Source organism: Ylistrum balloti, unplaced genomic scaffold, assembly GCF_031769215.1.
Source record: "Ylistrum balloti isolate Yb309-2 unplaced genomic scaffold, AGI_CSIRO_Ybal_v1 Utg369796, whole genome shotgun sequence".
Lineage (NCBI taxonomy): Eukaryota > Metazoa > Mollusca > Bivalvia > Pectinida > Pectinidae > Ylistrum > Ylistrum balloti.
Genome location: NW_026781976.1, coordinates 9,611 through 81,699, shown reverse-complemented (window position 1 = coordinate 81,699; position 72,089 = coordinate 9,611). Strand labels below are relative to the sequence as shown.

The 72,089-nt window shown below is 36.6% G+C and overlaps 2 protein-coding genes across 2 annotated transcripts; both read right to left on the bottom strand.

Annotated features, from left to right (window-relative positions):
• Window positions 1-11,464: 11,464 nt before the first annotated feature.
• LOC132544399 (uncharacterized) lies at window positions 11,465-37,712 on the bottom strand. Its single transcript, XM_060207987.1, has 39 exons — window positions 37,634-37,712; window positions 37,402-37,482; window positions 36,070-36,183; window positions 35,719-35,848; window positions 34,802-34,941; window positions 34,502-34,711; window positions 34,024-34,257; window positions 33,670-33,803; window positions 33,169-33,374; window positions 32,886-33,016; window positions 32,628-32,747; window positions 32,268-32,408; window positions 31,640-31,805; window positions 31,005-31,244; window positions 30,529-30,797; window positions 30,185-30,313; window positions 29,898-29,993; window positions 29,534-29,749; window positions 29,117-29,351; window positions 28,049-28,139; window positions 27,833-27,929; window positions 27,391-27,552; window positions 26,861-27,022; window positions 25,862-26,023; window positions 25,352-25,513; window positions 24,095-24,259; window positions 23,757-23,909; window positions 23,478-23,642; window positions 22,995-23,156; window positions 19,093-19,251; window positions 17,708-17,863; window positions 15,382-15,555; window positions 14,718-14,882; window positions 13,571-13,726; window positions 13,280-13,441; window positions 12,779-12,895; window positions 12,478-12,597; window positions 12,272-12,386; window positions 11,465-11,729 (listed from the first exon to the last, which is right to left on the bottom strand). Exons 1-39 carry the CDS (start codon window positions 37,710-37,712, stop codon window positions 11,465-11,467), a joined length of 6,141 nt encoding a protein of 2,046 aa, XP_060063970.1.
• A 126-nt stretch (window positions 37,713-37,838) lies between these two features.
• LOC132544396 (sushi, von Willebrand factor type A, EGF and pentraxin domain-containing protein 1-like) lies at window positions 37,839-71,321 on the bottom strand. The gene is made up of 28 exons (XM_060207984.1): window positions 71,021-71,321; window positions 69,623-69,869; window positions 67,166-67,336; window positions 58,876-58,967; window positions 55,272-55,479; window positions 54,212-54,398; window positions 53,884-54,088; window positions 51,663-51,814; window positions 50,959-51,157; window positions 50,491-50,666; window positions 50,121-50,292; window positions 49,595-49,807; window positions 49,008-49,181; window positions 48,623-48,805; window positions 48,048-48,221; window positions 47,464-47,586; window positions 46,331-46,522; window positions 45,585-45,794; window positions 44,649-44,840; window positions 44,060-44,251; window positions 43,222-43,458; window positions 42,634-42,885; window positions 41,399-41,605; window positions 40,897-41,117; window positions 40,210-40,447; window positions 39,912-40,070; window positions 37,940-38,188; window positions 37,839-37,852 (listed from the first exon to the last, which is right to left on the bottom strand). Exons 1-28 carry the CDS (start codon window positions 71,319-71,321, stop codon window positions 37,839-37,841), a joined length of 5,340 nt encoding a protein of 1,779 aa, XP_060063967.1.
• Window positions 71,322-72,089: the final 768 nt, after the last annotated feature.

The following is a 72,089-nucleotide window of genomic DNA, read 5'->3' as shown; positions in this document are numbered from 1 at the left end:
TGGGTGGTGACACAGTTGTTGAATATGTTTTATCTGTTAACTGGATGGTATATTTTGCCTTTCCGCTTGTTATTTATATGTATATATCTAGTCCGTATTTTGAAACTGGAATTTTTTGTCCTTGTTTATTGACACTGTGGTATATTTTGTCTTTGTAAATTGACACTATGGTATATTTTGTCTTTGTATATCGACACTGTGGTATATTTTGTCTGTGTTTGTTGACATTGTGGTATATTTTGTCTGTGTTTATTGACACTGTGGTATATTTTGTCCTTGTTTGTTGACACTGTGGTATATTTTGTCTGTATATTGACACTGTGGAATATTTTGTCTGTTATTGTTGACACTGTGGGATATTTTGTCTGTGTTTATTGACACTGTGGGATATTTTGTCTGTGTTTATTGACACTGTGGTATATTTTGTCTGTGTTTATTGACACTATGGAATATTTTGTCCTTGTTTATTGACACTGTGGTATATTTTGTCCTTGTTTATTGACACTGTGGTATACTTTGTCTGTGTTCATTGACACTGTGGTATATTTTGTCTGAATATTGACACTGTGGTATATTTTGTCTGTGTTTATTGACTCTGTGGTATATTTTGTCTGTGTTTGTTGACACTGTGGGATATTTTGTCTGTGTTCATTGCCACTGTGGTGTATTTTGTCTGTGTTTGTTGACACTGTGGGATATTTTGTCTGTGTTCATTGCCACTGTGGTGTATTTTGTCTGTGTTTATTGACACTGTGGGATATTTTGTCTGTGTTCATTGCCACTGTGGTGTATTTTGTCTGTGTTTATTGACACTGTGGGATATTTTGTCTGTGTTTATTGACACTGTGGGATATTTTGTCTGTGTTTATTGACACTATGGAATATTTTGTCCTTGTTTATTGACACTGTGGTATATTTTGTCTGTGTTTATTGACTCTGTGGTATATTTTGTCTGTGTTTGTTAACACTGTGGGATATTTTGTCTGTGTTCATTGCCACTGTGGTGTATTTTGTCTGTGTTTGTTGACACTGTGGGATATTTTGTCTGCGTTCATTGCCACTGTGGTGTATTTTGTCTGTGTTTGTTGACACTGTGGGATATTTTGTCTGTGTTTATTGACACTGTGGGATATTTTGTCTGTGTTTATTGACACTATGGAATATTTTGTCCTTGTTTATTGACACTGTGGTATATTTTGTCTGTGTTTATTGACTCTGTGGTATATTTTGTCTGTGTTTGTTAACACTGTGGGATATTTTGTCTGTGTTCATTGCCACTGTGGTGTATTTTGTCTGTGTTTGTTGACACTGTGGGATATTTTGTCTGCGTTCATTGCCACTGTGGTGTATTTTGTCTGTGTTTGTTGACACTGTGGGATATTTTGTCTGTGTTCATTGACACTGTGGGATATTTTGTCTGTATATTGACACTGTGGTATATTTTGTCTTTGTTTATTGACATTGTGGTATATTTTGTCTGTGTTCATTGACATCGTTGTATATTCTGTCTGTGTTCATTAATACTGTGGAATATTTTGTCTGTGTTCATTGACACTGTGGTATATTTTGTCTGTGTTTATTGACACTGTGGTATATTTTGTCTGTGTTTATTGACTCTGTGGTATATTTTGTCTGTGTTTGTTAACACTGTGGGATATTTTGTCTGTGTTCATTGCCACTGTGGTGTATTTTGTCTGTGTTTGTTGACACTGTGGGATATTTTGTCTGAGTTCATTGACACTGTGGTGTATTTTGTCTGTGTTTGTTGACACTGTGGGATATTTTGTCTGTGTTTATTGACACTGTGGGATATTTTGTCTGTGTTTATTGACACTATGGAATATTTTGTCTGTGTTCATTGACACTGTGGGATATTTTGTCTGTATATTGACACTGTGGTATATTTTGTCTGTGTTTATTGACATTGTGGTATATTTTGTCTGTGTTCATTGACATCGTTGTATATTCTGTCTGTGTTCATTAATACTGTGGAATATTTTGTCTGTGTTCATTGACACTGTGGTATATTTTGTCTGTGTTTATTGACACTGTGGTATATTTTGTCTGTGTTTATTGACTCTGTGGTATATTTTGTCTGTGTTTGTTTACACTGTGGGATATTTTGTCTGTGTTCATTGACACTGTGGGATATTGGGATTTTTGTCTGTATTTATTGACACTGTGGTATATTCTGTCTGTGTTCATTAATACTGTGGAATATTTTGTCTGTGTTCATTGACACTGTGGTATATTTTGTCTGTGTTTATTGACACTGTGGTATATTTTGTCTGTGTTCATTGACACTGTGGAATATTTTGTCTTTGTTTATTGACACTGTGGTATATTTTGTCTTTGTATATTGACACTGTGGTATATTTTGTCTGTAAATTTACACTGATAATTATTAAGTATAATTTCCCCGTGTGTTAATTATATGTGGTATATTTCCCGTGTGTTGATTCTTTATTTCTGTGTTCATTGACACTGTGGTATATTTTGTCTTGTGTTATTGACACTGTGTGTATATTTTGTCTGTGTGTTAATTATGTGATATTTCTGTGTGTTGATTATGTTTATTTCCCCTGTTTTAATTAAGTGGTATATTTCCCCTGTGTTAATCATGTGGTATATTTCCTGTTGATTCTGTGGTATATTTCCCGTGTGTTGATTCTGTGGTATATTTCCCGTGTGTTGATTCTGTGGTATATTTCCAATGTGTTGATTCTGTGGTATATTTGCCCTGTGTGTTAATTATGTGGTATATTTCTCCTGTGTGTTAATTATGTGGTATATTTCCCCTGTGTGTTGATTATGTGGTATATTTCCCCTGTGTGTTGTGGTATATTTCCAATGTGTTGATTCTGTGATATATTTCCCCTGTGTGTTGATTCTGTGGTATGTTTCCCCTGTGTGTTAATTATGTGGTATATTTCCCCTGTGTGTTAATTATGTGGTATATTTCCCGTGTGTGTTAATTATGTGGTATATGTCCTCCGTGTTAATTATGTGGTATGTTTCCCCTGTGTGTTAATTATGTGGTATATTTCCCGTGTGTTAATTCTGTGGTATATTTCTCCTGTGTGTTAATTATGTGGTATATTTCCCCTGTGTGTTAATTATGTGGTATATTTCCCCTGTGTTGATTCTGTGATATATTTCCCCTGTGTGTTGATTCTGTGGTATGTTTCCCCTGTGTGTTAATTATGTGGTATATTTCCCCTGTATGTTTAGGTGGTATATTTCCAATGTGTGTTGATTCTGTGGTATGTTACCCTTGTGTGTTAATTATGTGGTATATTTCCCCTGTGTTTTAATTAAGTGGTATATTTCCCCAGTGTTAATCATGTGGTATATTTCCAATGTGTTGATTCTGTGATATATTTCCCCTGTGTGTTGATTCTGTGGTATGTTTCCCCTGTGTGTTAATTATGTGGTATATTTCCCCTGTGTGTTAATTATGTGGTATATTTCCCGTGTGTGTTAATTATGTGGTATATGTCCCCCGTGTTAATTATGTGGTATGTTTCCCCTGTGTGTTAATTATGTGGTATATTTCCCGTGTGTTAATTCTGTGGTATACTTCTCCTGTGTGTTAATTATGTGGTATATTTCCCCTGTGTGTTGATTATGTGGTATATTTCCCCTGTGTTTTAATTAAGTGGTATATTTCCCCTGTGTTAATCATGTGGTATATTTCCAATGTGTTGATTCTGTGATATATTTCCCCTGTGTGTTGATTCTGTGGTATACTTCCCCTGTGTGTTAATTATGTGGTATATTTCCCCTGTGTGTTGATTCTGTGATATATTTCCCCTGTGCGTTGATTCTGTGGTATGTTTCCCCTGTGTGTTGATTCTGTGGTATATTTCCCCTGTATGTTTATGTGGTATATTTCCCCTGTGTGTTGATTCTGTGGTATATTTCCCCTGTGTTTTAATTAAGTGGTATATTTTCCCAGTGTTAATCATGTGGTATATTTCCAATGTGTTGATTCTGTGATATATTTCCCCTGTGTGTTGATTCTGTGGTATGTTTCCCCTGTGTGTTAATTATGTGGTATATTTCCCCTGTGTGTTAATTATGTGGTATATTTCCCGTGTGTGTTAATTATGTGGTATGTTTCCCCTGTGTGTGAATTATGTGGTATATTTCCCGTGTGTTAATTCTGTGGTATATTTTTCCTGTGTGTTAATTATGTGGTATATCTCTCCTGTGTGTTGATTCTGTGGTATATTTCTCCTGTGTGTTGATTATGTGGTATATTTCCCCTGTGTGTTAATTATGTGGTATACTTCCCCTGTGTGTTGATTATGTGGTATATTTCCCCTGTGTGTTGATTCTGTGGTATACTTTCCCTGTGTGTTAATTATGTGGTATATTTCCCCTGTGTGTTAATTATGTGGTATATTTCCCCTGTGTGTTGATTCTGTAATATATTTCCCCTGTGTGTTGATTCTGTGATGTATTTCCCCTGTGTGTTAATTATGTGGTATATTTCCCCTGTGTGTTAATTATGTGGTATATTTCCCCTGTGTGTTAATTATGTGGTATATGTCCCCCGTGTTAATTATGTGGTATGTTTCCCGTGTGTGTTAATTATGAGGTATATTTCCCGTGTGTGTTAATTATGTGGTATATTTCTCCTGTGTGTTAATTATGTGGTATATTTCTCCTGTGTGTTGATTATGTGGTATACTTCCCCTGTGTGTTAATTATGTGGTATATTTCCCCTGTGTTGATTCTGTGGTATGTTTCCCCTGTGTGTTAATTATGTGGTATATTTCCCCTGTGTGTTAATTCTGTGGTATATTTCCCCTGTGTTAATTCTGTGATATATTTCCCCTGTGTTAATTATGTGGTATACTTCCCCTGTGTGTTGATTCTGTGGTATGTTTCCCCTGTGTGTTAATTATGTGGTATATTTCCCCTGTGTTTTAATTATGTGGTATATTTTCCCAGTGTTAATCATGTGGTATATTTCCAATGTGTTGATTCTGATATATTTCCCCTGTGTGTTGATTCTGTGGTATGTTTCCCCTGTGTGTTAATTATGTGGTATATTTCCCGTGTGTGTTAATTATGTGGTATATTTCCCGTGTGTGTTAATTATGTGGTATATTTCTCCTGTGTGTTAATTATGTGGTATATTTCTCCTGTGTGTTAATTATGTGGTATATTTCTCCTGTGTGTTAATTATGTGGTATATTTCTCCTGTGTGTTAATTATGTGGTATATTTCCCCTGTGTGTTGATTATGTGGTATATTTCCCCTGTGTTTTAATTAAGTGGTATATTTCCCCTGTGTTAATCATGTGGTATATTTCCCCTGTGTTGATTCTGTGATATATTTCCCCTGTGTGTTGATTCTGTGGTATGTTTCCCCTGTGTGTTAATTATGTGGTATATTTCCCCTGTGTGTTAATTATGTGGTATATTTCCCGTGTGTGTTAATTATGTGGTATATTTCCCCTGTGTGTTAATTATGTGGTATATTTCCCCTGTGTGTTAATTATGTGGTATATTTCCCCTGTGTGTTGATTCTGTGGTATACTTCCCCTGTGTGTTAATTATGTAGTATACTTCCCCTGTGTGTTAATTATGTGGTATATTTCCCCTGTGTTGATTCTGTGATATATTTCCCCTTTGTGTTGATTCTGTCGTATACTTCCCCTGTGTGTTAATTATGTGGTATATTTCCCCTGTGTTGATTCTGTGGTATGTTTCCCCTGTGTGTTAATTATGTGGTATATTTCCCCTGTATGTTAATTCTGTGGTATATTTCCCCTGTATGTTGATTCTGTGATATATTTCCCTGTGTGTTAATTCTGTTGTATGTTTCCGTTTGTGTGCTGACAATTTGGTCAGTAACGGACAATATTGAATTATTTTCAACTACATTTGATTGATTTACGATATTGTTAATTTGTCTAGAGTTTAATAATGTGTTAAATTTAGCCTTTTTGTGTTTAAGAAGTCTCGTGCTGTCTCCAAACATCACACATATATGTCGTATTCAAACATCCCTGTCTATCAGTACATGCTTTGTCAGATTAACATTTCTTACGACACACAGACAAATTTTTAACGCGTTTCCACCGGTAACATTGGTTTATGTGATTACCAGATATATATTGTGGGTAAATATCATAATCATAGTTAATGACATACAAAAATGTAATGACATAATTATTCAGGATCAAAATGATATTATGATATTGTATGGTAGATGCAAGTAATACTTGGATATTAAAGATACATTAATTACAACTCCATTGGAAAAACGTGAAGAGACCAGTACTGAAAGGAACATAAAAACACATTTATCAAAAGAAATCATCATTGATATATTGTGATAGCAGGTGAAATTTGATAAAAGACTATAGAAAATAATAGAAGATTACAGACTATAATAAATATGTTTTGTCTAAAATGAATTGTTGTATACGAAATGCACCCTTTTTTATTCAAAAGTCCTTTGTGTTAGAATACATACCAAACAAATACTAATACAAATACTGCTAATTGATCTAGTAGCATCCACAAATATCGAGACATTTGTGGTCTAAGGGGAGGTAATGCTAATGCGAATACGTACATCAGTGGTCAAAGGGGACGTAACTGTAGTAATATAACTCGGAATCCAGTACCGTAGTTTCGTATTTAAGAATTTAACACCCTGTTGACCTCATTTTCCTTATTTATCTCAAGTTTGATGGCCTATAATTAAATACAATTTCAGTACTGTTTTTAGCACCAACATTATGCCATTGTTCTGTACCCAGCGTGATTAACTATATATGTTAGTACTAGACTTACTCAAGTTCGTGTGCTATTCTACTGTATGACTTGCCTAATGTTTTCGTGAAGATTTCCTTTTTGTATACTGGATACTGTATTTATGTGCACTGTTGACAAAATCGCCGTGCTTTTATTTATTTTCTATATTTCTCAGAATGTATGACACCTTTAATTATGTCATACAATATTTTACATGATATATATGTGTCTTATATAAGTACAAGCCATCGTTTGTTAATTTACGTCAACAATAAAAAAAAGTTACACGAGTACAACTCACCACAGAGTACAACTTACCACACAGTGTAACTCACCACAGGGTGTAACTTACCACAGAGTGTAACTTACCACAGAGAACAACTTACCACATAGTACAACTTACCACAGAGTGTAACTTACCACAGAGTGTAACTTACCACAGAGAACAACTTACCACAGAGTACAACTTACCACCGTTAAGCATTTATGAAATTTACAAAACACAATATCACAATTTAGATAATTGTTTTTGTTTTATTTAAAGCGCAACGAACAATAAATTTACAATATTTTGTTTGTGTCGATCAAGATTGTTTTTCCTGACAGTTTGGAAATCACACAGAATGGTAATACACTTAAACTATCATTTGTATGTTAGGCCTATACAATTTATGTATATTTTCTTAATAATATTTTAATTTTCCGTCAATTGTAATGATAAACTTGATGCTAAATGTAGAATTTCATTTTTAAATATTTCTTACTTTAGAGATATTGTAGAACTGAATACATTTCGAGAATGTGTAAGGCTGTAGATGTCTTATAGTAGCTTCTGGTATATAAATATGTACAGCTTAACATGAAACATCCAAGAAAATAATGATTTCAATAATTTTAATATTTAAACAAAAATACTAATTCTTGAAATGTAATTTAACGGATGATCATTTCACAAATATGAGATACATTTGTATTGACCATATGAATCTATAGCTTATATAAGGTGATTATGACAAACGACAATAATATATCCACGCGAAAACAAATTGAAAAATAACAGTGTGTGAAATACACAAAATGAAAACACAGTGATTGAAACATACAAAATCAAAAAAACAATAACGATTAAAATTATTTTGTAGGTACAACTCAAAATATGGTAAACATTAGACAACATAATGTTTTATACATTATAACTACACTGCACAAAAATGTGCAAATACATATGATTTTAAGTTTTTTTTTTTTTTTTTTTTTTACATTTTCGAGGTTATAACATAGGGTTTTTGAACATATTTCATGGATTGCGTTGAATTTCTGTTCAGTAATAAAAACCTCTACTTCAGTAAAAAAATACAAATAAAACCCCTCTTCATTAGTTTCATATGAACTAGATATCTGTGTTTGTTTATATTTGTACATTGGATATAACCAGGAACGTTCCTGAGTGCAACAAAGTCTAAAATTTAATGTTGGGCAATACCAAATGACTCTTTGTGTGCTTTTGTATGACAGAAAAATACGAATCAAAACATCTATAACGTTAATTCGACGTTAGGTATACAATACAATCATTTACGGTGGTATATATTGTATTGTTTAACGTCTACGTTGAATATAACAATGTTAACCTTCTACGTTAAGTATAACATTGTTAAACTTCTACATTAGGAATAACAATGTTAACCCTCTACGTTAAGTATAACATTGTTAAACTTCTACATTCAGAATAACAATGTTAACCCTCTACGTTAAGTATAACATTGTTAAACTTCTACATTCAGAATAACAATGTTAACCCTCTACGTTAAGTATAACATTGTTAAACTTCTACATTCAGAATAACAATGTTAACCCTCTACGTTAAGTATAACATTGTTAAACCTCTACATTCAGAATAACAATGTTAACCCTCTACGTTAAGTATAACATTGTTAAACTTCTACATTAGGAATAACAATGTTAACCCTCTACGTTAAGTACAACATTGTTAAACTTCTACATTCAGAATAACAATGTTAACCCTCTACGTTAAGTATAACATTGTTAAACTTCTACATTCAGAATAACAATGTTAACCCTCTACGTTAAGTATAACATTGTTAAACTTCTACATTAGGAATAACAATGTTAACCCTCTACGTTAAGTATAACATTGTTAAACTTCTACATTCAGAATAACAATGTTAACCCTCTACGTTAAGTATAACATTGTTAAACTTCTACATTCAGAATAACAATGGTAACCCTCTACGTTAAGTATAACATTGTTAAACTTCTACATTCAGAATAACAATGTTAACCCTCTACGTTAAGTATAACATTGTTAAACTTCTACATTAAGAATAACAATGTTAAATTTCTACGTCAAGTTTAACAATGTTAAACTTCTACGTAGTAAGTATTACAATGTTTAAATGTTCATGTTAAGTGAGACAATGGTGAACTTCTACCTTAGGAAACGAACTATTTACTTTTTATGTACAGTAATACAGAGACCAGAAGAAATACCAACGTATCAATATAATCATATGGACAAAATATGAACAAATGAAAGAGACTTCTGAAAAAGTACAAGAAGACCAGATATTACGGAAGAGCAAGCGTCTTCTGCTTCATCGACGACACCCGCCTTGTAAATCCAAGTCAAGTAATGTCATGTTCTCAACTGAGAACAAGGTATACAGCAATGAATCACCATGCAAACTAAAGATCGTAAAACGTTCCCATAGTTTGAACGCTGTTTGCCATTTACTGTTGTAGACACGATTTCATATATTCAAAATGATTGAAACTTGAAGAAATGCCAAATAGGCAAAATTGCAATGTCTTCATTTCCTTGTAGGAACATTTCTATATTTCATGTGATTGATTGTGGGAAAGGTCTTCCGTGAAACATATTTCACATGAAATTACATTATTAAAACATATAGATAAGAAATATGATACGATACGAACATTTTGAGAAAAGATAAAAACACGAACTGAGAAAAAGCTGAGACTTGAGTTAATTCATGTTGACAAGTATCGATGCCTTGTTTTGGTCTTTATCGTCTACTCTAGCTCCAGACCATACCAAATAAGGTACTAGTGGACTTATTGTGATTAGAGTTCGCAGTAATTAATATCAGCTTTAGGTGACAACAATATTTTTATCTGATCAGCTAGTCCCAGCTAGTGCACCTCCCTATACAAGATATTCCTTTGTGAAGACGTTTGATGAAGAGTGAGATATTATCATCTGTCTATAACTTATCAGGTCCGATTTTCTCTGATTTCCAACAAATTTCTTGACATTAATTAACTGTAGACATGATGTTATAGCTTGTACCTGCTTGTTAACAATTGCTATGTGATTGTAATACAAGCGTTCGACTTGTTTTCCGTTCCCAATATACATTGTTTATTGAATAACTGTTGTAAAGTAGTCTGTCCTAACCAATGTGGGAGTTGTCCCCCTTCCTCCCTAAAATTTGGGACGTATAGATGACGTCAATTCAATGTCACGAATTTCTGAAACAAGTTATCATTATATCTCAGACAAATGAAAACATTTAGTAACTGGCATGTGTGTTCACATGTGACTATTTTCCGATTGTTTTTATAATAAAATGTGTGATGTTTAAGTGTCTTATAGGGAAATAAATTTGAGGATCTTCACTTACTTTTTCACTTACTTGAGGATTTTCACTCACTTTCACACTACATTTACATTCATGTATTTGTGTAAGGAAAAAATCTTTGGACATTGCCGCTAAATGTTGATAGAGTTTGGACATTGTTTACACAGCATCCACGACTAGGACCATAGCAACATCATCAAATGTAAACCTCCTTATCAACATCTGGTAATGCTTGATTCAAATTTGACTGACCAGCAAGTAAATTTACATACAAATAATTCTTATCAGGATTGCATCCAAATGAGATCTAATGAAAGAAAATCATGAACATATTCATATCCAAGAAAATCATGACAAAATTAGTGTCAAATATTGTTACAAAAAATATTAATTTTAGGATCAACATTCTTTGATGTGAAGGCATCCAAAATTTTAAAACTTCCTCCCTTTTCCAAAGTTGTCTCACTTTTATACCCCATCTCCGGCCTTTAAGTCTTGCCATATCATTTCACTTTATTGTAGAATTAATTCCATATGTAAAAGCTTAAAATGTTTCTCTGCATGGATTATCTGTGTATGTTGTGATTTTGTAACTGGAGCTGATCCCCGAATTAATGCCTACTGTACAGTCAAGGTTATCATCTTTATCAATCTTTAAACATTACCAAACAAACTCACCAGAGGCAGGGCAAAGTCAATGTGAACATGTCACATTCTCCTCATTGTACTCTCCACTTCACATGACACATGTTATATATATGTAATAAATTTCTCTGATTTCAATGTCAATCTTCTGCCTCAAGATGACTGCCATCTTGTGGCTAGCATCAGAAATCAGGAGTATAACGGGGATAAGGTCATGAAAAATAAAAAGATATGTTACATAGTCATTATCTTAGAATTACAATTATACCATTTATACATCAAAATTGTTACATGAAGGTTTAGTAAAGCTCAATAGTAGATCAATACAGAAAATGTATATAACAAGCACATTTATTTCCATATTTATATAATCATATATTCCTAGATTAAAATTTCGAGGTGTAACACTGATATCAATATTCATGGTTCCTCTCTCGGCGGCTGATAGATGGAATCATCCATCCCATTACCCATATCTATATGATTAACGTCCTTTAGTTTCCCTTCTTCCACTGGACTCCAATTGAAGCTGTTTGTCTTCTGCACACTGGAGTCAGGTAAACGGAATGGTGGTTCTGTAGGACTGCCATAATCACTTAAACTTGCTCTTGTGACAAACGGCCGAGACATTTTTTTCTTTTTCAAAGAATTGATAGCGTTCTTCATCTTGTATGCTTTGTGATGTCTGAAATTAATATTTTAATAAATGTGAGTTGATATTGCCAAAACCTTGTCCTCTAAATAGAGATTTAAGTTTCATGAACCAATTGGTTAAAAAAGAAACAGTCATTGATGAAAGATGTCTTAATGAAATGTAACTCGCTGAAAAGATTGACAAAAATACTGGTGTCAAATACAACTTGCTTTATATACCATACACTCACAGTACGACCCAGGAAAGTTCCAGATTACAAGACCAACAGTTTACACTGAAGAAGCTACATCAAATCTACATGATGTTTGATGATACCACATGATATTGTATAGTTCTCACTCACCTGTAAGTGATATTAGACACTGTATAAGTTCTCACTCACCTATAAGTGATATTAGACACTGTATAGTTCTCACTCACCTGTAAGTGATATTAGACACTGTATAGTTCTCACTCACCTGTAAGTGATATTAGACACTGTATAGTTCTCACTCACCTGTAAGTGATATTAGACACTGTATAGTTCTCACTCATCTGTAAGTGATATTAGACACTGTATAGTTCTCACTCACCTGTAAGTGACACCAAGAAGTACACTAACAATGATGAAGATAGAAAGGAAAGCAACACTGCCGACCACAGAGCCCACGATGATGGTCCATGTCTGTGGGACAATGGATTCCACATCTGAAACAGACAATAATGTCAGATGTAATCTATCAGAGGAATAAGACTGTTTACAACTGGAAGAATCACCGCCAATAGAGTAGAATTTTACCTTTGCGGTACTGACACCTGTCCCCAGTATACTTGAAATGGCATTGACAACCGATACTTTGGGTGACATCCAAGACACATGTCCCTCCATTAAAACAGTAGTCAGAAGTGTTACACCGATCTGCAGGAGGAATATGACACATGAATGATTACAGCTGTATGACATTAAATCCAATTTTAAGTTTTGATTGTCTAATGACTGTGTTCACCATAATACTCCCTCAATACCCTTTTTAGATCTCTGTTAGAATGTAAATATCATGCAAGTGTTATATATCTTGCAATATTAGGTGTATACTTACGTTGACAATGATATCCATCACCAAGGTAACCAAGCTTACAGGTACATGTGGATCTGTTTCCATTTACCTCACAATGTGCATGCTCGGAGCAGTTGTGAATAAGATTGTGACACAGAGCTACAACAAGAATTCCACAAGTTTAAACATCACAGTCATCCTTGTATTAGTGATTGGCATTATTTCAGCTCTGAACCAAAGGTGATAAAAAGACACATTATTCTTATCAAGATCTATTCAACTTTTTTTATGAATTGTGATGTCAGGGGACTTCAAAACAAGAAAACATGATAATGAAAAAAATAGCAAGAATCATAAAAAAAAAATATCAAAAAATAATTCAAAGGCTATAACTCCATGGAAATCATAAATTGAAATGAAAAGATAATGGAAGTACAGAGCTACCTTAAACTAATCTTTAATGTCATTAAAACCTGTTGTATCCAGTTAAAACTGAAGTGTAGTTGATAAGAGGTTGACAAATATTTCTCTGAACAAACATACACAAACATTCGTCCCTAGCTGTGGCACCATCTGTCCTGGTGTCTGTCCCCTGTCCACATGGTGAACACTGTCGCTGATACAGCTCCATCTGGTACGTTCCACGGTCACAAAGCTCACACTGTCCATTTACCTCTGAATAGTATTGGCCACGTGTGCAGTTTGCTGGAAAAATTGATGTTTTTACTTACAGACTTGTTAGGCTAACAATTATACTAACTCAAAAATTGAATATTTGGTTATGTGGTTAAAGCATCAGGTTGATTCTCCTTGTTAAGTTATCTAATGACTTACGAACACACTGGTCAGCTTCTGTGGTTGCTGTAGAAGTTGTTGTCCAGCCAACAGAACAGTTCCTACACCACTGAGTGTCCTGTTGGTTTCTGAAGGTACCCACAGCACAAGCGACACATGTGGCATTGACCTCTTCATACCCAGAGTCACAGGCCACTACAACACATAAGGACATCAGCAAGAATTATCATAGGTATTAACCAAACAGGCCACACACATGCTGGTGGTGTCCTCTTACCACGAATCTCAGATATATAATCTTATGATGATTAACAACTTGATCAGGAATAGGTGTAATGTAAACCAACCTAAAATGTTCTTTATATACATTAATTTACGAGATGATTTTCATCTCTCACCTGCAATTTTTCCATTTCTAGATAGCAATAAACTTGGTTCCGGTACTTAAGACCAGAGATAAACTTGTAAAACAAAGTTCTGAGAGATGCAAGTTGATGACAACTATGGGTTAGTTTTTTGGTCACTGCCATAACCTCGGTGGAAAATACAGTATTTCCTTGTACGATATGAAGGGATTGTACAAAAATCACATAAATAAATAGCGCCTTTCAATAAATTAGAACAAGATACAATATTGCCAAAAATGAATAAAAAATTGCGTCATACAACTATTTCCTCTTTCTAGGACTCATGAGAAATATCAAAGGCTTTGTGTTATAACTCAGGAGGTGACTACAGAAAATTTTAAATAAAAAAAAATGCTTGAAATAAATATCAAAATCCGCTAATAAGTAGTAAAAAAGAGGTTGCTACTCATAAGTATGTGTGGTGGTTTCCTTGTTGCTAACCTTATTCTTATTTGCTGAAACATGGTCTTTTTCTGCTTGTACTTTTTCATGGGTCTCTCTCTAAATATTTTGGCAGCTCATATTTTCCCCACGTTTCATTGATGTTGAGGTTGAATTAAAGTTCTTTTGACATGTTGGTATTGTCTTGACTTTTTACAGCTATCCTTTGTTGCTGTTTCATAAAATCAATTGATACAAATGAGGGAACTGTTTTTGTGTACACTTAAACACTTATTAATAGTCCTTTGTTTAATGTTAAATAAAATTAATCACTCTTGTTGGCTCAGATGGAAGCGTGCGAGGGGCCTTTGTTTAACGTTTCCCCATTCTTTACTTACTATGACACTGGTCCCTGGATACTGCTCCTACACTGAAAGTTGTATAGTTCTCCGGACACTGCTCACAAGAATCCTGCCATTTCTGGTCTTGGTACTGACCCCTCGGACACGGCTGACACAGGTTCTCATCCGGGTTACGGTACTCTCCAGGAACAGTACAGTTGGCTAGATACAAGAACAAACAACATGTCAGGAAAGTAAAGACAAAGTTTAGTAAATGGTTGTAACCTACAGAGTCCCTTTACCACTACAATGCTAGTAACATATTGTTTTACCCATATATGGTCACACCCATGATGAGAACTGAAGAGGAGCATGGCAACCTGGTACAATGGTGCTTTTGATTAAGGAGTTACCAAAATGTCACTGGTTTTTGCCTTACCCTGATTCGCTGCAGCATGGTTGCTCAAAAAACAGAATATTTTGATAACTACTAATTGACTCAGGAGAAGGATAAATTAAGTCAAATGTAACAGAAAAGAACATAATGTAGTGATCTTATGCTCCTTGTATTTTAAAGATTATCTTTGTGAAAATTATTTTATTTTTGATGTTTTGCCAACATCACATTACTTCCAAATTTTTCATTTATGATTTTATGAACTTGCTGGTATTTTCTTCTTTGTTTTTTGCATCACATTAAATATGGATCAAATGGTCTCACCAATAAAACAGAAGATGATACTTGTGCTGATTTGCCCAGGGCTGGTTATTGTCTGTAGGGGGCAGGGCTGACACTGGGCCTGTGTAGGGTCACTCCTGTCTCTGTAGTAGCCCTGGTCACACATCTCACACTGACCAGTGGTGGAACTGTACTCAAACCCACCCTCACAGTCTTCTGTTAAGAACAAACATGAACTGGCTACAAGGCCTGACAACAAACAAATATATAAAACAGACAACATTAACGGCTACAAGGTCTGACACCAAATAAATATATAAAACAGACAACATTAACAGCTACAAGGTCTGACACCAAATAAATATATAAAACAGACAACATTAACGGCTACAAGGTCTGACACCAAATAAATATATAAATCAGACAACATTAACGGCTACAAGGTCTGACATCAAATAAATATATAAAACAGACAACATTAACGGCTACAAGGCCTGACACCAAATAAATATATAAATCAGACAACATTAACGGCTACAAGGTCTGACATCAAATAAATATATAAAACAGACAACATTAACGGCTACAAGGCCTGACACCAAATAAATATATAAATCAGACAACATGAACAGCTACAAGGCCTGACACCAAATAAATATATAAAACAGACAACATTAACAGCTACAAGGTCTGACACCAAATAAATATATAAAACAGACAACATTAACAGCTACAAGGTCTGACACCAAATAAATATATAAAACAGACAACATTAACAGCTACAAGGTCTGACACCAAATAAATATATAAAACAGACAACATTAACAGATACAAGGTCTGACACCAAATAAATATATAAATCAGACAACATTAACGGCTACAAGGTCTGACACCAAATAAATATATAAATCAGACAACATGAACAGCTACAAGGTCTGACACCAAATAAATATATAAATCAGACAACATTAACAGCTACAAGGCCTGACACCAAATAAATATATAAATCAGACAACATTAACGGCTACAAGGTCTGACACCAAATAAATATATAAATCAGACAACATGAACAGCTACAAGGTCTGACACCAAATAAATATATAAATCAGACAACATTAACAGCTACAAGGCCTGACACCAAATAAATATATAAAACAGACAACATTAACAGCTACAAGGTCTGACACCAAATAAATATATAAAACAGACAACATTAACAGCTACAAGGTCTGACACCAAATAAATATATAAAACAGACAACATTAACAGCTACAAGGTCTGACACCAAATAAATATATAAAACAGACAACATTAACGGCTACAAGGTCTGACACCAAATAAATATATAAATCAGACAACATTAACGGCTACAAGGTCTGACATCAAATAAATATATAAAACAGACAACATTAACGGCTACAAGGCCTGACACCAAATAAATATATAAATCAGACAACATTAACGGCTACAAGGTCTGACATCAAATAAATATATAAAACAGACAACATTAACGGCTACAAGGCCTGACACCAAATAAATATATAAATCAGACAACATGAACAGCTACAAGGCCTGACACCAAATAAATATATAAAACAGACAACATTAACAGCTACAAGGTCTGACACCAAATAAATATATAAAACAGACAACATTAACAGCTACAAGGTCTGACACCAAATAAATATATAAAACAGACAACATTAACAGCTACAAGGTCTGACACCAAATAAATATATAAAACAGACAACATTAACAGATACAAGGTCTGACACCAAATAAATATATAAATCAGACAACATTAACAGCTACAAGGCCTGACACCAAATAAATATATAAATCAGACAACATGAACAGCTACAAGGCCTGACACCAAATAAATATATAAAACAGACAACATTAACAGCTACAATGCCTGACTCCTGACAAATATATAAAACAGACAACATGAACAGCTACAATGCCTGACTCCTGACAAATATATAAAACAGACAACATGAGTGGCTACAGAAAGAGAAAAAGAGCCAACCAGTCCTGTCAAGACTTTACTGCTGATTGCCTAACTATATAAAACTACCAGCTTTTATAGCTGAAATACAGCGACTGTATTTTCTGAATTCCCACTCAATGTTAGGATACTGATGGCAGGTAGACAACTGAGACGTTCTGATTGTAGTAACCTAATCTATTCCCAGGTAGTGAAGTCAACAATATGACAGACATAACATGTTGAACTGCCAGTTGTAAGTACAGGATGTTTGACTATATAAATTTCCACTACTTTAACAGTAGTAAACCTATAGACATGGTGCAAAGAATCAATGCGATTGACTGTTCTTATTTACGATGAGATGTAGAGTCTACTTACTGACACAACTCGAGAGGTTTGCAGCCCCCAGGTGGTATGTTGTGGTCTCAGGGGGACAAGGGACACAATCATCTTGCCATTTGTCCCTCTGGTACTGACCATAGGGACACAGTTTACATGTATTGTTCTGTAAGTAGGTACCAGGCTCACAGGCAGCTGTAAAACAGGTGGATAATACTACTAAACAATTCTAGTACATCATACAGCTGCTTTGTCCTCGGATATCGTGATAGATAAATTTGACAGAAGTAATCAAAAGAACTTGCATATCTCATGATAAAATAACATCACTTAACTCAATCCAATATATTCAATAGTTCTAGTCTAGTAAGATAAGACTGCTTTACATGTATAACTGAATTTAATAATATAACTTGTAGTAGATAGATATGCTGAACATGATTTATCCGTAAACCAAGTTCACTCCTGCACAGATCACTGCTGATTACTTTTATAAATAAACACAAACACATATGTAGTTACTTCGTACTTTTAAGAAATACTAATCATAAAGAGTATATGAACATAACAAAACAGGATAATGCAAAATGTGGCATTATCTCCCATGTCCCACTAAAAGCAATACACATAATCATATATATATTTTAATATTACAACAAGTTTAATTTCTATATGTTAATTTTAATTGTTCTATACAAAGTATTGAAATGGAGAACTAGAGTACTAGCCTGATGCCTGTACAAAGTTTTTAGAACATTGAAAGGTTTAAGAGAACTGGTCTGAAAAAAAGATTAATTATGTGATTTGGCCTACCTGTTTCCATGGTTACAGAAAAAGTATTTCAAAGGAGAACTTACCCATAGCAAAAGATTATAATACCTTAAAAAGTTTTGTGCAATTATCTTAAAAAGTTTCAGCACACAAGTCCAGAAACACTTAAATTTGTAATGTGGGATATCTGTTTCCATGGTAACAGAAATAAATTCAACTAGGGCACTAATGTAATATATACATGACGTTTTGTGGAGTTGAGTGGAATGGTTTTGAAGATGTAGCCTGTAAAGGAAAGTTAACACTAATTTTATGGTTTTTTACTATGTTTCCATGGTATCACAAAAAATATTTAAAAAAAAAAAAAGGAATATTGTCAATAGCAGGAGGTACAACTAGAGCACTAACTTAATATAAACGGCAAGTTTTGTGAAGTTGAGTTGAATGGTTTAGAAGATATAGCCAGGAAATCCCCTGGATTGACACACGCACATGCACATTCACATGCATGACAGACGGATTGAGGCCAAATCAATATCCTCAACAAACATGTTTCACAGGGGTTAAAAATATACCTATGAACAACTAACTCTTCAAATGTCCTTGTCACAGAATACCATAAAAAGATTTAACACAAAAGTGATTATACAGACCAACATGACATTGTGACTTGTTCGTAGCCCCTGTGTCCAGAGTTCTGTTGCCTGAGGGACAGGCTAAGCAGGGTAAAGCACCTGCCATTGACTTATAGTACCCAACAGGGCAGGGGTCACATGTTGTATTTACTCCTTCATAGCCTGCATCACAATACACTGAAAAATACAAACATATCTGTATCATAAATATCATGGCACTGCACTAATAATATATATATATATAAACAACATTGTGACCACAGGGTTACCACCCATTAATCCCTGTTGACTAACTGCATTGTGATAGCAAAGTAATCTCCCCCCCCTCCACCCTCAACCCCCCCCCCCAACCTGTTCCTTGCAAACTTACAGAAGCATTGTGACCAAATGGTTACATTCTTACCCCTGCTGCTCTACAGAAACATGTCCACAGAGTTGTATTCCCTAACCCCTACAAGACTTACAGAAACACTGTGTCCACAGAGTTATCCTCCCTAACCCCTACAAGACTTACAGAAACACTGTGTCCACAGAGTTATCCTCCCTAACCCCTACCAGACTGACAGAAACATTGTGTCCACAGAGTTATCCTCCCTAACCCCTACCAGACTGACAGAAACATTGTGTCCACAGAGTTATCCTCCCTAACCCCTACCAGACTGACAGAAACATTGTGTCCACAGAGTTATCCTCCCTAACCCCATTCCACACTTACAGATACATTATGTCCAGAGTTATCCTCCCTAACCCCTACCAGACTGACAGAAACATTGTGTCCACAGAGTTATCCTCCCTAACCCCATTCCACACTTACAGATACATTATGTCCAGAGTTATCCTCCCTAACCCCATTCCACACTTACAGAAACATTATGTCCAGAGTTATCCTCCCTAACCCCTTTCCACACTTACAGAAACATTATGTCCAGAGTTATCCTCCCTAACCCCATTCCACACTTACAGAAACATTATGTCCAGAGTTATCCTCCCTAACCCCATTCCACACTTACAGAAACATTGTGTCCACAGAGTTATCCTCCCTAACCCCATTCCACACTTACAGAAGCATTGTGTCCACAGAGTTATCCTCCCTAACCCCATTCCACACTTACAGATACATTATGTCCAGAGTTATCCTCCCTAACCCCATTCCACACTTACAGAAACATTATGTCCAGAGTTATCCTCCCTAACCCCATTCCACACTTACAGAAACATTGTGTCCACAGAGTTATCCTCCCTAACCCCATTCCACACTTACAGAAGCATTGTGTCCACAGAGTTATCCTCCCTAACCCCTACCAGACTGACAGAAACATTGTGTCCACAGAGTTATCCTCCCTAACCCCATTCCAGACTTACAGAAACATTATGTCCAGAGTTATCCTCCCTAACCCCATTCCACACTTACAGAAGCACTGTGTCCACAGAGTTATCCTCCCTAACCCCTACCAGACTGACAGATACATTGTGTCCACAGAGTTATCCTCCCTAACCCCTACCAGACTGACAGAAACATTGTGTCCACAGAGTTATCCTCCCTAACCCCTACCAGACTGACAGAAACATTGTGTCCACAGAGTTATCCTCCCTAACCCCATTCCAGACTGACAGAAACATTGTGTCCACAGAGTTATCCTCCCTAACCCCTACCAGACTGACAGAAACATTGTGTCCACAGAGTTATCCTCCCTAACCCCTACCAGACTGACAGAAACATTGTGTCCACAGAGTTATCCTCCCTAACCCCATTCCACACTTACAGATACATTATGTCCAGAGTTATCCTCCCTAACCCCTACCAGACTGACAGAAACATTGTGTCCACAGAGTTATCCTCCCTAACCCCTACCAGACTGACAGAAACATTGTGTCCACAGAGTTATCCTCCCTAACCCCATTCCACACTTACAGAAACACTGTGTCCACAGAGTTATCCTCCCTAACCCCTACCAGACTGACAGAAACATTGTGTCCACAGAGTTATCCTCCCTAACCCCATTCCACACTTACAGATACATTATGTCCAGAGTTATCCTCCCTAACCCCTACCAGACTGACAGAAACATTGTGTCCACAGAGTTATCCTCCCTAACCCCTACCAGACTGACAGAAACATTGTGTCCACAGAGTTATCCTCCCTAACCCCATTCCACACTTACAGAAACATTGTGTCCACAGAGTTATCCTCCCTAACCCCATTCCACACTTACAGAAACATTGTGTCCACAGAGTTATCCTCCCTAACCCCTACCAGACTGACAGAAACATTGTGTCCACAGAGTTATCCTCCCTAACCCCATTCCACACTTACAGAAACATTGTGTCCACAGAGTTATCCTCCCTAACCCCATTCCACACTTACAGAAACATTGTGTCCACAGAGTTATCCTCCCTAACCCCTACCAGACTGACAGAAACATTGTGTCCACAGAGTTATCCTCCCTAACCCCATTCCACACTTACAGAAACATTGTGTCCACAGAGTTATCCTCCCTAACCCCATTCCACACTTACAGAAACATTGTGTCCACAGAGTTATCCTCCCTAACCCCTACCAGACTGACAGAAACATTGTGTCCACAGAGTTATCCTCCCTAACCCCATTCCACACTTACAGAAACATTGTGTCCACAGAGTTATCCTCCCTAACCCCATTCCACACTTACAGAAACATTGTGTCCACAGAGTTATCCTCCCTAACCCCTACCAGACTGACAGAAACATTGTGTCCACAGAGTTATCCTCCCTAACCCCATTCCACACTTACAGAAACACTGTGTCCACAGAGTTATCCTCCCTAACCCCTACCAGACTGACAGAAACATTGTGTCCACAGAGTTATCCTCCCTAACCCCTACCAGACTGACAGATACATTGTGTCCACAGAGTTATCCTCCCTAACCCCTACCAGACTGACAGAAACATTGTGTCCACAGAGTTATCCTCCCTAACCCCTACCAGACTGACAGAAACATTGTGTCCACAGAGTTATCCTCCCTAACCCCATTCCACACTTACAGAAACATTGTGTCCACAGAGTTATCCTCCCTAACCCCTACCAGACTGACAGAAACATTGTGTCCACAGAGTTATCCTCCCTAACCCCTACCAGACTGACAGAAACATTGTGTCCACAGAGTTATCCTCCCTAACCCCTACCAGACTGACAGAAACATTGTGTCCACAGAGTTATCCTCCCTAACCCCTACCAGACTGACAGATACATTGTGTCCACAGAGTTATCCTCCCTAACCCCTACCAGACTGACAGAAACATTGTGTCCACAGAGTTATCCTCCCTAACCCCATTCCACACTTACAGAAACATTGTGTCCACAGAGTTATCCTCCCTAACCCCTACCAGACTGACAGAAACATTGTGTCCACAGAGTTATCCTCCCTAACCCCTACCAGACTGACAGAAACATTGTGTCCACAGAGTTATCCTCCCTAACCCCTACCAGACTGACAGAAACACTGTGTCCACAGAGTTATCCTCCCTAACCCCTACCAGACTGACAGATACATTGTGTCCACAGAGTTATCCTCCCTAACCCCTACCAGACTGACAGAAACATTGTGTCCACAGAGTTATCCTTCCTAACCCCTACCAGACTGACAGAAACATTGTGTCCACAGAGTTATCCTTCCTAACCCCTACCAGACTTACAGAAACATTGTGTCCACAGAGTTATCCTCACTAACTCCTACCAGACTTACAGATACATTATGTCCAGAGTTATCCTCCCTAACCCCTACCAGACTTACAGAAACATTGTGTCCACAGAGTTATCCTCCCTAACCCCATTCCACACTTACAGAAACATTGTGTCCACAGAGTTATCCTCCCTAACCCCATTCCACACTTACAGAAACATTATGTCCAGAGTTGTCCTCTCTTACCCCTTCCAAACTTACAGAAACATTGTGATCGTTGAGACGCCCCTTCTCCCTGTGTTGTGGTGTCATTGGGACAGGAGATACATGCTGTCTGCCACTTTTGTGGTTGGTATGTTCCAACTGGACAGTCTGTACAATTCAGGGTGGTGTTCAGCAAGTATTGACCAGATGTACAGTTCCCTGGTAAAGACAAGTGGTCCATTTTTACTTTATCATTGATGTGAATATATATCTCATAATTTCATGTCACAACATTTAAGAGTGACACTCCTTTATCACCAAATACATAATCCAAATAAAAGTAACACAATAAAACAAAATATGTTTCCTGTAAACATTTGTTTATGTCAAATGACCATTAAATACGTCACAGTTCCTCATCAACAATATAAACATCAACGAAACATACATCTTATCATTATTATCACAAACATTCTCACAAACAACACAGAAATCCTCACCAACAACAAAAACATTTATGCTGAAAACAGAGATGTTTACCAATAATGCACATGTCTACAGAGGTAGCTCCCTGATGATCAGTGATGAAGTCAACAGGACATAACTGGCAGTCCCCAAACAGATCTCCAGTATTGTTTCTGTAATAACCTACAGGACAAGGTTCACACTGGCCATCCTTTAGCTGCTGGCCTGATGGACAGATCACTGGAGGAGACAAAAACCCACAAATCTAAAGATCAAAGTGATGCCATTAAAATCACGCACAAATACAAAGGAGACACTTTTAGTAAAAAGAGGAAGATTTTACTGTAAAGTTACCTTCACACACTGTCGCTCCCACTTGTCGTGTACTAGAGCCATTAGCACAAGGGAGACAATCGGTTTGATATTTCTGAGGCTGGTATTCTCCTAAAGGACACAGCTCACACCCAGTATTGTTATAATTGATCTTTGATCCTTCTGTACAGTTATCTGTAAAAGAAAAGAACTAGAAGATTTCCATGACTATAAATTGCACTAAACAAGTGTGACACCTTAAGACATACTTGACACGAGTCTTCTGTTTAAAGCATTATATACAGGTTTTCATCTTGTTTATCAAATATTGAAATCAAATTGCATTTCCATTTTGTGAATTAAAAGGAAGAAGTACTTACAAATGCTGCAGTTTGTTGAAGACGTGGAGGCAACCAATGGTGTGACATACCCACGTGGACAAGTAACACAACTTTCCAACATTCCATAACTATTGTTTTTGTATTGTCCTACTGGACAGGGAACACACTCCAGACCTACACGCTCATACCCAGACAGACAGAAATCTGAGGAAACCAGAAAAGAGTGTTGAAGACAATGTATACTGAAGTGTAAAAGTAAGTACACTATGAAGGATAATGGATCTGTAGCAGAAATTAGTGTATCAATAACAACAGCCAAGGAAGTGGATGTGTTTATTTACTAGGTACTTGTCGACCACTCAAGATACAACTAGAAACCATCAACAGAGAGACCATTTGAGAGCCTCACCAAGTCTCAGTCGGACCTGGCGAAGTTCCGGGTAGTCCAGGGACAGTATATAATTAATGGAGGACCACCTGAGAAATCAAGGCCAACGATAGATCAAGCTATTGACCTGCTGAAATAGGACCTCACCCTTAGTGACGACATCTCGGAGGCAGCAGGGTCTATGCCGAGTACTTCAGAAAACGAATATCATGGGGTAACAGAAATAAGGGATTATAAGAGATACAACTATGTATCAGAATCCACTTCAACACTATGTCTAGATGACCAGTGACCAGTGTTAAGCCATTTGTTAATGAACTACTAATGGTGAGGGATACACTATCTTAATAACAAAGTCAATAATTTATTATGAGTTGGATACAGAAATATTTATTTGTAGTAAGAGTAGGATGTATCTGAACTGATAATATAGAGCTAGCAACCTATATACAAATTTTCAATGTATGGATATATGTAAGAGGTATCGAGCATGGAATTGTATAATGTTATAATAGCAGATATACTATTTTTAGCATATAGGTGTCCTGAAGAAGTCCGGGAGGGAGAAACTGGTCAACAAGTACCTTTCATATTTTAAACATATCCACTTCCTTTGCTGTTATGATTGATATCCTTACCTGACTTTTCCCTTCTGCTCAATCACTCTAAATACTAAAGGTATCCAGATGGGGAGTGAAGGAACCCACAATCCATCCAACCAGAACTATCTGTGTATATTGTATATTAATTCATTCTCTTTTAAGAAACCTTTATTTTTCCAATTCAATCACTAACATGAATTCTAAGTTGAAAAATTTGTCTGGATCATATGAACATTTCATTTGAACAGAGAAGACATTTCCTACAGACCATGCTTCTTAAGGCCAACTAAAATAAGCAACATTTACCTTCACACAGCGTCTGGTTGTCAGCTGCATCCAGCCGGGTGGTTGTGTTTTCTGGACAGGGGAGACAATCTAATTGGTTCCAATCTGGCTGATAATGCCCAATTGGACATCGTTCACAGTGGGTGTTTGTACTATCTGCTCTGTACCCAGGAGAACATATAACTGAAACAAGGTGTGAGTCAGTTACAGTTTTCTGCTGAGAAGACAATGCTTTGGACATTGGTGAACAGTGGTAGAGGAAAAAGGAAAAAGACAAGACATGTGACTGAAGGATAAGGATGTTTTGATATATAGTCCAGAAATACTTAAACAGCATGAAGATATCTTTTTCAAATACTTCCATCCAAAGGAGGAGTTATTCTTTAACATAGGGATTTGAATATGAAACCACACACCATAATTTAGCTCTATCTTCAGTACCTAGATAATGACTATTAGGTTAAACAGAGTTACAACTAAACAAATCATAGATTGTAAACACAAATAAGTTTTATAAGTAAAGACACTTACCTGTGGTACAGTTCAGAATACTGTGCGAGCCAGTGCTTGGTGTTGTAAACCCAGGAGGACAAGGAACACATAAAAGTCCATCTCCCTTCACACGAAATGTCCCTACCACACACTCACTGCATGAACCCTGGAGATCCACCTCAAACCCAGAGGGGCAATCATCTGCATGGATCAAAACAGATAATCATTATGCATCTCTGTTGTTATCACATTTCTGGCATTTTTGTGTATAGAATCATAAAAATGTCATAAGACTTCTTTAGTTATCCTTACATCAAACATTGTAGAATGAAATTCTCATCACAATGTTTCATTTTTTATTAACATCCAACTTTTCTTTTAGGCATAAATATCATAGACTGAATTGAAATCGTAAATATCAAATGCTGGTGTCAAATGTTCCTAGCTTTACAGTTCATTGATATGTTTTTGATGTCAGAATTTAAACAGAGAGAATGCAATTGATGTAAAGGTCACCATGATGTTGATACCCTTTTACACAGAAATTTTCTGTCAATAGTTCAGATAATATACAAAATACACAGATGTCAATAACACCTTTCTATATCAAATCAGAATTAGATAAAGAAAGACAGATAATAAATCCAACTACATTATAGAGCTGCTTCATCCTTCTAGGATTTGTCAGGGACACTAAGGGCCAAAATTAATAAACCACAAAGGCAAAAAAGATAAACAAAAACAGATTGAAAGAAATGTCAAAATCTAGAAGGAGGGCAGCACTGACCCAAGAATTCTATCCATGTTGTAATTTCCATATATCTGATTCCAACAAATTATGGCTATTGCTGGCAATTTTTAGACAAAAACAAATTTTCTTGAATCTGGAATGATGAAGTTACATTACATTGCTCAGTAGATTTGGTTATCCCTCCTTCAATCTCCTCTCCTGTTATAACTGTTATGAAATACAACATAATTAATGTCTTAAATATCTTCTTAGAGTATCACATTAAAGTATCCAAATTAAATATGTACCAAAGCAAAATTTGACATCCGTTGTTCCATTCTGAATAGTTGTTTGATTATATGGACAGGCAAGACATTCAAACTGTCCACTTTGGTCTTGGTATGTACCCATGGGACAAATCTCACAGGTCTGAGTGGTCAGATTGAAGAATGATCCATTCTCACAAACAACTGTTTCAACAAAAGACACAGGAGTTACTGTTTAATTAGCAACTTATTGTCTTAGTATGTAATAGTAATTTGTACCCTTGTGTCTAGACATTTTGTTATAGAGTTACTAAGCACTTCGGGAGGATAAAACAATATCAAGGAAATCGCTTTTGAGTCTATAACGTTTATAGATAACTCTTTATTGTTACCTAAACTCTGCTGAAAACAATATGTAACACCTGTACAAGTGTAATAGGAAATAATGATAGATATGTTCTGCCTCCACTGGTACTCAAAAATAGCAGCCAGGCGGTCACTATCCAGAAACTACATTTACACATGTAAGAAGTAATAGTAAATGGGAAAACAGATGTGTTTAGTACACTAACCATGACACTGGGCAAGGGACACTGCTGCTGGACACTCAGTTGTTGTCCCTTCTGGGCATGCTCGGCAGGAAGTGTTTCCTTCGCTAACATAATAGAATCCTTTAGCACAGTAGTCACACAAGTTGGTGGTCAAATTTAGATACGTTCCAAATCCACATGTAACTGGAATAGAGTAACAGAACCAGCTACTGTAAAATGTTTATGATGTGCATATTCAACTGCATTGATTATCAGTTTTGCATGACCATGATTATGCGAAGGATTTTAATTTTCGGAGTAATAATGTATATGAATAATAATTCATAATTCTTTGTGTAAATACATGTGTGTAATTCACAAATATAATCAGATGTCAAAAAACCTAGTTATCCAAGGAATCCCAGACATAGTTTCAATATTAAGAGCCCAGAAGTCACCCAATATTCCAGGAAGACATAATTACCACAGTCAGTTCCCATAAGTAGATATCCATCAGGACATATTAAGGAGGACTCGACAGCAGAAAGGATTATCACTGGATCAGCATTAGGGATCATCTCCTAAAAGCATGAAATACATACAAACAAGCAGTGGAATGCTATTCTCATATACACTGTACTGGGTACAGATATCATATAGTAATATCCTTTATGAAATGAACATAGACTGAAATACAAACCTTAAAGTGGAATCTGTTCTGATCAAGAAGTGCCTGTGTAAAAATTTGCTCCGGACTCTTGGACTCTCCATCTACTCCTATCAACTTCAGCCTATGTAAACAATTAAATGTGTGCTAAGGAAAAACATTGCATCCACATCCATGAAGAAACCTGTGTCAAATTTCAGTGCTATATCTTACACTCTGATCAATTAGACAGAAATGGGACAGGAATTTCCAGTTCTTAGTATTAGAACTGTTTGTAATACACTAACTGTTACACTACTAAGTGATTAACATTAGAACTGTTATACACTAACTGTTACACTACTAAGTGATTAACATTAGAACTGTTAGTAATACACTAACTGTTACACTACTAAGTGATTAACATTAGAACTGTTAGTAATACACTAACTGTTACACTACTAAGTGATTAACATTAGAACTGTTAGTAATACACTAACTGTTACACTACTAAGTGATTAACATTAGAACTGTTAGTAATACACTAACTGTTACACTACTAAGTGATTAACATTAGAACTGTTAGTAATACACTAACTGTTACACTACTAAGTGATTAACATTAGAACTGTTAGTAATACACTAACTGTTACACTACTAAGTGATTAACATTAGAACTGTTAGTAATACACTAACTGTTACACTACTAAGTGATTAACATTAGAACTGTTAGTAATACACTAACTGTTACACTACTAAGACATGATTAACATTAGAACTGTTATACACTAACTGTTACATTACACTAAGACATGATTAACATTCAGTGTTGACAGATATTTTTAGTATCAAGAAATATGTGTAAAGTTTTTCACAAATTTAATGTAAATGATGCACTCTTGTTTTTGCTAGAGACAAATCCATTTCACTGATGTTGAGTATTAATATTACAATGGAATATTTCACATCTTCCCTAAAATTGTTGATAATAATTTATAGCAATATAAGAACTAGATAATACATACACTATATTTCTTGTTTCACCTATCCAATATTACTGGTGCTGACAGAATCTACCAGATACCATCCCCCCTCCCCCAAAAACAAAAATATGGCACCTACCCTACGTTGTTAATGATAAACTCCACTACAGGTGTTGCTGAGCTACAGTTAACACTTAGAACAACATCCTCACAATCTTCCTGGCTACATAACTTGCTGCCCCACTCCGTGTCTAAAGTATTTATATGTTCCCGTGTGTACATTTCCAAGGTATCCTTGACCTGGTCACATGCTGTCAGGGTGGCGGGGTACACCAGCCTCACTTTCACATTCACTGTGGCCGTTGAGGTGATATCTGGAGAAAGGTCAAACATGGTGAACATTACAGAGAATCATGTGACAAACCCATAGTATTTATTCGATGAACAATTGAATTTCATTGAATCTAACTGTTTTATTTAATTCCCGTTCTTCTTTTTTTTGTGCTATTACCAGTAATTAGGATCATAGAATCAATGGTATCTATATATGCCTTACTTCCACATGTGGGGTAAATCGGGGCACACTTCTGGTCTACTCCTGTTTCCCACCACCCTAGAGGTCCACACGTGTAGGAGAGGGGTGTGACCCGACTAAGAGTGTATCCAGAAGAGGGACAAGACAGGGAACATCCAGTGTAACGATTACCATCACCACCAGTCTGACAGGTCTTCTCAACACCTCCAAACAAGTCAGGAAACTCACAGTTGTTTTCTGAAACAAAACATAGTTGAGACACTAACAGGTCATCATATGCCAAACCCAGTCAGGAAAAGTCTTTTCTGAACCAAGTTCACAGATTTAGTAAAAATCAGTAAGACAAATTGTCACATTCCTAACTAGTTTCTAAGCAACTACCTACCCTTGATGTAGATCCTGAATGAGCACACCGCAGTATTGTTGTTCACATCTGATGCCGAGTACACCACAGTGTGTCTGCCTATGGAAAGGGCGGTACCTGCAGTCAGAAATATATTATCGCACATTTTTGTCCCATAAATACACATAGTGTCTTCTACCACGACTCATGAAATCAGGAACAGAATACATTTCCTAAGTATACCTTCTTTAACAAAACTCTGATCACTGTAAAGCATATAATGCCATTCTGATCAATGCTTTTAAAACTTGAAGACATGAAAGACTTACCTGATGTCATGTTTGTCTTTACAACGAGTCCTTCCTCATGTTGGAGAAGACTCCATGATACAGGGCTGTATGGGTGAGTGGATACAAGGTACACATCTTTTGGACAGGTGAGGGTAGGAATGGTCCTGTCTGTAACACACATAAACAAGTTGAAAATACAAACCTCACACTATAACAGACAGTAAGGTTCTGGGAAGTACCAAACATAGAGCAAAGAATTATCCTGTCAACACACTGCACCTTGTCCTGGTTCTCTTCAAAAGTGTATTCATTTAAATTGTTAATTAATATGTTGTTAATGAAGTCTTCATCAATTAATGGTTACAGTTTGATATTTAATTTACCTGGAGAAGAGCAGTCGTCACAGACGGGGTCCATTACCGTGCTTGGTCTGATTCTACTGACAAGGCCATGCAGTTCAAACTCGTTCCACTGTAGGACATCACCACGTCCTCCAACAGTGAAGGGATTTATCATCAGACTTGGAACCTCCACATTAGTGTCTAGTATATAACTGAATATGTTCACCTGAGAAATGCAGCCCAGGAAACCTCCTACTGGCACAGACGTCATGTTAGCTGGAGAAAATTCATTTCCCAACGTTATCCAGTAACTGAAAACAGACAGTCAGTCTTGTGAGATTTCTATTTATCAATCTTATAGTCTTGTTTTTATGGGTTTTCTCTGAAAATAATCATATAAATGAGACTGTTTCAATGGAAGATAAAATGGAAATATGAAAGATAGTATTTAGCTTAAACGCAAAGCGTTTCATGAGATCTTATTCTTTCAGATCAAGTCACATAACAGAAAAACTTACAACTTATCAAGAAGCCTTCCTTGATGATAATTTGTCAGGTGAAATACACGTACAGTGTTAACCCTGACTTCTAACTCTCCAATGGTAGTGTCCCATGTCATCACAATTAGGTGCCACTGTCCATTGTTTACAGAGTAAGTCCCGAAGTTTTCTTTATCTACGGTACCATCAGGTGAGACGAGGAAACCGTCCTGGGAAAAACTGAATAGTAGTTCCCGTCCAGAGGCGAAATCGGGGTTGCTAGGCAACAAAACAGCTCACAGGTAATAAACATTGTCAAGTTAAGGGATTAAGGTCACAAAACATGACATCAAGAAGAACAGTTTCTAGTGAGGATGTAAGGACTTATACATGTATGAAGTCAACAGATTCCTACAGTCACATGACTGTGAACATACATAATTATCAAATCATTCTTGAGTTTTTTATTTGGTTAGTACAAGTGTCCAGAGTACTTTATCATCCAATAAGGATTTAATATTTGATATGTTCAAATTGTTTCTTTGAATGATCTCTGGTTAGAAGTAGCAATAAAATTAAAAATTTGAGGCAGAAGAGTTGACTGTAGGAAAAGTTCCTACCAGAAATGACAATGGCACCAACGACAAAGTTACTTAGTACAATAGCCTACACACCTTTGTTCAAACACGGACAAGAAAGTTCCTGTTCCAGTTTTTGCTGAGAATTTTACCCAAAAACTGAGAGACAGGAACTGGTTGTTTACTGGTATACTGAAAGGCAGAGAGGCACTTGCTGTTCTCCAGGGAGACTCAAAACACAAGTCATACATAACTGTCAAATCTGGAAATATAAAACAAAAAGCTGAAATTACAACTCACACTGAAAATGAAACAGAAAATCAGATATCAGAGATATACCAGACCAATTCTGTGACTAAAATCAAAATGGATATCTTGTGTTATTTTCACAGACAGGAGGGACCTTGTTATGATGACAGCGGCAGTTTGCTAGTGACCTCATCTGTAGTAAAGATACCTTCCGTGCAACCGAGGGAGGAATGTGTAGAGGATTACCACAGTATTGGTTGATCTCGGCTGTACCTACTGTTTGTACTGTCAGGGGAGAATTTATCAAGAGGGCAGTTGAACCATCAGTTGTGAATACCTGCCTTCTTTATGTGTATACAGTCCAGAAGGATGTGGTCAATAGGATATAGTGATAGTGTTGTTACAGTAAATACACCTACTTTATTGTCCACAGTGGATAGACCTAGCCTGAAGAACATGTCTGCAGTATACTTACCTTCTGTACAGTCAGGAAGAAGTTTGCCAAGAGGACAACGACAAAAGTACCGATTTAACCCATCTATACATGCTCCTTGGCCTGGACAGGTGACATTTTCACACTCGTTTACATCAAACTGACAATACTCTCCATAATAACCTAGAAAGATATATATATATAATGACATAATTGTATCATGGTTAGAACACTTGCACTGTTCATGAATACTATATATCAGTGTATACTGTTATAATTATGTTGTCAATTTAAATACAACAGGAAAACATCTTTTTCCAAAATTTCTGAACAGTCCCTAATGACGAATCCGAAGGCTGCTGGTTACTCTGATGGCGTAACCATTTCACAATGATAGACTACCTGGTGCACAAGTACAGGAGAGATGACTGCCAGGATCCAAGGAGCATGTGGCACCATTAAGACAAGGGCTGTTGTCACAATTATAGTTCTTCCTGATCTGGCAACCATCACCAAGGAAACCTGAAAATAGGTCAAATAAGAGGGTGGTATTTATGTTAAATCATCTTAATGACATGACATAAATAATTGTATATAGGTCCAGGTCTTGTCTGATACAACTGTTATAACAGCACATGAATTATTTCAATAATTGTTTACCTGTAGCACAACTGCATCCAGTAAAATTCTCTCCCTTAGCTGAACAATTTGCAAGGTTTAGACAAGGGTTGAGACGGCTGCACAAGTCAGGGAGCTGGTCGCAGTAACGACCATAGGTACCAGTCGGACATCTACAATTAAACGACAGAGAGGATAGTTACAAACAAAAGATTAGTCAAAACGGTTACAGTATCAATGAACCACAAGAAGGACTTTTGTCATTAAATGACAAACTAACCAACCGTTATTGTAATGACTAGCATAATTCTAGCAAATTATTTACCTGCAGATGAAATCATTTTGAAGACTGACACAGGAGGCATTGTTGAGACAAGGGTTGGCAATGTTTACACAGTAATTGACGAGTACTTCACAACGCTGGCCTGTCCATCCATTCTCACACTCACATATAAATCCTGATGTCAACCTTCTACAGACACCTTCATGAAGACAAGGGTTGGTGACGCAGGGATCATTGTCTGTATACACCTACGACAGAGAGTTGGTGTCGGAACAACACCCTGAAATATATATAGGCTTTCTTCTTGTTTCAGTAGTATTCAATGTGATTCAACATTCTCCTAAACTTCCTATAGGACAAATATGTTGATTTCCCTTTCTAACATGGACTTAACAATATATCAAGTTTGCTTCCTCATGTATGTGTTCTGTCCTCAAAGGATTCTTCCGTGATGCAATAGTTCATAAGTGTAGAAAATATGGAAGGGCAACAAAATCTGTTTTTCAATAAAAGCATGAAAGGATATCATGTATTTGTGCTTACTGAACAGTTGAGCCCGGAATAGCCCTGGTTGCAGTTGCAGATGAAGCCTCCATATGTGTTGTTACAGGAATATGTTCCAGGTGGATGACAGGGGTTACTCAAACACTCATCTATGTCTGAGGAGCAATCTCTACCTGAAACAGCAGAAACAGGGTGTGTTATGGTAGGGATTACGGTAATCAGCTGGGAGATCTGGGTGTTGGGGGCCTGGTCTGTTAAAGATATAGGTATCAAGACATCATGACCAGCTTGGTCGTCTAGAGGTACATGTAGTTATCTCTAATATAGAGTAGCAATTATGACTTTCATGTTATATAGTCTTTGTTTTAGTAACACCGACAGTAGCTGTTATACCTGTGAATCCAATGGGGCAGTCACATGTATAGTTATTAAATCTGTCTTCGCATGTTCCATTGTTGAGACAGGGTGTGGAAGCACAGTCATCAAGGTCATGTTGACAGCGGTATCCTCCATACCCCGGGGGACACTGACAGGTTTGTCCGCCAGGAATATTAATACACGTTCCTCCCCTCTGGCAGGGCGATGATGCGCAGACGTCCACAAGCGAACAATCACTCTGTCCTTGCTCTTAAAATATATAAGATATCGCAATACTTTAAAACATTATACAAAGTAACAAGTACAGTGACAATATTTCCAGGATGGTTACACAATCATATAGACAATTAACCATGGTATATATGGAATAAAAAAAACACATAAGACATCGATAAATATAAAGACAAGACCTCATGGACAAATTTACTGATAATATATTCATGGTTACGTAGACACCTACTCATTGGGTATCAATTATTACAAAGACACCTACCTTGAGTATATCCAGGATTACACAGACACTGAGGAAGTCCTGTCTTATAGTCATCATAACACTCATCAGCATTTCCACAGGTAAGGCTATCACAGGTGATTCTAGGCGTTTCACACCTGTTCCCCTTATATGTGACACAAGTACAGGTGTAAGAGTTGTTGCCATCAGCACACTGTCCTCCATTCAGACAGGGGGAGGATGAACATTCATCTGTAGATGGAAATGATTTCTATTTGATGTCAAAAATGTTGAGTTTAGATTTGATTTACAGAGGTACAATCCTGACATTCTGAGGCTTACCAATGTTGACTTGACAATCCTGTCCCAGGAATCCGGGCAGACAGAGACATTTCCTCCAAAGGTTGTGTACAGATACACATGTTCCACCATTGTCACAGGGCAAAGATACACACACATCGGTCGAGTTATCTAACTCACAGCTACAAACGAAATCTGTTTTATTACGGATGCTGAAATTACATCTCAATCAGAAAAAAAACAAGAAAATACCAACAATTATATTCCAAACTTAGATTGAATAAAACTAGTGCAAAAAGATTTTTTTTTGACTACTGGAAAGGTGCAAGGAGAGAAACATGTAATCCAGAAGGGTAAGCATCTTCTGCTTCATCAACTGCTATGTAAATCTAGGCTAGTCCAAGTAAATAAATGTTTAACAGGCAAACTGACCAGTCTCAAGTACGTCCAGCCTCATGTCACACACAGAAAAAGATTACTGTAAAACTTCCCCATAATTTTCATCTACGGGCACCTCAAATTCCTAAAATCTTAAATCAGATTATTTTGAAGGATCACTACAGTATATATTTCAGTAATAATGACTTGTAGTCCTAGTAATGTGAATAAAAAACAAGAGGCCAATGGGCCTTAACAGTCATCTGAGATAAAATACAAGATTTCAAATTTTGAACTTGAGAAGAAGTCGAAAATGTGTTTTCAAGATGGCGGCCATGACGGACATGTTGGATTTCAGACCAACCCAATTAACAAACTTTGGTCAGGATCATGTCACAATCATTTCAGGTAAGTTTCAGCTCAATGAGACATGTAGAACTTGAGAAGAAGTTGAAAATGTTTACGACAGACGACAGACAACAGACGATGCCAGACAAAAGGCGATTGCAATACCCTTCGGTCAGATGACCTAAAAACAGTATCTCTGGTGACACACTGTTTCTCTAGCAATAAATACCAACTTGTTGCCATAGAAGGTTGATAGACACACACAGGAGTAGCCGTTCAGTTCATCAACACAAATTCCTCCATTCTGACAGGGTTTATTTCTGCAGTCATCTACATCTACCTCACAACTGTCACCAGTTACACCTATACATAGGTAAAAACACAACATAATGACATATTATGTATTTATCAACAGCAGGGATATTTCTCTTTATGTGGATAGATGTTAAACACAGTCATTAATACTGTTGATAGAGATGTAAATATCAGGAATCAAACTTCTTACGTCTTTCTACTAAGTCTTTCAACACAAAGATAAATATGACATATTCCTATCTAATTTGAAATGTCTAAATAAGGCTTACCTTGTGGACATGTACAGTTGTAGGTCCCAAGTGAGGATGTACAGGTTGCTCCATTGTAACAAGGTTCAGACAAACAATTGTCTGTTATCTGTTCACATTCTCTTCCACTGTAACCTGTTAACAAAGACCTTACTGTGAGAGGACAAGTTAGGTACACACTCAAGGTCTACCAATATAACCATTCAACAATATGTCATCATTACAATATCAGAAACCTCAGCACTTTTTCTTCAACTGTCGTCTGCAAACCATTATAAAACATCATCAAATCTACCACAAATCTAGGTGAATAATACCTTACAGTCCCACACACATCACGATTCCACAAACCTAGTGGACGGGTCACACACATCACGATTCCACAAACCTAGTGGACGGGTCACACACATCACAATTCCACATACCTAGTGGACGGGTCACACACATCACAATTCCACATACCTAGTGGACAGTCTCACACATCACAATTCCACAAACCTAGTGGACAGTCTCACACATCACAATTCCACATACCTAGTGGACAGTCTCACACATCACAATTCCACAAACCTAGTGGACAGTCTCACACATCACAATTCCACAAACCTAGTGGACAGTCTCACACATCACAATTCCACATACCTAGTGGACAGTCTCACACATCACAATTCCACAAACCTAGTGGACAGTCTCACACATCACAATTCCACAAACCTAGTGGACAGTCCCACACATCACAATTCCACATACCTAGTGGACAGTCTCACATCACAATTCCACAAACCTAGTGGACAGTCTCACACATCGCAATTCCACACACCTAGTGGACAGTCTCACATCACAATTCCACATACCTAGTGGACAGTCTCACACATCACAATTCCACAAACCTAGTGGACAGTCTCACACATCACAATTCCACATACCTAGTGGACAGTCTCACACATCACAATTCCACATACCTAGTGGACAGTCTCACACATCACAATTCCACAAACCTAGTGGACAGTCACACACATCACAATTCCATATACCAAGTGGACAGTCACATACATCACAATTCCACATACCTAGTGGACAGTCACACATCACAATTCCACATACCTAGTGGACAGTCTCACATCACAATTCCACATACCTAGTGGACAGTCACACACATCACCATTCCACATACCTAGTGGACAGTCACACACATCACCATTCCACATACCTAGTGGACAGTCACACATCACAATTCCACATACCTAGTGGACGGGTCTCACACATCACAATTCATATACCTAGTGGACGGGTCTCACACATCACAATTCCACATACCTAGTGGACAGTCTCACACATCACGATTCCACATACCTAGAGGACAGTCACATACATAAGTATGCTGGACTATTCTGCAAGTAGCTCCATTTTGACAGCTTGCACAAAGAACGTTTTCTGAAACAAAAATAATTTTGCCATTACATTAAATATCATATAATAAATTGGACAAAAATTGCATTAAAAGCACCTTTTGAGATTTCTGAAATCAACAAAATCAGAAAAGAAAATTTTGTTGACATCAGCAAAACTTGTATAATGTCCTAACCTGCATCCACACAGCTGGAGTTACTTGTTGCCCCAGTTGCTAATGTCACTGTTCCTGGGGGACACTCTTCGCAGGTCATTGACTGGTTACGATCTGAGAAGTAGTGCATTGGGCATTCTGTACAAGGCCAGAATCCATCAAGTGACCTGTTTCCAGGGAGGCATGGTGAGACACAATAACAGTCTGTCAAGAGAAACTATGGTCATTATACCAGGTTAACTGTAAATATCAAAAACAAAACGTCAAGATATGCTTCGGTCATACTTCACCTTGTCTCCACTCAGACTAACCAAATCTCAAACTTACCGGTGTCAGAGAGTCTATCACAAGTCCGTTGGTAATGGTCGTATGTTGAGTTGGCCATCAATTTGACCGTATCTCCATGGTGGAGCACACACCGCTGGAGCAGATTGTTGTAAGAGAAGCCCGTACATCTGACTGTGGTCATCACCTCAAGATCCTCACAAGACTGTTCACACTGACCCACCGAGCCAGAGGAGGTTGGACCAGAGATGATATCTAACACACCTGAGGTTTTGTTGTACTGGCAAGGTCCTGGAACATCAAACGTTGCCAAAATGTTACTCTAAACTAAGTATATCTTATGTTTATGTTGTTTGAGAGATTGTCTCCACACAGCAAAACGAAAGTTCTAACTCCAGATCAATATAACAAGGCGAGGCAAAGCTACTCATGGAGAACAATGAAATGATGCAAGAAAACCAGGCGGAACTGTTCTGGAAGGGGAAACATGCTGCGTTACTTCATTGAGGACAACCACAATGTAAATATATATAAAGACATGGTTTATTACTCAACCTCCATATTGGATATTTAAAGGGAAAACAAACTAGCAATCAAGAAGATTTCAGTATAATCCCTACTGCTTGAAGAAAGTTGAAAACAAATTTTAATTGACAAAATTATCAATCAATACCTGGAGGTAGACAATAAGACCCCATAACTTTTTATAATGATAATCTAACCTGTATATGAAAGCCAGTTGATGATTCAGTGATGGCAGGTGTAACCATCTACTGCAATGTTTTAACTGAATCCCCGTATTGGTTCTATTGTTAGAAGACTTCTCTCTAACCTGACAACTACACTGGTGAAATCTGACCATGTACACTGGTGAAATCTGACCATGTACACTGGTGAAATCTGACCATGTACACTGGTGAAATCTGACCATGTACACTGGTGAAATCTGATGAAATCTGACCATGTACACTGGTGAAATCTGACCATGTACACTGGTGAAATCTGACCATGTACACTGGTGAAATCTGACCATGTACACTGGTGAAATCTGACCATGTACACTGGTGAAATCTGACCATGTACACTGGTGAAATCTGACCATGTACACTGGTGAAATCTGACCATGTACACTGGTGAAATCTGACCATCTACACTGGTGAAATCTGACCATGTACACTGGTGAAATCTGACCATGTACATTAGAACTTAACTGCACATGTGCATTGCTTTTAAGTTTTCATCAGGTAAATGTAGATAGCACAGAAAATGAGAAAATATTCATAAATAACAAAAACTACATTTTTTTTATCTTTTACGATCAATTTATAAAGAACCTTACAGTTGTATGATATTATATAGTTAATTTGTTGAGTAACTTTCATAAAATTACACCATAAGTATATTTGTTTCTATGGTATCAGATAATTGGTGTAAGAGGCTGCACAGTTCACTGGTGTCCTACCTTTGAGGCAGGTTGTCCTCAAGTAAGCTGCTGTTCCAATGTACTTTGTATTTAAGGGACAGGCCTGACATTCATGACTGGACACAGGATAGGAATTGTCCTGACACTGACCACAGGGAGGTAATCTGGTGCTGGAGTATAAACCGTTTCTGCAGACCTCTACAACACAAACTAGTCATTCTATGACCCATCCTTTCTTAAGATGTACTGTACTGACAAACAATTACTTTTCTATCACTTTAATTCAAAGTGAAATTACCTGATCACTTATGTCAATATATTCTATTTACATAGGTCGTGTTGACCTTAAGTATGACAAATGTTTTCTGCTAACATGTTCGTTTTTTTTCATGTAGGATTGATAATGCTTGCAGAAGTAACATTGATTCAAGATAATCTGGCAATAGTCAGACATGACAGAGGTAAAATCAAATTTACCTGGGAAATTTTCTTTCAGCACAAAACAATGCTAGCAGTTTGTCTAAGAAAGTCCTGTTTACGATTCTGTCAGTAATCCATACTGTAAAATAGTTGTAGCATTTTGTTTCCTACCTTTGCAATCTGAAGCATTAGAGTTGCCTCCCTTCTCTGTCCATGTACCAAGTGGACAGCTGCTACAAGATGTCATTCCCTGTTCTTCATTGTATGTACCAAAGGGGCATAACTCACACTCATTTACATCATTCTTGAAAGTTCCTGGTGGGCATACCACTAAAAAGCAACAGAAATATCTTTCACCATTTAACATCAATTAACGGCCATTAGTATGGTCTTGTTAGGATATGTTTATCAATTTGTCAATTTTTTATATCTAGGGTATTTCAGAATGTTTTAATATGCAGTAACCTACAGCAGACCCGAGTGCCTGCTTGATCACGTGTTTTCGTGCTGTCATCACACATCTGTTCATTAGTGACTTGGGTTTCATGCTCTGCAGTGATGTTGGGGCAATCTGTGATTCCGAAGATATTCTTCATTTCTTCCATAACTAATGTTGTTTTGGTGAAAATCAAAGAGGTAGCTTGTACACAATCGTGTGAGGCATCTACAGTCCGAGGGTCGAACTCAAGCGTGTAGGTACCAGTAAACTGCAGGGAAAAAATAACCTTCTTTCACACATGGTTCACACTTAAGGAAAGTATCAATAAACTGATAGCAAGCATAAACTTTGGTCATGTGAGGTTCACACTCAAGGCAGGTACCAAAATACCATAGGAAAAACTTAAACTTTGGTCACTAAGTGTTCACACTCAAGGCAGGTACCAAAATACCATAGGAAAAACTTAAACTTTGGTCACTAAGTGTTCACTCAATGTATATAATAGGTAGCAGTAAACTGTGGGAAAACATACACACAAGGAAGGTATATCAACTTTGGTGGAAACATCACTTTTTGGCTACACAGTGTACTTAAGGTAGGTAGTGATAAACTTCAGCACAATATAAACACTTCAGGGAAGTATCATGGAGTCGAACTTAGGCAGGGTGATATTAGTTAATTGTAGAGAAAAACATTAACTTTGGTCATTCTCCTTACCGAGTTGTTTATGATGTTGCTGAACTGTCCAGAAGTAATGGTGACAATGCTGATCTCACCGAGCAACACACAAACATTGCTGACCCTCTCCGAGACTGTCGGGTAGGTCTGCTGGATGCTGGTTATGTAATGACCCATACAATCCTCTGATATTACACTAGCATTGCTGATCGGCTGATAAACCAGGCGCTGAACTTGTCTAAAGGAGGTTTGTGATGAAGCTGTTAAACCAAAAGCACAGTTATCTTTTGGAACAGCACAGACTGTTTTACAAAACATATCTATCTTTTTTTTATTTTAAAGAAAAGCAATACAAAATGGCAAGAAGATTATGTCAATATATCCTTGGTATATAAAGAATTGCCATACTTCTATTCCAGCAAACACTTTTTCAAGACTAACCATTAATTGCCTTCTGTATCATTACACACATCACATAATTTTTTAGTCAAATTATGGGACCTGTAAGGACAATATCATCCAATATAACACATCAACTTACAGACACAAGATGGAACATGTGACGATGTCCAGTTACCACCTACAGTACATTCGGTGATGAACACATCATAGTTTGGAGAGAAGTCCTCGTAGAAGTAATAATCTTGATTACATGTTGCCTCACATCGATATCCCTTTTTGTCCGGAGTGGCCGAACAATTTAACTGACCATTAATCGGACTTGTTAGTGTGGAAGGATGGCAGATGTCTGTAAGATTGGAACATATGAAAATTTCCATGAAAAAGTGATCAGTTTAAACATACGAGATGCAAATAAATCCTCGCACTGTAGTTACAGGATTAATACTACACAAGACATCCAAAGTCATTTACTTTTACTTTCAGATAAACTGATGACGTCTTGTCTTCAGATAACAAGAAAATATTGACCACATCTATATAGCACCAATATACACAAAATTGGAAATTAAAGACATGACGGATTGTTCTGCATCAATCTCGATCTTTTCCTAGGACAAAACCAACATGGACAACTCTTCACCAAGCTGTATGATAAGCCTGATGATTTCAATTTTTCAATTGTAAATATTCCATTTCTGGTGACAACATTCCTGCATCCCCAAGACCTGTTCTCATTAAGGCTTTTTTCGTGCAAGATGTATTCAACTGACAAATTTGTGATACAAGGTTTCAAAAGATACATGTTAATGGAAAAACACGAGGAAGTTGTATGATTTTCATAGTGATCTCATTGAGAGATATTTTGTTTGTGAGTTTGCCTGTTGGTTCCGTTGTTGTATATCTTGTTTTAAACGTGACATTACTTACTTGGATTGACCAAGATTTACATGGCGAGTGTCATCGGTGCAAATCTTTCTTTTGTTCTTATTTTGCCCTAATTCCATTGAATCTGGACTTGGATTATGAATATGTCAACATGTTGATATTATCTTGTTTATTTTTGTAACATAAAACATAATTTGTACAATAAACAAGAAAATCACATTAAGTACCTGTGATCTCCTGAATTTCAATGACATTGATAAGAGACGGTACATTGTGGTGACAGTTTTTTACGTTTCTAATAAATATTTGGTTGTCAAATCACCAAATCATCAAATATTTCCATTTGATTGTGAAAAAATGTGATGGATATTGTATATGCCCAGTACACATATTTGTTCTATATAAATTGTATTTACTACCATAAACCTTTCTAATAGCTTCCTGACAAAGACACCAAACATTTATGTTTAAATCATATCTTTATGTCACCTTTTACTTTCACTTGAAACCAGCAGGTATCAGAATTTCCCCAAGTGTCTGTGATGTTGCCATATACAGTAAAAGTCTTATCTAGGGTCTCAGCAGATACAGGCACTTGTTGCGGTCCAAAGTCCAGTGTCCATGAGGAGGAGGATGATACAGAGAAATTTGCCGAAGAGATGGAGAGATTGTAGGGATGATCTTCGTCTGTTAGGTAGACAGTGAAGGATTCAGGACATTGAATTGTTGGAAGGCTCTCATCTGAAATGTACAAATTTGAACATACCTTATATGGGAGTTTGTTGTTTTGTTGTAGGAATATTCTATATGTTCTGATTGATAAAAAATACTCACAGATATTTTCATAGACCTAAATTAAGAAGAACCACTCGATGACCGACTATAACATCAACAACTCATCAACACTAGTCCTGTTCGTTAACATGAATTAAATTTGCTGTCATGCTTTAAAATCAAACTTTTTTTTATTGACAAACTATGTTTTAATTTTTATAAGAACTATCCGTGCTTTAAAACCTTGCTGTCTTACTGCTGCACATTGAAGAATTACACACTTATATTCTGAACAATTCCTACCCAGTACAAGGATAGTGATCCTGCACTCCTCCATGTTCCCCGAGAAGTCTGTAGCAGTGTAAACTATGGTCAGGTTCTCCACTGTTGGATCACTAGGATTAAAGTAAACAGGAGACACAGTGTAGTTAGCCAATGCTATGTTGTCATTTGCTACAGGCACAGAAATCATTGGTGACGAATACTTATTGACAATCACACTGTCCACTGGACATCCTGTAATGGTCGGTCGGATGACATCTGAAACAAAAGGTTTGGCATCATTACAACGATATCCTAAATATTTCACAATAAATCTTTAAGGCTAATATAATGCCCCTTTTAAAACGAAAGTAAAAAAACAAGAAAATGGGAAAGAGAAGGATTATAGTGAATATTACTGGTATCTAAAGTTAAAGAGACTGTAGAGACAAGTTATAGCTCCGACTTAATTCACTTCAGAATGTCAACTATAACACAATGCAATGACATGAATTCAGCAAAAAGACTTCAAGAGAAAAGTTTAAAGATTTTAACAAATTTGACCCCTGTGACTTTGAATGTAAGTCAAGGTAATTTCTTTTCACAAACTTTGTCGGGCTGCATTCTAGGAACATATAAGCCATAATACCTTTCATCCTCAAATTTTACCAGCCAGTGTAGGTTCATAAGAAGAATATTAAAAATAACTACAACAGTGATATGACATTGTTACAGTTAAATGTAATACTGTAGTCATCACTGTAAAGCATGATGGAACAACATGTTGTGTCAGGGCATCAGATGTGTTCTGTAATTTCTTTTAATAACCAGGTATTGCTACACAATATATCACTGTTGGCAACAGATATTTTTAAGCTACCTTTACATATTGGAAGGGTACTGTTCCATATCAATGATGAGTTATCTGGTGCTGACACACACTCCAGCTGTGAGTTGCCAACCACCTCCAGCTCTGGATCATCACAATAAAATTGCACTGTCCCTCCCAGAGAAAAGTCTGTCCCTACAAATGATCCTCCTCGTGGTCTTCCTGGATCTGGACACCTGACAGCTACACAGAGAGTCATACTAATTGTGTCAGTAATGATAACAAGACAACTGGCTAATTCAGCCATTCAGGTCAATTCAAAAAGAATTTCAAATATGATCATGTTATTTCTATAATCTCATCTAAAGTACTTGAACATTTACATCCAGGGTGTTTGACAGCTTCAGGGGTGAACATTTACATCCATCTTTAAATTTTGTGGGTTTTTTTTCAAATGGAGTAAAACAAACAACAAATACAACTTTGGAAGTCTGTGAATAGCAGTCATAACAAGGTTATCATCATTCAGATAAAAGCAAATCAACAGACGCTTTTCCTGTGTGTAAACAAACAAGTTTATGTTTTCATCCATATGAATATCAGAAATCAATTTCTCCTTATGTAATAAAATCCAACTTACGTAAGCAAACCAGACTTCCATAGTCCCAGTAGCCATCAGAACCACACCTGACTGTTTTGTCTCCTTCACTACTGTTGCCATGGAGATAATACAGAGCATCACAGGTGATGTTGAAGGCACTGCCGAAGGTCGTGCCTGTCACAAGCTCTACTTTTCCATTCGGTAAGTTATAAGGAACTCTGCAATTTATTTCTGAAAAATAAACACGAAATTCAAATGTTACTACATCCTACTTGATTTTGGCTTCAGAAAAGTGCTTCAAGAGTCACATTTTCTGATTCTCTCAAAAATGTTCGTCAGTTTTCCAAAAATAATCATTATATCCAAATCATAAAATATATCCTGAAATCAATGGCCACAAACTTTGAACAAAAGAAGGCTTTAAATGGAGAAATTGTACTCTGATAATAGCAACAAGTGCAGTTCAATCAAAAGTGCCTTTTACTGATATAACCGCCACTGAAGTCATGAAGCATTTTCGGCTGAGCTGGGCAGTGCCAACAAACCAACCAACTAACAAGTACTTTGTGAGCTCATAGTATACAAGGACATGAAATACTCTCACTGGATCAAAGTGGTGAGTATAAAACAAGCTTTGTTCATCTGTTTCTCCTAAAACATTGTTTTGTACATGTTAGAATGTAAAAATTGATCACATGGAAAGTAACTGGAGCAAGCCCTTGAATAACAAAATAAAAAGGGTATATAGGGCAGTAGGTATGCTACCACCAAGACAAGTTTCTCATGAAACACATAAGACTGATCACTGGTTTTATGTTCTTGTTAACATCAATATGCCAGCTAAACTGGTCAAGGTCTGTGTTACCAGAAAAAAAAGGTTTTAGCTAGTGGTCAGAGTTATTGCCCTGTTTGTTAATATCATCAATATGTTGAAGAGCACCAACATATGCGACACATCTTCTAGTTAATATTTACCTCCACATTCGTAAGAATCCCCTATTAGTCTGTATGTATCAGTAGGCTGATCATACAGACATTGCCTTGTCTTATTAAAAGTCTCCATGCCAGGAACATCACAGATGAGACTGACAACATCTAGGTATCGCATCACACTTGGGAAGATGACTGTGGCTGGCACAGAAGCATTGACCCACATGTTGGGCCCATCAGAAGGGCAAGTAGCCACTGAAATAGGAAAATTCATTATAGATATATCATATGTAATGGTTTACAGGATACTAAACATGTCTGCTAATAATGACTTTGTGGATATATCAACTCTTTAAAAAATCTTTAAAATATAAAAGATTGTATAACCATTAACACATTGTTACATCCAAACTCACCTGTACATAAGGGAAAGTCATAGTTCCAAAAGCCAGTCGACTCACACTGGATAGTATGACTATCATTGAGGACAAACCTCAGGTTACACCTGTAAATTAGGGTGTCACCAAAGTGATATGACAATTGTCTGTTCATGATGAAGCCATCCTGTGGGGTCGGGGGTAACACACAGGTAACAGCTGTTTAGAAAAATAGAGATGATACATAGCGGAAAATGTTCTAAATATAGGTCACAACTGTCATCAAATGTTAAAGTGTTTAATGAAGGTCACAGCTGTAGTCAGATGTAGAGGTGTTAAATATAGGTCACAACTGCTATAAAAAGGAAATTATTTTAAATACTAACACCTGCATGATAGAGATGACAGACTTACAAACACATGTGTGATTGAGATGGTAACGGTCCCCAGCAAGGGTTCCAGTTTCCTCTATAGGTATGAAGTACCCCTGTGTACCATTGGCAGTGTATAACTCATACCCCAGGTTACAAATACACTGGTATCCTCCAGCAAAGTTCTCACAATCCTGGCTGCAATTGCTGCTATTAGTGGCACACTCATCAATATCTTAAAAAGATAAGGAAAATATAGTTTTTAAATGAAACAACAAGTCAACTCTTATTTTCAATTTGCCTAAAAATATTGCGAACAGTACACAAGAAACAACTATTTCTGTTGGTATGATAAACAAGATATCATTTCACAGCATTATATGCATGTACAGTATGTGTCATTTCCAAGATATTTGGTTATCACCTATCCTGACCATGTGGTCCGTTTTTCAGATATCTGGAGAACACCTACCCTGACAGATTGGTCCATTTTTCAGATATCTAGAGAACACCTACCCTGACAGCTTGGTCCATTTTCCAGATATCTGGAGAACACCTACCCTGACAGCTTGGTCCATTTTCCAGATATGTAGAGAACACCTACCCTGACAGAATGTTCCATTTTCCTGATCTGTTGAGAACACCTACCCTAACAGATTGGTCCATTTTCCAGATATGTAGAGAACACCTACCCTGACAGCTTGGTCCATTTTCCAGATATGTAGAGAACACCTACCCTGACAGCTTGGTCCATTTTCCTGATCTGTACAGAACACCTACCCTGACAGAATGTTCCATTTTCCTGATCTGTAGAGAACACCTACCCTGACAGAATGTTCCATTTTCCTGATCTGTAGAGAACACCTACCCTGACAGAATGTTCCATTTTCCTGATATGTAGAGAACACCTACCCTGACAGAATGTTCCATTTTCCTGATCTGTACAGAACACCTACCCTGACAGCTTGGTCCATTTTCCTGATCTGTAGAGAACACCTACCCAGACAGAATGTTCCATTTTCCTGATCTGTAGAGAACACCTACCCTGACAGAATGTTCCATTTTCCTGATCTGTAGAGAACACCTACCCTGACAGAATGTTCCATTTTCCTGATCTGTAGAGAACACCTACCCTGACAGAATGTTCCATTTTCCTGATCTGTAGAGAACACCTACCCTGACAGAATGTTCCATTTTCCTGATATCCAGCTTTACAGTGACACATGTAGGACCCCATTGTATTTATACAGTTCTGACTGATTTCATCACAGGTTGTGTCATTCTCACACTCGTCCACATCTGTGAAACAACCATGCTTTATATGACTGATCAATCAAAACCAGCAACTTTAAGCATAAAAAACAAAGCGTATACATCTGGCTGAACTTCTGACACACATATGTATATACATATATATATATATATATATATATATATATATATATATATATATATGTATATCTTATCAAGCTTCGATAACTTCTAGTTTGACACATGATACATTTGATGATAAAGGTTGTAACATCAGCTTTTCCCTCCAGATTGACTATTTCTTGAAGTCTGCTCATTATGTCTTGTTTGATAAGTGATCTGTCTTTTTATCTATAAAATAATTGATAATCTTTGATCTGGTTTGGCTTTTGTCTTTTAATTCACGAATCAAAAGCTTCCCTAATGCTCTAGTTAACACTGTTGAATTTTTACTCTCAACAAACGAAAGATTCACCCAAGTTCTAGTTAACTACATGAGATGTTTTTACCTTCACAAGAGGGAAGGCTACCAAAGGTCTGGTTTGCATGACATGTTACTGTAGATGTACCAATGATCAAGAACCCAGCATCACAAGTCAGTGTAGCAGTATCCTTATAAAGCATACGGAGCCCTGGTGTATCTACCTTGCCATGCTCTATCTCTGGTACCGGACAAGACACACCTAACAATGAGAGAAAAATAGGTTTATTCATATTTCTAGAGAGTGAGATTGTAAAATCTGTAAGTGAATGTCCATATTGTCATATTGAACTCTGGTCAAAAGCATCCATTTTTCACAACCCTTAAAATAACAGAACCTTCATAAAAACAAACCCCTTAAATTGGTCATATTCCCAGAACTCTTCTACATTTATACAAGGACAAACAAAACCTCCCTACTTTTAGATCTGTATCATCAACAAATACTAACGTTAAGAGATATTGTATAAATAAAATACCAGAACAGAACAGTTTATTGTATAGAACATGTACACTGACTTAACATAAAAGTAACATTTGGAATGGCAGATCTACACAACATCATAATCATAATACTGCCATTTAAGATGGCTAAAAAATTACGTTCACAAGAAGGTGCCTCTTCATTCCAGGTGCCATTAGAAAGACAGAAGAGAATAGCACTTCCCAACAGCTGGAACCCTGCATCACACGTGTAAACCACACGACTCCCAAAGTCCCATCCAGAACCGCTTTCTAGGACTGAGGTGGCATTTGGTACAATCGCTGGCAAGGAACAATTCACCGCTGGAAAAGAAATTGAGAAGTCATTTGATGGAAAAATGATCTTAATTAGTCATGAGGTTTTTTTTTATTCCTTTTTAATGAGTAACCAGGTCAGGATGAAACCAAAATCAGGTGTCAATCGCTAACATACTGTCCTTCACATGCAATAAATGATTGTGATTCTTATTGCTTTTTAAATGCTACAAATTATTACACAACTCACCATAACAGGACGGTACAGTTTCCCACATGCCATCCTTCTGACAGACTACAGTCACATTACCAGTCGGAATATGACCGTCTTCACAGCTGTAGGTCACAGACGAGCCATACTGAACTCCCTCACCATGCAAAAGGTAGCCACTCTTTACAGCAGGTGGTGGCCCACAATACCTGGCTGCACAAGGTAATAAGTTTTATTGTAGTAGTTCTGTTTCATCTTGTACATTGTTTGTATTTTACTGTAGAAACCCATTTAATGAGCATGACTTTGACTTATGTGTTCATGACATTGATCATGTGATCTCTCATGTCTTTATTACCTTAACAGTTATATGACGTCATGTCCTCCCTTTTCGTTCACTGGTACAGGTGTGGTTGACATACACCGTATCCAATCAAACTGATTTCATTTACACCTCATCTCCTATTATTTACCAGTTTGGAACTTAATGATATTTTTACCAGAAATATTACGAGCTTAAAGCACATTTGTGGGAGTAACAGTGCATATCAATTTTAGGTCATCTTGAAGAGAGTATTTTAAAGTTAACACCACCTTGATCTGACAGGTTCCTAAACAGGTTTTACCTTGACATTGTGGTATGTTTATCACGTTCCAGATTCCTCCATACAAACACCTCATCTCCACATACTGTTTACTGGTGTTGTTGTCGTGTTGAAATTCTTCCTCCAGAAATGTGTACCCAGGCTTACAGGAGATATTAAGGAATGATCCAAACTCATACGATGATGAAGAGGGGGATACCATTGTGTTGTTGTTAAATGTGGGATCAGGACAACCTGTTGAAGCGATTGATTGACATAAGTAAGAATACTTACAGGAATTTGAGACTGGCAACATGTTCACAATGTTGAAGATAATCTGTGTTAAAAAGGTTGATTCTAATATCAGTTTCTGTATGATGGCATCTCATTTACTGTCATGAGAAACATAATTTAGGAAATGAAACTGTTACTCATTTTACTAAGTCACAACCTGGTCAGGATTTATTAGTGTATTCAAGATATTGTACACAATTATATCATAATAAGTTGTTGTTTTAATGTGCAGAAAAAAATTATTGACCTGATACCAATATAAACAAATACTTACCTATAGAAAAGCGTGCCCGGTACCCTTTGTACTGGAGGAGGGAATCAGACCTAAGGTTTATATGTAGCTGGTTAGTAGAACTCGTAAGAGGCGGTGGTGCCAGAATTCCTGTGAGTCCTAAACTACCAGTCGGATGAAGGGGTTCTCCTGTATCGTTCAGTCCATCATAGATCTGACCACGACACATTCAGATATAGATCAGTAAGAGTCAGCTAGGATAGCTGTAACCACTTTTGAAACATATTTGCCCACAACTGATTTTCATATATTTCCCATGTTAGATAGAGAACAAAACAGAGCTACTAGAAGAACCATCAGATGTATGTTATACATTTTGAAATCTGTAATTTTGTATCTTAATCATTTTTACCTGTAAAAAGTCATATCCGTCTTCTAAGTGGAATTCTTCATCAAACAGCAGAGTAGGGCGTCGGCCCTGTGAGGCCACTAAAGTCCAGGAACAGTTCTGGTACGCTGGGTAGTTGAGTACCCCATATCCTGGGGAAAACACCATCCCCATATCTTCATTCAGGATGACGTCACAACCTGTAGGGGCAATACTAAACTGTTACATTTGTAAGTCACATTTAATGTTTATTAAGTGAAGCTGTAGGTCGTGCAAACTACCTTGTTGATAATATTTCATGTACAGACTGAACAAATTATTTAGACAAGCAAACTCGAGTGCATTACTGTAATATCAGAAATTTTCATGGAGATCAATCTTTTTTTCTCAAATAAAAAAAATGCAAATGAAAATTGCAGTACCTACTATGTCCCTATGTAACTATTTTGAAACTAGTAACTACTGTTTTCCTGTCCTATGTAGGTAACTTACCTTCAGTGTAACTAAATCTGAATCCTCGATGATATTGTCTGGAGTAGGATGTCTTCACCTTCATTGTTATATGTAATGCATTAACAGAGATGACTGTGGATGGTCCTCCTATAGAGCTGAATACCGCCAACACTTCACCATATACATTGTTATGTCTGACAATCACGTAGTCCCCTTCATCCAAGTCCAAGTCTAAGACCTAATATCAGACCAACAGAATAAAGTTACACAACAGCACTAAATGGTAACCTAGGTAACATGCTTTTAGCAATTAATGCATCTGTACTAAAGTTTCCAATATGTAATTTCATGATACTTAAGCAAATCAAATAATTAATCAATGGAACCTAAAGGTAAAGACTTTTGGTGAAATAAGGCCTTGAGATTGAAAGTCTGCTTACAGGGAAGAATTAAGTTTGCAAAGTGTCCTTAAATTCCACAGAGCAATAATGATTTAATCTAAGTGCTCCATACCAGAAGTAAACATTTCAAACTCAAGGGGGAAACGTATGCACAGAACCTGATAATGATGGAACAGCCTGTAACAGGTTATTCTGCTAAACTGACATTTCATGGTTAAATAATACCTGCAGCATGACATTCCATGGTCAAATGTTAACTTAAGTGTGACATTTTGTTGACCAGCTTGAATTGTTATATTTTGAGGATTTGTATTACATAAAAATTTGGTTGCTATATGTTACCTGAAGCTTAATAACATTTCTTGCATGCTGTGGGGATATGATCCACTCCAAAAATTCACTGATGTAATATGATGGATAAAATGGTGATGTGACTTCCTGCAGGGACAGATTGGCCACCAGGGGGAGCCCTGTGACAGGAATATTGTGTGTCACTGAAACAAAAGAACATACAGACTCATCAATACCTAGCCATCTCATTGGATTAATGTTGATGTAAATTTACTTTTGAACACATCAAGTTGTGTTACAAGATCCAAATTTTATATCTTCTCAGCTTCACAACTTTTATAAAGAACAATAGATTATACTGAAGTATATAGATTAAGGACGTCTTTATATTACATGTTTCCTGTAAACTGTAAATCAATTGTTATCGATTTACCATACAATTGTTGACTGCCTGGATCAAAATATCAGACATAAGCAAGGCTTCTAAAACAGTTTGACAAAATGGATGCTTCACAAATTAGAATCATATGGAGTTAAAGGTTTTCTCTTTAAATTGGTTTCAACACAATTTATATAACAGAGAATAAGAGAAATAAGTGAAGGTTATATGTCAGCATTTGACCTTGTTCAAGTAGGTGTTGCAGTCCACTCGGTTCATGGTTGGTATTGCTTTTAATATATATAAATGATATTGTTGAATTTGTTTCCAACAAAAATTTAATTACTTGCAGATGACACCTCTCTCTTTGGTACATGTGATAATGATTCCATTGAATTGGCACAAAATCTTGCTTCAGGCCTGGCTAATATTGAGATGTGGGTCAATAAATAGACATGTAATTCCTCGGAAAATCAACCTGTAATTTTCTCAAGGACAACTGATAAGAATCATCAGTTGGTGACTTTTTATAATCAACCATTTACTGGAAACAAACTACATACACATGCATCTGTGATTTACACCAAGTGGTGATGCCAGAATCCAGACGTATCTAATATTTATGAAGAAGCATTCAAATGATTAAGTATTTCAGGATTATCAAAAAGTGAAATTGATCTAAAGTTTAAAGTCAGTTACCTAACTGAGCTGTTGATGTTATACCAACAGACTAAGTCTGTTGTTATTCTGATCCTAAATGTGGACTAAGTCTGTGGTTGTTCTGATCCTAAATGTGGACTAAGTCTGTGGTTGTTCTGATCCTAAATGTGGACTAAGTCTGTGGTTGTTCTGATCCTAAATGTGGACTAAGTCTGTGGTTGTTCTGATCCTAAATGTGGATGAAGTCTGTGGTTGTTCTGATCCTAAATGTGGACTAAGTCTGTAGTTGTTCTGATCCTAAATGTGGACTAAGTCTGTGGTTGTTCTGATCCTAAATGTGGACTAAGTCTGTGGTTGTTCTGATCCTAAATGTGGACTAAGTCTGTGGTTGTTCTGATCCTAAATGTGGACTAAGTCTGTGGTTGTTCTGATCCTAAATGTGGACTAAGTCTGTGGTTGTTCTGATCCTAAATGTGGACGAAGTCTGTGGTTGTTCTGATCCTAAATGTGGACTAAGTCTGTAGTTGTTCTGATCCTAAATGTGGACTAAGTCTGTGGTTGTTCTGATCCTAAATGTGGACTAAGTCTGTGGTTGTTCTGATCCTAAATGTGGACTAAGTCTGTGGTTGTTCTGATCCTAAATGTGGACTAAGTCTGTGGTTGTTCTGATCCTAAATGTGGACTAAGTCTGTGGTTGTTCTGATCCTAAATGTGGACTAAGTCTGTGGTTGTTCTGATCCTAAATGTGGACGAAGTCTGTGGTTGTTCTGATCCTAAATGTGGACTAAGTCTGTGGTTGTTCTGATCCTAAATGTGGACGAAGTCTGTGGTTGTTCTGATCCTAAATGTGGACTAAGCCTGTGGTTATTCTGATCCTAAATGTGGACGAAGTCTGTGGTTGTTCTGATCCTAAATGTGGACTAAGCCTGTGGTTATTCTGATCCTAAATGTGGACTAAGTCTGTGGTTGTTCTGATCCTAAATGTGGACTATGTCTGTGGTTGTTCTGATCCTAAATGTGGACGAAGTCTGTGGTTGTTCTGATCCTTTGTAAAATGTTCTAATGATCTATACTTCTTTGTTGACTTTTTTCTGACTTCTGAAGTGGAATGAAAAGGACAAAATGATACCTTACTTAAGATGGCTTTAGTTCTCTATTTCTCAGTCGTCTGTTATCTATAAGTGATACCAGTTGAAACTTGTTTACCTGTAATTTATTAATTAGTAATCTTACCTACTTCCCACTGAGCTGTAAAGCCATTGAATGAGTTGGAGTGGTCAGAGCTGAACTTGATGATGAGCAGATTATTGGGACTTATCACCTGAACATCTGTTAAGTTTCCTGAATATCTGTCCACATATTCCGACATTGAAACAGTTCTCCCACCAACAAGTACTCTCACTTCATCAAAATCTGGCTCCGTTTCTATTTTTGAAAACTGAAATATAAAAACATTTGGGTTTATTGACCATAACTGATTTCCATTAACATTTTTTTAGAACAACAAATTGCTTTTTTTTAAAGACATATAATTCAACTGATTTCACATCAGGTCAAGTACCTGCACTTTGACAACGCTACATGGAGGTCCTTCAATCAGCCATGAACACTGTGTATTGTTAGGATATTGTCCAGGATACCCGGGTGAAGACAGCTGTCCCTGGTTACTCATCACATGGAAATGACACTGGTCAGCTGATATAGAGGGAAGTGTGTAAAACAGTGGCAGACAACATATTAGAAGTTCACTAGGAATATTCAAAAACATTTTATGATTCATATAAAATAATTTTCTGCTGTGCTCCATTTTATTGTATCTGATCAGTTTTACAAAAAAGTTCTCCCTGTGTTCATTCTATATGAGCAAATGCTGTATTATGCAAGAAGAAGCAGACAGGACAAAATTCAAATTTTTTGATAAAGAGTATGAACATTCAGTAAAATGGTTACCACTATGATTTATCAAAGTCTTGGTGTTTTCAGTTAGGTAAATGCCTTTACACTCAGAGTTGACACAAGACATTCTTATTTGGTCGGATTAAGAGACAATGTAGATTTTAATACTTAATTCAATACTTTGTAATTTCGCCAAAAAGAAGTAGAAATGACGAAAGGAATAGTTATAGACGCCTTTACTACTCCTTTTCGGGGTTTACCCCTACCGTGCCACTGCTGGGCTTCGAACTAGCGACCCTTCGGTCTCTAGCCGTACACTCTACCGCTCGTGTAATGGAAAATTCCCACTAGCCGAGACTAGTAAGACGACCTGGACTAACATCTACAGATATATAAATAAATATTTACATTATACAAATCACCAATAGAGTGTATATTTCCACAGAGAAGATTAATTTTAATAACTTACGACAAGATATTTCGTCTGAATCGTCGCCGCAGTCATCTTGTCCATCACACCTCTTCTGGCTATTGATGCACACGCCATTGTTACATCTGAAGCTACCTAGAGATCAGACAAATGTGTAGGACGCAAAAACAACTTGAGACGTAAATTTTTTAAAAAAATGGAGATTTCTTAGAAAAGCGAGACCTACATACCTCGAGGACAGGCTGCATACTGACATATAAAGCCCCTCCTTTGGTCACAGTTTCCCACCGCCCACCGGCCTGAATCACTCAGATATACACAGCCGCCGCGGCGGAGGTCGGGCTCATTTACATCCCAGTATCCCTGCAGTATTGTCCCGTTTTCGCCACTTGACCATTTTGCGATCAGTCCATTAGTTGATGGTACATCGGCAAGTAGCTGAGATGCAATTTCTGTTTCTGATGCCCAAGTTTCACCGGTCAGATTTTGCAATAAGGTTAAACCTGAAATATAGATACAAATATTGAAAAGTTAAAATGAATTATGGTTCACGAGCACATGTCCATTGGTATCTAACTGTGTGTCGGTGTTAGATTTAAACCTGGACGTTGTTTTGCCTGTTGGTTTCGTTGTTGTAAAACTTGTTCTCGTTTGAGAACGTGACATGACTTGGACTGACCATAAATTACATAGTGGCTATCGTCTTGAAACAGAACACCTGGTCTTATTCTCCTTGTGCCTTTCAGGAGTCTCCATGTAAATCTTTCTGTGTTCCTATTTTGCTCTAGTTTTATTGAATTTGAGTCTGGATTATGTCCATGTTGACATGTTGGTATTTGTTGTTGTTTGTATAAGCACCTTTCCATCTGTTTAATGTGTTTAACGACGTATCGGTGTGGGAGCACCTCTGTACTTCTATAAAACGATGTTTAACTGTGTATCATATAAATTAACAGTGTTTAACTGTGTATAAACTATATTTGGCTGTGTTTAACTGTGTATAATCTATATTAAGCTGTATTTAACTGTGTATAATCTATATTTAGCTGTATTTAACTGTGTATAATCTATATTTAGTTGTGTTTAACTGTGTATAATCTATATTTAGCTGTGTTTAACTGTGTATAATCTATATTTAGCTGTGTTTAACTGTGTATAATCTATATTAAGCTGTGTTTAACTGTGTATAATCTATATTTAGCTGTGTTTAACTGTGTATAATCTATATTTAGCTGTGTTTAACTGTGTATAATCTATATTTAGCTGTGTTTAACTGTGTATAATCTATATTTAGCTGTATTTAACTGTGTATAATCTATATTAAGCTGTATTTAACTGTGTATAATCTATATTTAGCTGTATTTAACTGTGTATAATCTATATTTAGCTGTATTTAACTGTGTATAATCTATATTTAGCTGTGTTTAACTGTGTATAATCTATATTAAGCTGTGTTTAACTGTATAATCTATATTTAGCTGTGTTTAACTGTGTATAATCTATATTTAGCTGTATTTAACTGTGTATAATCTATATTTAGCTGTGTTTAACTGTGTATAATCTAAACTAATCAAAAATAAAATCAAAGAATTTAAAACGCAGACAATATGAAGAACAGAAAAGAATTAGACAATATGAATACAGCGACAAAAATTAAACAATATGAATACAGACACAGAATAAGACAATATGAATACAGCGACAAAGAATATAGACAATATGAATACAGTGACAAAAGAATAGACAATATGAATACAGTGACAAAGAATAAGACAATATGAATACAGTGACAAAGAATAAGACAATATGAATACAACGTCAAAGAATTAGACAATATGAATACAGCGACAAAGAATTAGACAATATGAATACAGCGACAAAGAATTAGACAATATGAATACAACGACAAAGAATTAGACAATATGAATACAGCGACAAAGAATTAGACAATATGAATACAGCGACAAAGAATTAGACAATATGAATACGTCGACACAGAATAAGACAATATGAATACAGCGACAAAGAATTAGACAATATGAATACAGCGACAAAGAATAAGACAATATGAATACAGCGACAAAGAATTAGACAATATGAATACAGCGACAAAGAATTAGACAATATGAATACAGTGACAAAGAATAAGACAATATGAATACGTCGACACAGAATAAGACAATATGAATACAGCGACAAAGAATTAGACAATATGAATACAGTGACAAAGAATAAGACAATATGAATACAGTGACAAAGAATTAGACAATATGAATACAGTGACAAAGAATTAGACAATATGAATACAGACAAAGAATATGAATACAGCGACAAAGAATTACACAATATGAATACAATATGAATACGTCACAAGAATAAGACAAAGAATAAGACAAAGAATTAGACAATATGAATACAGCGACAAAGAATTAGACAATATGAATACAGCGACAAAGAATTAGACAATATGAATACAGCGACAAAGAATTAGACAATATGAATACGTCGACACAGAATTAGACAGTATGAATACAACGACAAAGAATTAGACAATATGAATACAGCGACAAAGAATTAGACAATATGAATACAATATGAATACAGACACAAAGAATTAGACAATATGAATACAGTGACAAAGAATTAGACAATATGAATACGTCGACAAAGAATTAGACAATATGAATACAACGACAAAGAATTAGACAATATGAATACAACGACAAAGAATAAGACAATATGAATACAGCGACAAAGAATTAGACAATATGAATACAACGTCAAAGAATAAGACAATATGAATACAACGTCAAAGAATTAGACAATATGAATACGTCGACAAAGAATTTGACAAAGAATTAGACAATATGAATACAGTGACAAAGAATTAGACAATATGAATACAGTGACAAAGAATTAGACAATATGAATACAGTGACAAAGAATTAGACAATATGAATACAGCGACAAAGAATTAGACAATATGAATACAGCGACAAAGAATTAGACAATATGAATACAGCGACAAAGAATTAGACAATATGAATACGTCGACAAAGAATTAGACAATATGAATACAGTGACAAAGAATTAGACAATATGAATACAGTGACAAAGAATAAGACAATATGAATACAGCGACAAAGAATTAGACAATATGAATACGTCGACAAAGAATTAGACAATATGAATACAGCGACAAAGAATTAGACAATATGAATACAGTGACAAAGAATAAGACAATATGAATACAGTGACAAAGAATAAGACAATATGAATACGTCGACAAAGAATAAGACAATATGAATACAGCGACAAAGAATTAGACAATATTGATATTGATATTCCTCAAAGAAAATACAATAACACGTCATTAAAGGACAGCGATGCTATGAAAACACCATCTAACAAGGGCCGTCAGAAACTGGTCCCCGAAAGGGACAAAATGTAAGTACAAAAAATAACAAAGGACAATATTACACTTCTGATTCTTGTGCACAGCACATTTCCTTGGTGAGATCTATCTGCCTATGGAGTTTCATGTTGATACCTCTTATAGTTTTAGTGTAATGTTCCGAACAAAATTTAAGTACGAAAAATAACAAAGGGAAATAACTCCTAAATTATGCAAAACAGAGTTATGGTTCTTGTGCGCTGCACTTCTCCTTGTCGAGATCTATCTGTTTATGAAGTTTTCTGTTGATACCTCTTAATGTTTCTATGTTATGCTCCAGACAAAATTATGACGGACGTACAAATGGACAAATGAACGGACGGACAAAGCGGCGACTATATCCTCTCCCACCGGGGAGCATAAACATAATGAATATTGTTTTATTATTTCAAATATACAGAAATCTAAATATTCCAAGTATGTACTTAGTAAATATTAAACAAACCAATCCAATACTGGCCAGGCACAGTGCGGACAAGATCGGTGACGTCATTATTCTGCTGGCGATCAGTAACAACTACTAGATTTGTCTGGTAGCTGGAAACAAACATAATGACCGAAACTTAATTGAGGTAAAGATAAAACGTAGGGCATTTGGAAAGAAATGACATGCACACGTATAAAACTGAAAAATATCCTTAACGTAATAAGTAATCAACACTTTTAGCGAATTAGATTGTTAACATTCTCTGTCATAAGAAGTAACACACTATCTTTCCACCAAATCTCCTTCCACATATCAATATGTCCTATCCCATCCTACATGCCATGATGTCTCTTCCTCTACGCACTACCTGGTTCCGCCCCCATCACTTACCACCATGTTTTGTCTCCTATACCACTACCAAGTTCCAACCTAACCACGTACAAACACGTCCCATTTCCTATCCCGCCACCACGTCCTATACTCTACCATTTACCAACACGTCCCAGCCCCTTTCACTTACTTACACCCCCATCGATTATCCCACCCACCACATCATACCATCACGTTCTATTTCATATCCCTCCACTACTTCAATGTCCCTACCAATTACCACCACGCCCAATCTCCTATCACCACCACGTCCTACCTCCTATCACCACCACGCCCTATATCCTATCACCACCACGTCCTGTCTCCTATCACCACCACGTCCTACCTCCTATCACCAAGTCATATCTCCTATCACTACCACGTCCTATTTCCTATCACCACCACGTCCTACCTCCTATCACCAAGTCATATCTCCTATCACTACCACGTCCTATTTCCTATCACCACCATGTTCCATCCCTTACTACTGACCTCTATGTCCCATTTCATACCACAAGCACGTCTCATAACCTACCACTTACCAACACCTCAAATCTATCACCACCACGTCCTATCCTCTACCACTTGCTACGTCCCATTTTCACACTCTTCCCCACCACCACCATAATTGCAATTGTTATGTTGTTTACCTTCTACAAACGCCATTTGCCTGTATCCACGTTGACGGATGATCAAAACTTCTGAGACACCAGGTGTCCAGCAGAGTCCAGTTGGACGCTCCACATTCCAGTGTGATGTTCTACGAATAATCACTTCGGAATTTAGTTTGTTTCAGCTCATTGTCATATTATAAGTCAACAATGACAATGAACTGAATAGTCCGCACAGGAATTTGATTTAAACAGTTCGACGTTGTACCCTTAGAATATGTATATGGAAATTCGACAATTGAACAAAACCTTTTTTTTTTCTTATCGCTTTAGCGAGCTGGGCACTGACGTAATTGCCTATTCTTAAAAAGTGTTATACTATTATAAACAGGGAACTGTCGAAATAACCCTTCTTTTAGGTTTTTATACTAATGGTAACCGGTGATGTCGAAATAACCCCTCCTCATAGGTCTTTATACTAATGGTAACAAGTATGTCGAAATAACCCTTCCTTTTAGGTTTTTATACTAATGGTAACCGGTGATGTCGAAATAACCCCTCCTTGTAGGTGTTTATTTATACTAATGGTAACCGGTGATGTCGAAATAACCCCTCTTTGTAGGTGTTTATTTATACTAATGGTAACAGGTGATGTTGAAATAACCCCTCCTTTTAGGTTTTTATACTAATGGTAACCGGTGATGTCGAAACAACCCCTTCTCATAGGTTTCCATGTCTACAAAGTATCTTTAAAATAATGAAAGAGTGTAAAATATGTAGATATCTGTTCATCGTTACAATCATATTTTCCTAATTAAGATTTCATTATCATTTTAATGTGAGTTTATAGAACGTTAGTACAATTTCTATAATCCTGTTAAAATAAAGCATACGTACATCTACCAGAACGAGGCCGTCCACTGCTTGTATCACACACATCCATATAACTACTCCCAGAAACAACATGCTGTACCGTCAGTCAGATTCAGCAAAGAAAATGCCAACACTGGGGGGACAGTACCGCCAAAATTAGGTACTGTTCGCCCATCCGTGTCCAGGCTACCTGGTACATCTAGGCGTTGTCGGGTAGGATTATCACAGGTGTTATAAATGATGGAAAGAAAAGGTTACTATTTTTATAACGTTTTGATTTACCGATGTTTTGTACGCAATAAATATTGTAGACATCACCATGTCGACTAAAGGAATTTACGCTGTCGCAATATGACCGCAACTGTTATACAACAGGAGTAATTACCCGATAATGTCTCAATATCAATAAAACTTATACAACAGGAGTAATTACCCGATAATGTCTCAATATCGATACAACTTTTATACAACAGGAGTAATTACCCGATAACGTCTCAATATCAATAAAACTTATACAACAGGAGTAATTACCCGATAACGTCTCAATATCAATAAAACTTATACAACAGGAGTAATTACCCGATAATGTCTCAATATCGATACAACTTTTATACAACAGGAGTAATTTCCCGATAACGTCTCAATATCGATATATTGATATCGATAGATAATACAGATCGCCACAGTACCGGGTACACTGTATTAGTTGCACACTTTTGGATAATACAGACTACACAGTACCGGGTACAGTGTAATAGTTACACACTTTTGGATAATACAGACCACCACAGTACCGGGTACAGTGTAATAGTTACACATTTTTGTTAGTACAGACCAACACAGTTCCGGGTACAGTGTAATAGTTACACACTTTTGGATAATACAGACCAGCACAGTACCGGGTACAGTGTAATAGTTACACACTTTTGGATAATACAGACCACCACAGTACCGGGTACAGTTTAATAGTAACACACTTTTGGATAATACAGACCAACACAGTACCGGGTACAGTGTTATATTTGCACACTTTTGGATAATACAGACCACCACAGTACCGGGTCCAGTGTAATAGTAACACACTTTTGGATAATACAGACCACCACAGTACCGGGTACAGTGTAATAGTTACACACTTTTGGATAATACAGACCACCACAGTACCGGGTACAGTGTAATAGTTACACACTTTTGGATAATACAGACCAACACAGTACCGGGTACAGTGTAATAGTTGCACACTTTTTGATAATACATACCAGCACAGTACCGGGTACAGTGTAATGGTTGCACACTTTTGGATAATACTGACCAGCACAGTACCGGGTACAGTGTAATAGTTGCACACTTTTGGATAATACAGACCACCACAGTACCGGGTACAGTGTAATAGTAACACACTTTTGGATAATACAGACCACCACAGTACTGGGAACAGTGTAATAGTTGCAAACTTTTGGATAATACAGACTACCACAATACCGGGTACAGTGTAATAGTTGCACACTTTTGGATAATACAGACCACCACAGTACCGGGTACAGTGTAATAGTTACACACTTTTGGATAATACAGACCAGCACAGTACCGGGAACAGTGTAATAGTTACGCACTTTTGATGATACAGACCACCTTAGTACCGGGTACAGTGTAATGGTTGTACTTTTGGAACCAGTTTCGACCACGAAGCTACCTGGTACGTTTAGAGGACTAGTATCATACCTGGTTAAGTGTTTTTGAAACAGGAGACAGAAACTGGCAGCATGGTTTTGGGAAACTGCATTATCGAAACATTCTACTTTCATAGTTAAGAGTCTACTCGACAAGAGCCGTGATATCGAAACCTTGACTAATATCTTTGGAGTCTTTAGACTACGTCAATAAGTTTGTCATTTCTCCATCCACGGATAACATTCGGCCATATTTACGTTCTCTATCCAATGTCCACGGGTTATTAAGTATATACCATTCTGTTAATAACAAATATATCATCCTATTCACGTCCCATTAAAAGAGTGTGATTTGTATCCGACGACCCCCTATAAACATTGAATAACACAAACGGCCGTTGTTCAAAACTCGTGATAGATAAACATAACGCAAAAAACATATTCCCAATGTACGAAAATTACCAATAAAATATGCATATTAAATCATTCGTGTGCAGAGTAAAGTCCGATAGCCGAGGGTGTGTCTGTCATACCGCTACACAGATCCTCGTTACACCGCTCGATTTTCCACTTGATAAGAGATACGTAATATTTAAGCATCAAATTAAACGAACGACACTGCCGACACCTCATTGTAGTAAATCAAAAACGTACTCTAAAATCATGTCGACGCCAGCATTTAAATGGCCTCTCTTTTTCTGAGTGCATGCACCTTCTTGTCTAGTACATTGTATGCTAAATCATATTAAAAATATTGTTTGAAAATTCAGGTTTGATTAACTAATTCTGTTTATATATATGTATATATATAACATTGCGGTACTATTTAGCGGTTGAAGACGAGCATTGCTTGTGATCAGGAGATGCGGGACAACAGAGACAACATTATCAATCAACATTTTCAGGTGAGATACCATCTAAAAAATAAAAAATCAATAACTAAATTAATCTATTTTCGGTAATTTTGCAAAAACTAGTAAATAAAAGATGAAAATGGCTAAAAATCATATAAATAATTTTTGTCGTCCTTTCGATCTTGGTTATATTGTAAATGGTTTTATTATGAAGTCACTTTCGTATAGAATTTACTAGGTTTATTTTATCCTTATCTTTAATAAACAAATAAACAAGATAATCTTATTTGTGAAAAAATTTACAAGGTTCAAATTATCCTTATCTTTAATAAAAAAAAAATAATAAACAAGATATTGTTATTTGTGAAAAATTAAAATTTTTGAATTGATAAACACAAGTATTATTAAGTACACGTTCATTGTTAATTATGAATATAAGTTCATTGTTGATTCTGTTTATCAATAGGTGTATTTTTGATATTTTTTCCCTCTTTGTATCAAATAGGAATTTTTATCAAGTCGTAGTTTTTAGAAATTTTATTTTCAGTATCTTAAATTTAGTTTTATCAACACATCTTAATTTTTTTGTTTTCACTTGTAATAAAAATGATTTTCACCAACGAATCTTTCCTTTGAAATTAATTTTCTATTTTTGTGTTTATGTTTGAATTAAGAATATGTTTTGACGAGTAAATCATCGACTGAGTATATTGATGGCAATAACAAATCAGGAGAAATTGCAGATATTTAACAACAATAAACAGTGGCACATACAAATAAAACAGTAGAAATAAATTATGGTATGCTGGAGAAAAAAACCACAATATAATTATTCTTAAAAAATTGCACTTAATCTTCATACAATCCTTTGGATGAACCCTGCCTTAGAGAAAATTTTAGTGTTATCAATAATTCACCCTGCCTTAGAGAAAATTTCAGTTATAAATAATTCAGTTCACCCTGCCTTAGAGAAAATTTCAGTTATAAATAATCCAGTTCACCCTGCCTTAGAGAAAAATTCAGTGTTATAAATAATTCACCCTGTCTTAGAGAGAATTTCAGAGTAAAAATAATTCAGTTCACACTGCATTAGAGAGAATTTCAGAGTTATGAATAATTCAGTTCACCCTGCCTTAGAGAAAATTTCAGTTATAAATAATCCAGTTCACCCTGCCTTAGAGAAAAATTCAGTGTTATAAATAATTCACCCTGTCTTAGAGAGAATTTCAGAGTAAAAATAATTCAGTTCACACTGCATTAGAGAGAATTTCAGAGTTATGAATAATTCAGTTCACCCTGCCTTAGAGAGAATTTCAGAGTTTTAAATAATTCAGTTCACCCTGCCTTAGAGAGAATTTCAGAGTTTTAAATAATTCAGTTCACCCTGCCTTAGAGAGAATTTCAGAGTTTTAAATAATTCAGTTCACCCTGCCTTAGAGAGAATTTCAGAGCAATGAATAATTCAGAGTTATGAATAATTCAGATCATTCTGCCTTAGAGAAAATTTCAGAGTTTTAAATAATTCAGTTCACCCTGCCTTAGAGAAAATTCAGAGTTATGAATAATTCAGATCATTCTGCCTTAGAGATAATTTCAGAGTTATGAATAATTCACCCTACCTTAGAGAAAATTTCAGATTTATAAATAATTCAGTTCACTCTGCCTAAGAGAAAAATTCAGAGTTATGAATAATTCAGTTCACTGTGCCTTAGAGAAAATTTCAGATTTATAAATAATTCAGTTCACTGTGCCTAAGAGAAAATTTCAGAGTTATGAATAATAAATTAAGAATCCTGTCTTTTCTCTGAAAATTTCATGTACGAGTATATATGAAAATCCTGACGTGTGTATGCGATTTCTTCCCCAACAATTTCAAGCCACCAATCAGAGTATATATATAGGTAGATTGTAGCCTTCGGTCGTTCAACTCTCAAAATCCTTTAAGTCATTTAGTACTGAATTGTCATATATCTATATATTTCTCGTTTTCTTACAATTGTTGACACGTATATAACCATATGGACCCGAGTATACTAAAGTGTCCTGGTATATAAACCACCAGAACGGACAAGCTGAAGTATGAAAAATCCTTAATACTTGTACATTTATCTTGTTTTGTAACAAAATTCTATAACAATAACAGCTGTGATATGCATGCATGTATAATTGAATATATAACGTAGCTGAATCTCTTCGTCCTTCGGTGGGGATTTTCTACTAAATCTATTAAAATAGTTTGAGGTACTCAGGTTTCTCTATAAAATGACATATTGTGTATACAGATCATCTTACTGACAGTTCAGGACATCAAAAAAAAAAAAAAATAAAAATAAAAAGAAATTTAAAAAATAAATCATAATAAGTAAATAAATAAAACGGAATTATATGAAAAGTGTCTGCCTTCTACACTGTCATATGGTCGGTACGTAACACTTTGACGTCACACGTACCACGTGACCAGTCACCTAACTGAAGTATATAGCTGAATTAATTATCTTCATTTTTAATTGTAAAGATGTTGAAATGTGTGGGAATTTCCCTTTAGTCGAGTGTCCAGTTAGAGACAGAAGGGTCGCTAGGTCAAACCTCAGCGGTGGCAGGTAGGGTATTTGTCTTTACTCCAGGATATATAAAAATACTTTGTACATTTTCTACTAAGATGGAGACTTTAAACACCTAACACGGTACCAATCTCACAACGAGAGGTAGATATGTAGGTGTAGGTTGTAGAGTTGTCTTTAGGAGAGACATTAAAACAATGACATCTGTAAGAAATATAAGTCTTCCCCAGGACAATTGGTTGTTTAATGTTTTAAAAGTAGATGACAATACGTTAACTGATGATCAAAGAATTGGTATGTGTGCTAAGTAGTTTAAGAAAGAAATGAAAGCCACAACCAGAAGGTCTAAACGTTGGTGTTGATGATGATACGTAGTAAAACATCTCACTATTATCCATAGAGGATCTAAACGTTGGTGTTGATGATGATACGTAGTAAAACATCTCACTATTATCCACAGAGGATCTAAACGTTGGTGTTGATGATGATACGTAGTAAAACATCTCACTATTATCCATAGAGGATCTAAACGTTGGTGTTGATGATGATACGTAGTAAAACATCTCACTATTATCCATAGAGGATCTAAACGTTGGTGTTGATGATGATACGTAGTAAAACACTCACTATTATCCATAGAGGATCTAAACGTTGGTGGTGATGATGATACGTAGTAAAACACTCACTATTATCCATAGAGGATCTAAACGTTGGTGTTGATGATGATACGTAGTAAAACATCTCACTATTATCCACAGAGGATGTGTTTTATGGCCAGTCTTGCCACGCAAAATGCACACTATGTATGAAGAGTTTTAATCAAAACTCAACCATATTGCCTGAACGCGGAAAACACCAACTCATGTCCTCACATATTTGTCCTCATCATCTCATAGGGAAAGATCTTAACCCTAACGTTGTTATCCGTACTGATGAAAGGGAAAGGCTGACTTCCCAGCTACCTTCCATTTCAAAGGAAATTATCAATGATCTTCGGGGGATATCAAATATGCTATCAAAGCAGGAGTCTTCTTTTACTCTACGTTTCTCGTCTTTGGTTGATGCAGATTGTAAAGCTTGGAATGGTTGGATTAGAACACAGTTTCTCAATATTCTTTCTTATTGTTCATCCTCTATTGGCACTGGTATTTACACTCCAAACCACGAGGATACATTACTGTTGTTCTTGGTAAAAGTGAAGACGGATTTATCATGGAAACAGTATTCAACTCGATTTAACATGTCAATTTCCAGTGTTTCGAAAACATCTTGTTCCATCAGAAATAACCATTGTTCCTTTGTTTATTGGACATGAACAGCTCACGAGGGAAATATGCTGGAGCATAACACTGTGTTCTCAGAAGCATTACTTAGCCAGCAGGCGACTGTCAAACTTGACAGTACATATATCTTTATTCCAAAGAGTTCTGATCACAAACTCCAGAGAATCTCCTTGTGTGGACAGAAGAAGTGGAACTATTTGAAGTTCATGGGCATAGCCCTGGTTGATGGTTACATTCTGGACACCGTAGAGCTTTTTCCTGGAAGAGATAATGATGCTAAGATTACAAAAGCTGTCATGGATAGTCTCTCTGGCTGGAGAAAGATGACAACGTTATTAATGATCGAAGGCTTAGGGATGTTTTGCCAGAGTTGGAATCACGTAGTTTGACATCAAATATGCCGTCTTATCTAGAACCTTGGCAGACTAAACATGACGACCTACAAACTGACCTTGACAGATCCATAACTAAATCCAGGTGGGTAGAGGAGTCATATCACGGATGATTAAAGCAATGGCTGTTTTTCAAAACAACTTGCCTCCAACTATTTCACTGATGTCATCGAGGCACTCTTTAGAATAGTAACAGTCCGTCGCTATGGAATCCGAGGACCCATATATGTTAGAACACATGAGTGAGACGCAAGGATAGGGCGCTGGCTGCCAAATGAAGGCGCGTCTTAGTGTTCACAATAAACTAGCCCAGCATGAGAAAAATGAGCCAGATCCTACCAGAAAGACCAAGTCACTATTTGTCCAACTAGATGCTACTGTGGATAATTGTGACTTTCCAAACTAGACACGGAATACCTTCGGACAGTATCCTGTGTGGCACCTACCAAATTTCATTGGCAGCTGGCGACATAAGTGAACACCTCAGTGATGATGGTGACTACGAGATCTGGATCTATCGACACTCATGAGACATTGTACGATGTCAGATCCACTTGAGGCATAAGAGCAGTGTAAAATACAGTGTTTGAATCCAGCATGACAGCTTCGACGCCATTAACCCTATAAAGGATTATTATTGCCAGTTTCCTACTGGGCAGAGAACCATGGGGGTATGTGCCCACATAGCCATTATCCTGTACTATTTAGGATACTACATGCATCTGGAAATCAAGTCTTTGCATCCCAAAGTCAAGTAACTTAGATTTCGCTACCAACCGTCATCTTCAAGGTATTAGCTTTAGTTGACATGGACAATAAGAACTACATTACTGTACGATGTAGGCCAACACGTACTGAAATCAAATTCTCGGATGGAGAAACATTACTGGATTCCAGATTAGGTGGTTCAATGTGTAAATCAACTTAAACATATCATCGAGCATTCTTGTTAGAATATAGATTCAGCAGTTGTAAGAACATTAATTTTTTTGTTTTTATTAGGAAATATGACGACCATTTTGAAAGTTGAAAGTTCACTTGGTCGTTTTTCAGTGTAGGGACAGTTCCTTTGTACTTAATAAAACCAAGTGTAAACATTTCATTTCACTTTTCAATCCAGAAAAGATTTTCACCTTTGCTCGTCTTTTCTTTAAAAGAGATATAGCGATATTGTTAATCAATTTTGATTACTTTGCACTAAACTACTAATTAGTGCATTGGGTGATTTATTTTATACTGTTTGAAGATGATTTTTAGCACATAATTATGAATGGACTCTAATAGTAAGTTGTATTTTTGACCTTCAGAAAACCTCACTTTATGTAAAAAAGAGCATGTCCTTTATCAAAATCCATTACTTTTTATCTCCTGTTCCCAATGTATTCAAAACTGTGACTTCTTGCTTTGCATATATGATATCTAGCATGTTATTATCAGCATGTTCATATTTAGTTTTCTTTAAAAATAAAGAAATATTGTGAACTTTTACCCAAAAATCACACTTTTTTTGTCATTTGAGGGATGGCCAATGCATGGTGTCCGGTATACACTCACTAGAATGGCCCTTTGGACCAGGTGAGTTAAAATTTCAATGATCTAGTGTAATTCATTGTTTATGGGATTTTGATAAACCTTATACATTTTCAACCACATTATTACATATTGGTGATAAAAATGCATTGTCAGATTGTCATATATATTTATTGCATTATTACATAAAATAAGTTTTAAAAATTATATATACTTGTCTTTTTTCCAAATGAACACCAAACAGCACTATTTTTATAAAATTTACTGTGAAATATCCTGCTAGGGCAGGGGACACGTGCTGTTTAAACAATACTTGGTGTTCTCCATGTACATTTCAATCAGTCCGAATGCAAATATTTCATTTTTGCATATTTGCCCTTGTTTCATTGAAATTAAATTTGAATTAAGACACATAATTAATTTCCTGTTGCTTTGGTTTAATCAATCATTCTATTCAATATAAAAAACAACATAGAACTTCATACAAAAATATTTATTAAAATTTTGTAAAAAAGTATATATGTTTTGATTTCAAGATATATTAAAATAATTGGAATGTTATGCTTGATATAATTCAATATATATACACATGATTCCTGTATGATTAAATTATAGGCCACACCCTCTCGACGTAGAAATATCCTGTGGCTCTGGCCACACCCTCTCGATGTAGAAATATTCCATGGCTCTGGCCACACCCTCTAGACGTAGAAATATCCTGTGGCTCTGGCCACACCCTCTCGACGTAGAAATATTCCATGGCTCTGGCCACACCCTCTGGACGTAGAAATATCCTGTGGCTCTGGCTGGTATGGCGGTTATATTTATGGCATCATCCTCGAGATGTAGAAATATCCCATGGGTATGGACTGTACAGTGGTTATGAGGGATTTCTTTGGTTCTGTGTACAATATAGCCTTATCATTCTACCAACACAGTTTAGGTCTATTTTGCCTACTTTGGCTCATTATCAGGTAAAAATTGTGTCATTTGTTCATCCCACTGACTATCATTTGTGTACGGACAATCATTCATACATGTCAGTATTACACCAAATTGTGAAGTAAAACATAAGCAAATACAATGGGACACGCTAAACTGATACCAAGGTTTTCATAAACCATCTTTAGGAACTCATGCTCTTAATAAAATTTCAAATTCTTATTAGTTTTTTCAAGATTATGTGACTAAGCTTGATGAGATTTAAATGAATATATATAGATATATAAATTCTTTGTATATATATATATAGTAAAACATTAAAAAACATGAGATAAAACACCTATTTACCAATTAGACATTCTATTTGATAGAATCACACACACAAATCCAGGTTATTTCTCTACAAAAATAAAGTACAATACAGTCAGGGTTGTCTCTTACATTACGAAATAGACAAGGCTTGTAACCCATATATCTAAGCTCCCATTTAGGGTTTGTTCATTAAATGCCCATGGACAGGGCCGATAGCTGAAACTCAACCCTATGAACAGGACTGATGACCTATATACACCCCTAGCAGTGGTTTCTCTCTTACACAACCCTATGAACAGGACTGATAACCTATACACACCCCTTGCAGTGGTTTATCTCTTATACAACCCTATGAACAGGACTGATAACCTATACACACCCCTTGCAGTGGTTTATCTCTTACACAACCCTATGAACAGGACTGATAACCTATACACACCCCTTGCAGTGGTTTCTCTCTTACACAACCCTATGAACAGGACCAATAACCCATACACAACCCTATGAACAGGACTGATAACCTATACACGCCCCTAGCAGTGGTTTCTCTCTTACACAACCCTATGAACAGGACTGATAACCTATACACACGCCTAGCAGTGGTTTCTCTCTTACACAACCCTATGAACAGGACTGATAACCTATACACACCCCTAGCAGTGGTTTCTCTCTAACACAGCCCTATGAACAGGACTGATAACCTATACACAACCCTATGAACAGGACCAATAACAAGTGCAATTGACAGTCATAGTGTGTTCCTTACATATCTCCTTGGGCACGGCCTGGATAATCAACAAATAACCCACAGTCATAGTGTGTTCCTTACATATCTCCTTGGGCACGGCCTGGATAATCAACACATAACCCACAGTCATAGTGTGTTCCTTACATATCTCCTTGGGCACGGCCTGGATAATCAACACATAACCCACAGTCATAGTGTGTTCCTTACATATCTCCTTGGGCACGGCCTGGATAATCAACACATAACCCACAGTCATAGTGTGTTCCTTACATATCTCCTTGGGCACGGCCTGGATAATCAACACATAACCCACAGTCATAGTGTGTTCCTTACATATCTCCTTGGGCACGGCCTGGATAATCAACACATAACCCACAGGCAGAGTTTGTTCCTGACACTACAGACTGTGTTCAGTTATGTTTTGCATATTTCAGAAGCACAACTAGGACCAGTATCTCATATAACACAACAACCATGGCAAACATATCTTATTCAATTCTCTAACCATGGCTAGCATCTAATGTAACCCCTCAATCAGGGGTAGGATCTTAGGAAATCGTTCAACCAGGGGTAGGATCTTAGGAAACCATTCAACCAGGGGTAGGATCTAAGGAAACCATTCAACCAGGGGTAGGATCTATGGAAACCATTCAATAAGGGGTAGGATCTTAGGAAATCGTTCAACCAGGGGTAGGATCTTAGGAAACCGTTCAACCAGGGGTAGGATCTAAGGAAACCATTCAACCAGGGGTAGGATCTTAGGAAATCGTTCAACCAGGGGTAGGATCTTAGGAAACCATTCAACCAGGGGTAGGATCTTAGGAAACCATTCAAGCTGGTTTTATATACAAGTGTTCATGTGACCTTACTTTGATTGTTAATAATAATCTCTAGGAAGGCTATAAATTCATCTCATCCGCATTCATAGTTCTTTATACATATTATAATTTAATAACTTGGAAAAAACAAATGTCAAAAAATATCCTAACAGACAAGTGTTACAAAAAACATTTTTTAGTATGTCAGTCACAGAAATATAGAGGCACTTTACTCAAATTTTTAAATTTGGTGTTACAATCGTTCTAAA

Excerpts from the sequence above, each read along its gene's own strand:
- LOC132544399 (XM_060207987.1), bottom strand. The coding sequence starts at position 37,712 with ATGACCTGCGAAGAGTGTCCCCCAGGAACAGTGACATTAGCAACTGGG. Across the intron at positions 32,748-32,885 it reads TGGATGCAGTTGTGCTACAG|GTTTCCTTGGTGATGGTTGC; the intron begins GTAAACAATTAT and ends ACCTATTTTCAG. Across the intron at positions 27,023-27,390 it reads GTCCCTTGCCCAGTGTCATG|TTGTTTGTGAGAATGGATCA; the intron begins GTTAGTGTACTA and ends TTGTTGAAACAG.
- LOC132544396 (XM_060207984.1), bottom strand. The coding sequence starts at position 71,321 with ATGACTGTGGGTTATGTGTTGATTATCCAGGCCGTGCCCAAGGAGATA. Across the intron at positions 49,182-49,594 it reads AAACATACCACAATGTCAAG|CCAGGTATTGTGGGCCACCA; the intron begins GTAAAACCTGTT and ends TACCTTGTGCAG. Across the intron at positions 42,886-43,221 it reads GATCACTATCCTTGTACTGG|ATGAGAGCCTTCCAACAATT; the intron begins GTAGGAATTGTT and ends TGTACATTTCAG.